Source organism: Melanotaenia boesemani, chromosome 24 (genome assembly GCF_017639745.1).
Source record: "Melanotaenia boesemani isolate fMelBoe1 chromosome 24, fMelBoe1.pri, whole genome shotgun sequence".
NCBI lineage: Eukaryota > Metazoa > Chordata > Actinopteri > Atheriniformes > Melanotaeniidae > Melanotaenia > Melanotaenia boesemani.
The window spans coordinates 10925525-10997613 of record NC_055705.1 but is presented as its reverse complement, the minus strand read 5'-3'; positions in this window follow the sequence as shown (position 1 = coordinate 10997613).

Sequence of the window (72089 nt, the reverse complement as noted above, 5' to 3'; positions counted from 1 at the left end):
CAGACAGGAACTACTTCTTCTTCCCCCTGCCTTTGTCATGTGCGAAATAAGGCACAGCGTAGCGTTGCAGCAGCGCCACTCACTGATCAGTGATCAATCAGTCTAAAGCACTGTCATTTGTAGAGAGACATTTCAGCTCCACAAACAGCAATAATGCACAGTTTGATGTGTGGTAAGACCACAAACCCCCTTAAACATTTGAGAGTCAACCAGAACACATAAGCAGAGGTGATGAGGTAATCTAAGGAGAAGGAAAAGGACAGGTGCAAGACAAACATCCCTATGGAGTCCTTTGGTGCTGCAGGCAGATACTATAAGGTACTATCGATATACTATCAGGTGGTGTCCAAGTACAGCGGGAGAAAATGTGGAGCTGTTGGAGATGTGTAACACTGTAGCTGATTTTTAGGAAAGTAATTTCCATCTGTCTGCTAGGTTTAGGTTTCTGTGCTAATAATCAAACAAGAGTTCCCTGCAATCTTCTAAACCAAGGCTTCCAATTTGGTTCAAATGATCAACTATGCAGTAATAAATATGTTCATGATATACTATATTGCCAAATGTATTGACTCACCTGTCTTGACTTTCACATGAACTTAATAGACATCCCATTCTTAATCAAATGAGTTCAATATGACATTAATTAATTAACAAATTGAATTTCCCTTTGGGATTAATAAAGTATTTTTCATTCATTCATTCATTAGCCCACCCTTTGCAGCTGTAACAGCTTCAAATCTTCTGGGATGGCTTTCCACAAGGGTTAGGAGTGTGTTTAGGAATCTTTGACCATTCCACCAGAAGCTCATTTGTGAGGTCAGTCACTGATGTTGGGGGAGAAGGCCTGGTTCTCAGCCTCCACTATAATTCATCCCAAAGGTGTTCTGTTGGGTAGAGGTCAGGACTCTGTGCCGGCCAATCAAATTAATATATTGACCTTGCTTTGTACATGAGTGCACAGACATGTTGGAACAGGAAAGAGCCATTCCCAAACTGTTCCCACAAAGTTGGGAGCATGGAATTGTCCCAAATATTCCTTCACTAGAACTAAAGGGCCAAGTCCAGCTCCTGAAAAACAACCCCAAACCATAATCCCTCCTTCACCAAACTTTACACTAGGCACAATTTAGTCAGACAGGTAGCGTTCTCATGGCAACTGCCATACCCAGACTTTTCCATCGGATCACCAGATGGTGAAGCACAATTTGTCACTCCAGAGAACGCAGCTCCACTGATCCAGAGTCCAGTGGCGGTGTTCTCTACACCACTGCATCCAATGCTTTTGGCGATGTGTGGCTTAGATGCAGCTGCTCCGCCGGGGAAACCCAATCCATAAAGCTCTCTTCGCACTGCTCTTGAGCTGATTTGAAGGCCACATGAAGTTTGGAGGTCTGTAGCAATTGACTCTGCAGAAAGTTGCCAACCTTTGTGCACTATGCGCCTCAGCATCCGCCAACCCCGCTCAGTCATTTACAGGGCCGTGCACTTCGTGACTGAGTTTATGTCATTCACTATCGCTTCCACTTTGTTATGAATATTTAGGAGTGAGGAAGTTTTACAACTGGACTTATTGCACAGATGGTATTCTATCACAGCACCACGCTAGAATTCACTAAGCTAATGAGAGTGACTTATTCCTTTACAAATGTTTGTAGAAACAGTCTGCAGAGTAAAGTGTTATATGAGTGGATGAGGTGTATGTCCCTGTGTTGCTCATAACATACAAAATGTGATTTCATTCAGGGTAAACTGCTGACCACAGAGAGATGTGTTTGATCATTCCAGATAAAAAAAAAAAAAAACTTAGGAAGGTATTAGATAACTTTCCTTTAAATGTTTTTGATACATTTTGTCCGGAGAGATGTGGGATGAGACGGGATGTTCAAAGGGATGTAGAGAGCAAAAAGAAGAGGAAAGAATAGATGGAGAAAAGGGACAGTGCATGAGAGAGAGGGAGTGTTTTGTGTGAAACATAAGTTGCTTTCATTTTAAATAGATTTATGCTTCATTTTGGTACCTTGAGATGTGTGGACCATAATGAGTGGTGGACCTCTGTATTTCTAAAATGACTATACAGTGGCTGTATTATATGCTCAAATTCAGAATAAGAATCAAAGAACTTTATTCATACCTACATACCAGTAGACATTGAGCCTCTTCATGTTTTGTTTCTCATTCCTATGGACTAATCAAGGCTGCAATCTCTCAGCAGCAGTCTCTCTTAACCTGCAGTAGCACCCTGATTGGTCAGTTGTCCACTGGCATTGCTGCAGTAGTGCATGCAGCATCGTAGATGAAAGACCTGAGACCTTTCTTCTTTCCTCTCAAACTAACGGAACAATATTTAAAATGGTGTTATTGGTCACCATGAACTTATCCATAGTCTCTGATGTCAGCAGTCTGTTACTCTGACATAGCAAGAGAGAGATAAGAGACAGCATCAGACTGACTTTTACTGGCTGGGGAGAGTATAAAGAAGAGAGAGTTTGCAAGATGGATGCTGAATTAGCTGTTGTTAGGGGGCATATCTGTGAGAAAATCTGCCAAAGTTCTGGAGTAGAGCTTTAAAAGGTCACTTACACAAAGTTCATATTTAAAGTTGTGGGTGTGCACTAGCACTCCAGGGTCCTGATTACCATGAGAATTTCTGTCAGAACATGTTTTTGTTCTGTCTGATTTTTATTGTGGGTCCATATTAACATTTAGAAGACATAAATAAGAAAAAGGCAAACTAAAAAAAAAAAAAAAAAAATGCTTGTTTCATTAAAAACTTGATACTGTTGATTTTTCTTTTACTTTCTATCTAAAGTTTGTTTCTGATTATGACAACTACTACTTCTACTGAACTGATACCACATCCAGTGTTGGCAGGATGGAGTTTTCCTTCAGGCTACTGTGAGGAGCTGGGCTATTGAGTTCACGGCACACAGACGAGTTAGTGGGGCAGAGTATTTAAGCCCAGGTGTAGCGCATTATGCTGGCACGCTTCCCCCCTGCCTAGCATGACTCTGCTAGGGTGACGTGGCGGACTTGGCCACACAGTAGCTCGGTAATCACCTGTTAGCAGGAGATGCTTCTGTGTGGGGAGCTCGGGTGTAGTATCGCCAGTGCGTGAGGGAGAGAGATGTTGGGTTGCCCTCCGTCCCTTCCGGGGTTTACTTGCTGCACCGGTGTTGTGTTGGACTCATGAAGCCTGGTGGCCTGCTGTTCTGGCTCTATAATGACCCTGTTCTAGCTCCAGGATGACCCTTTTCTGGCTCTACGATGACCTGGTGTGGCTGGTTTTCAAAAGACTTGACACGAGCAGTTCAGTGCTCGTGTAGCTGGACCTCCTGGACTCCTTGGTTTACTGCAATTACACAAGCTTGTTTTATGTCGTTTTATTGTGGGAATTCACAACAGTTTTATTGTGGGTTTTAACATTTTATTTGTATGCAGGTGCAGGGACATGAGGCAGCTTTACCGTACCCTGGTGGCGGTTCTTCTTCAGCACGAAGTGCACGGGTGGTTTGATTTGAGTTCTCACATTTTGGTTAACGGCTGCTGCTGGTGTTTAGCAAATGTTCCCAGAGGCGGTGTTGCTTCTGGGTGGCGTTGTCGAACCTTGGATCTTTGGTGACCATCCGCTGGTCACCACCACAGAAGAAGCCGACCTGATGACTCTTGCATTGCCACACCACCTTCTGGTGACACTACACAGCTGAGTTTATTCACTTTAAACCACTAAACATTTCAGACTATTGTTTCTTTTTTGTGACACTTTAAAAGCTTCACATTTAGTGAATGTAGGCCCAGTTTTCAACTATTGAAAGTTGGACTTAGACATTATGTATTCTCTGACCTTTACAGACGATGACAGTGACAGTTTACTCTTCAAAAATTTTACTAAACTAAAAATAATACTCTAATCTTACTTAAACTTAAACATTGAACAGAATGGTTTATCTGAACTAACCACTGTCTGAAAACGTTTTCATCATTGAGAATTTTGTGCTGAAAAGGGAAACCAAACACCTGCTCCCTCAGTAAAAGCATCATCTTACAACGAAGACGACATCTCACCACACAGAAATCTGTGCCTCTCCGGAGGGAATGAGTGCTGTTATTAAAGGAGGAATATCAACAGATAGGTATCTCCTTCAGATCGGAGATAATCCCTGCTGAGGCTCAGTGCCAAGAAACCGAGAGCTGCTGCAAAGTTATCTCACTAGGAAAATATCCTTGTTTACTAAAGTGACTGAACAGTGTAAAGCTAATTACTCTGAACTAGGTCAGAAATCTGCTACTGAGTAAAGAGTAATCAAACTGAATTTTTAATGGTGTGTACTACACACTGCGCTTTTACCTTTTTGCCTAAACTCCTTTCAGACTTCCTGCACGTCTGTAATTTGTTAATCAAATCACCTGATGGGGGTTCTGCAGTCTGGTTGTGATAAAGAAGCAAAGAGGAGGGAGTTTCTATTAATAGGTCTGTGGACTTGTGGCCTGCAGATGACAGGAAGAGAGGCCTGTCATGAGGAATGCCTTTGTTATATTCCATCCAGACAGGAAATGAATTTCTTGTGATTTTTCAGAAACGCTGCCCACAGGCAAAAACATCAGCTCTTTGAGGCTGAGGGAGGAGACAGAAAGAGACAGGAGAGCTGGGTGGTGATGTGATGGGGACAGGCTTGGTTTTTAAAAGGTTTGAAGACTGAATTAACCCTCTGAGGAAGTCTTATCAGCTTTGAATACATCCGTGGATGGAACAACTTTTCCACGATAGAGTCCATCTTTGATGCGCACAGCCAAAACTTGAGCAGCAAGCAGAATTTAAAGTTTAATGAAGGGTTTAGTAGAGCTGCAGTGGGCCCAACTACTGAAAAAAAGGGGGTCGAAAGAGCAGTTTGAAGTTTTGATGGATGAACTTGTGGTGTAGTTCATTTGTCATGTCTATTAAAGCATTGTTCCTTGATGCTCTGGGCTTTAATTGGTGTTGAGATCTCTCTGTTGCAAATGGAGCAGGGTGGAGTTGTTCGCACTGGAATTACAAAGTCGATTACCATGATAATAAAACGTGTCCACTCGGTGAAGAGACCATGTGGTCCATGAAAGCACGGCCAGTTCCGCCAGCTTTTATTGGTGTAGTCTGGTTTGGCTGGAGCTCCCCTTGTTCTTGGAAGCAGTATAAAATGGCACATGAACACTATAATCGGAGCAATTTTCCAAACATCTTCAACTTCCACCGCACAGAAATGGATCCAGGAGTGCGACAACAAAACCGGGCCTTGTGTCAACTTCTGATTCCAAAACGTTAATGATCTAGATCAAAAGGAGCTTCAGAGAAGAGTTGCTTTTGTGTTTTTGCGAGTCCTTTTCAAATGCTGCCTTTGAAGGTTGAATACATGCCCAGAAAAGGGTTTGATTAAACAGGTATGTGGGATGGTTAAACATATTGAAGACACTAATTACTACTGAATGCTCTGTGGTGTGGGGCGCTGGATGAGGATGTGGAGGAAAGGCTGCTGGGCTCAGACAGAAAGTGCTTTTTAAATCTGAGCAGATCCAACAAACACAATCTAGATTATTTCAGAAGAAATTAATGTCATTTGCTTCATTTCCATCACAGATAGGGAGACTTTTTCTGCCCTGCGGCCTAATGCATGTCAGCTGCTGTGCTGGAGAGAACCACTTCCACTCGTTAGCTTTGAGGATTAAAGGAGGCAAAATGAGGTAAACACTCCTTTAAAAGGGAGTCTAAATTAATGGGATTCAGTGTTTTTCAGCACTCATACACCTGTATGGCCTCAGGTTATTATTATCCACTCACAGGTACACGAGCAGCAATCAGATCATTTGGTAATACCTGTCGAGTTGAAGGTAATTCTAACACTAAGGAGTAAAGGGAAGGAAAACAGAGGTCAACATCGTGCTTTCTTGTGTTCAGATGCATTTAAAAGGAAATTGCTGGGTTTAGGCACCAAATCATGCATGTATGGGTTCAGGTTTAAACACTACAGTTGCAACTTTTTGGGGGCACTTCAGTGTTCCTATCTGTGTTGTGCATGCAATCAGAATAAAAGAAAGAAAAAAAACTTTAAAAATACAGTGTATTGTCTTACAGAAAGCTTAAATGCCCCCCGTAAACTCCCAAATCCAGCTGAACTATCTGCATGCACATCATGTTTGAGCTGGATGTGTTTGCCACAGACTGATCACCCAAATTACCATCCAAGTGCATATTTTACACAATGTTCTAATTCTTTCAGCATTTGGCTTGTAGATTTCACGATTATTTTCTTATATTACTTTTTTCTGGGAAAATTCATTTGAGTTTTTCAATTTTTCAACACTTTTCAATTTTTTATTTGCTTTAGTTTTAACGTCATATCTTGCTCTCGTTTGTATAATCTGAAACTCTGGAGGATGATCATAAAATGTATGATGCATAGATTAAGGTGTATAGATAAATGTGACACTTTAAATCCACTGGTAACCCATCCACTTCTTCTATCCTTCTTTCTGTGCAGATCATCATAAATGGATGTGTTTTCTAATAAATAGAAAATCAAATCAGTTGGATTTTATTTAGCTGATTTTTTTTTCTTTTCTTTCTTTTTTTGTAGCAACAGACCATGCAGAATGAGGCCGTGTTCACTTTTACATGGATATTTTGACAAATGCAAAAGATTTTTTCTCTACATGCAAAGGTAGAGTTGGGGACTGAAATCAAACATTTAGGAAAACACATTCCATGTACTTCAAAAAGGTAAAGATTTTTCGATAATATGGTGTTTTTACAGCTAGCTGTGTCATATTGTGTGCCACCAGTTGTGTAGTTTGTGATATTAACTCCTTTGTTTAGTTGTAGTAATAGCTCCACTTCACTATCAGTCCACATGAAAAAATCTGCTTTATTCATCTCCCAGAAGTGGTAAACTGTTATTATTATTCCTTCAAAGTAATTTGTAAATGACTAGCTAAATTATAATCTTTACATTTTGGGCTTTATATTTACTTCTTGTGATTACCATCCAATGTGACTAGTAGATTCCTAAAGTTATCTCTGAATTAACCCCTTTAAAATTCCCTTTTCACTCGTCTTAGTGGTCTTTGTCTATAGGTTTTCCAGGTGACTTTGGGTAGTTTCATGGTCTTTCACAGTCTCCACTTAAAAAAAAAAAAAAGAGTAGTACTTTTTTGGGAGGTTGAACACTCATGACCCTTGAAGTAATTTCATTAAATGCTCTCAAACGCTTTGCCTAACCTTCTCTTTCGTCCTTGACATTTTCCCCTACCTTTTTTCTTTTATTGTAACCAGTCTTGTTCTTTACGCCACCATACTTTTGCTGTTTGTTCTACACATCATTTATTTAATTTTCAATCAACATTCAGTTGCACTTGTTACTCCTCAAACTTTTTCTGAAATGTTATTATTGTCCTGGTAGGTCTATTTCTGAAACATACTAGTGTGGTTAGAAACCTGTCTGAATAATAAGTCACTGAACTAGAAATACTAAAGCTTTCCAACCTGCAGCATTAACTGAATACATACTATTCCCTATCTCTTTCTTTCTTAGCTTGTCATCCCCTTTTTCAACACATCTAAATAGTTGGTTTGCATCATATTTATCAGACCATTTCAGCTTCTTGCAAATGGCCAAAACCACCCAAACAATGCTCTCACACAACAAACCAAACCAAACCAAACCAAACCAAACCAAACCAAACCAATAATCAGCTCAATCCCAACCAAGAACACCATATTTGATCAGACCAAAGTTTGGCTGTTTGTTCCAGGTGAGGTGTATTTTTGGTTTAGATCTAATATAATATTCTAATATCCAAGCAAAAGCAACCTAAACCTTTGAAAGTCATTGCCTTTGGTTTAGTTTCCTCCAAATTTAGACCTCTAAATACAGTGAGGGTTGCAAACTTTATTCCTCCTACACCCTTATTAAAATGTATTTTTGATTTTCTCCTGCAATGTCACAAAAAAAAGGCAAAACTGAAGCTGTTGTGTATGAAATAGTTGATTCTGTCTTCTAAGTGAGATAATGTAATATGTCATAATGATCTACACATAGACAATGGTGAATTCACATGCTTGATATGGGACCTATGAAGCCTGATGTAAACCCCATGAGGCCTTTGACCTTTGCTGCAGCATTTTTACACAAACTGTGAGAGCCGAAGCTGTCTAACCAAGAGATGTTTACAGTCAGTAAACCTCCCACACAAGACCTACAAGAAAAATTACACAAAAATGTTGCACACGATACATGGATGTTTAATTATTAATAGTTTGCAGCCAGTCAGAGTTGAATAAATCATAGGTGAGTCCCTCCTCTGACTTCTCTTGGCATTTGACTTTGGTTTAAGTCCCTCTTTGCACAATTTCTCTGCTGTGATGTGGACCGAGAACACTTTTGACACATTTCTCGAAACACACTTCTAATTTGTCCCCTAGGCGCTGGTTATGACGCGAGCTGACACTGAGGTCTGACAACATGACTTCTTTCCTCCTCTGGCCAAAGCTGCAGCCTCGTCCGCCTCCAGACCGGAGAATCGGGGGAGTCTTATGATTGAGTTGTTCCCCTCCCTCCCCTTTTGGGACATCGGTTCGAATTAACGCCACCGCCATCTGAGTCTCAAGGCATCGCCGCTGACAGCTGGAGCGCTCACACACACCAGGTGCTTCTGTCTTCACCGAGGTGACTATGACACCTACCTGTTTTTTAGCCCTCAACCTGTCAAGGGAGCCAGATTTAATTAACGTAATGATCAAAGCAGGAAAAGCAAGTTTAGCCCTGAGGTAGCAATCCCAGTGAGCCGCATGCTCGCTTGCTAATTATTTAGCATTAAGGTAGACGGCGCTTATGCATACATGACTACTTCAAAGATTTGATTGGGGTTTGGTTCGTTGCAACAGCAAAGCGCCTGGAGGAGCCGGTGGTGACATCAAAACATCAGTGTGGATAAATCTGCTGGTGTAAAGCATCTCGCTCTCAGCCACCAGGTAACCTTTCTTTATCCTCTCTGACAGCGCCTGTTCACAACAAACATCAGCTGCATGAATGTAAATGAAGGGACGTGGGGGCAAGTTCAGGATACGATGATGAGGGAGATGAAAGTTTTATTTTAGGGCGCTGGGAGGACTGGCTAAGCACCCTGACCGAGGTTTAAGGTGACCACGAGGGACAGCGAGCTGCTGCCACGACTCGTCAGCTGAGCCCCTCTGAGGGGAGAAGATGAAAAATAATGGGATTACATTAAAAATACATAAATTAATGGCTGTTGAGCTCATGCGCTTTAAGGCAACATGCATAATAAGAATTCCTTTAGAGTTAGCATATGAAGTGTTAAGACTTTTCACATCCTATTAAAGGAAACAGGTGAACAGGGAGACATTTTTAACTAACAGACTTAGGCATAAAACTTCCCTAGCTGATCACTTGCGCTGAAACATGTCCTTTTCATTGCAATATCTTTGAGATTTTATGTCTAAATTAGCAAATGAGGTCATAGCTATCAGAGTATGCAGCAATAACACTTTCTCACCTTTAAATCTTGCAGATATTATCATAATAAAAGGTTCCCATAAAGGAAACTTGGAATATTTCACCTATTTAACATGTTATGCTGACTGCTGGTTCAGTATTAGCCTGATTTTAGAGACGGTTTTCAGCCAACTCAGTGCGGACATGGGATTTTAACTGAGTTAACGTCAGTATAGAAGTCTTTTATATGAGATTTGCACATCTACACTGTCTTGGTTTTGTTGTTTCATCATGTTTTTTGTCAAAGGAATTGTAATTGGGAGCAGTTTTATCTGTTCTCATTTTGTTGACTGTATGATGACCCCTGTGATTTTTAACATGATTGCATTATTTAGTGATTTAAATGCTTATTTAAGAATTTGTTAGGACAGTCTAATCTGATGTTAGTTTTTTGACTAATTTAAATTGTTTTATTTTTGCCTCCAGTTATGAAAAAACACACTGGTCAATACTGTCCACAGCTCATGCAGAATAAAAAATAAATACAAATAAAAATAATAAAAAGCTGACATCACTCATTCTATTTAATTAAATTCTTACCTGTTTATTTATTGCCTGTAAGTATGGGGCAGGTTCTGGGTTCGCTTTCTAACTTCAGCTCTTCTATCAGGAAACTAAGTAGACCTTTACACGGATCTAAAGAGCAGGACAGAATAAAATTTCAGGTAATTTCTTCAAATAAAACCATTTTGACAAACGGAAACTGCTTGAGCTTTTCTTCCTTATTGGGTTGTTCAAATGTACTGGGAGTTATTCAAAAAAAAAAACAACACCCTCTTTATTTATGCATTTGTTCTTTGGATGATATTGCTTTGATTAGAGAGAAACTTTCCTCTAAAATTAAGCAGACTGGACATTGGTAGAGTCCAATCTGTACACTCTGTGCCAGCGACCACCGTTTCAGTTGTTGCCAGGAAAAACTGTCTCTGTCCAAGGCTCTTTTAATAACAAATTCAACAATCGTCTTTGTGATTTTGGACAATAACAGCCTCGATTTGCATAAAAGAAATATTTCATTTTACTTACTGCCAGATATCTAATGGTGTTGCAGTCCAGTAGCGTTGATAAGATTTATGTTATTTAACAGTGCTTATACTTACATGGTGGTATGGTGTTTATGGAGTCTGGATTTTTTAGGCCAAGATCAAGTCAGAGGACTACTGGAAAACCCCCAAGCCCGCAAGACAACCTCTGCTTAGATTCGTCTTTTATTTGTGATGAGACAAGCTTCCTGAATCTGACCATGTGCCTGCCTCTGGATCTTTCTCCTTTATCTGCTTATCTGAACTCCTTTGGTGGCCACAGTTGAAGTATTAAGACAGATCTCGAAGATGAGATTTGGCAGCAGATTTAAGAGTTTATAAGGACTGGTGCATGAGCATTGCCCATTTTGAACTGAAGGGCCATTCTGCATGAAAAACCGTGCAATTGTGAGTTAAATGGATTCTGGGTTCAGCAGAGTTTGTTGTCTTGTTGGGTGAGTTAAAGCAGGCCCTCAGTGAGCTGGGTCTTTCCCTCCGGTGTACAACATGAATAGACAAGAAAAGAACAGCCTTCCGTCTGACACACAGGGCTCTCATTGAATCATGTGAGCTAAGACAGGGGAATTTCTGATAGCCCCCATCTCTGGGCACAGACATTGAGACAAAAGCCCTCACTGTCTGCTGTCTGAAGTGGCGACTTACCTCCAGGCACTACCAAATGAAAAAAAAAAAAAAAAAAAAAAAGGAACGAAAGAAAGAAACAAAAACCTCCTAGTTTTGGGACCTGAGCTGATCGCCATTGTTGCGCTTAAAATAAAAATCCCAGCTCCGCTCTTGAGGCCCTCAGTAACCTGTTCGTAAGCAGCTGGTGACCACCTGTGGAGCAAGTCAAACTCTGGAAGGATTCCCACTGCTTGTTGTTATTGTCTGCAGGTTTTTGTGCGCAGTATTGTGCTTTGGTCTTGCACGACGGCAGCAGCGGAGGTCGGCTAGCAGGCGGGACAGCCAACGGCTCCCTGGTGGGTTTTGTTTTGTTGTTTAAATCATCAGCTTTCTTTCTTTTTGCCAAAGCAAGAACACAGTTCTTATTATGTTTGGCTGCTGATTGTCACATTCCAGAAGTAAATTATTAGCTTTATTTTGATCCATTGGATTGATCTTCTATTTTCAATTCCTGTTAAGGAACATTTTGGGCACTCTGAAAGGTCTCCGAACCTCTCAAGGTCACCATATCTCTTGCATGACTATCTTTAAATCTTACAAGAGAAAGATGGAGATGAGCTGTGACCTCTGTCCATTTTGTCTCAAATTATCCAATTTGGCCTTTATGAGATCCAATAGCCTGAGAGCCTAAAATTCCTTTTTCATCTGAACAAGAGCAGCTCTTGTTTGCCGCTGCAACCAGTCGCCACAGAGATAGAAAACATATTAATCATCTTTGGACACACCAAGTGAAAAAAACCTACTTATGGCTCACAACAAAATGAGTCAGTATTACAAAACTGCAAAACACGGTGGCTCTTTGTGTCTGTTTCCCGTTCCCAGGAATGCGGCTTGTCTTATGACTTGAGGTGGGGTTGGGGAGGTGAATGACATCACCGGTTGTGCTCACATTTGAATTCTGACACAGTGGCACCTTGTGTTTCTGTTCAACCCCTCCTTACATCCCTGCCATCTCCTCTCTGAAGCTGGGATTGTGCTCGGCTCTGCCTTTTCTTCCCCCCTCAAAGAATACCTCCTTTTCTCTTCCTCCTCTTAAGCAGCTGCCTGCGTATGAAGTGGAGAAAATGACACTCCATCTCATGATGAATGGTACTTGACCCCCTGGAACCCATTCCTGTGGGGCTCCCGCATTTACATAAGCCAGGAGATCTCACGCACTTGTTTACATCAGGGAAAAACAACTGACGTAGACTAAGGTGCTGCAAATGAAGATTAAATATTTGTTGATCAACCTCAGCTGCAAATTGGACAACCTTTATGACGCCTTTTCCCTGTTAGCGCTCGCTTCCTTGTTTGACACACATATCCGCACTAGTAGGGTCGCCTCACTGGGAGCCTCTTTGTTACATGATTAATTACTCTGAGCAACAGTTATGGCGGGATTAACAATTAGCTAGACCTGTCAAACAGTCAGTCTAAGATGGCAGACTAATTGAGCGGCTGGTTGGCCATTGTGTCTCAGTATAAGGCCAAGGAAGTGGGGATGGTTCACAAGCCTTTCATCTCTTTTACAGCCCTAATACCATGGCAGAAAAAGGCCTTGCTATCAGGAATGGTGAGCTGGGGTAATTTTTCATGAATATTCATAAACTTCCTCTATCCATAGTGAACTTTACAAAGTTACCTTCATGGTGCATGTTCTGGAAAGTCTGCATTTTAGAGTCAGCTACAGAGGATGTGCAAACGCTGTACATGACACAGAAAATGCACAAAGTCAGTTTAAACACTGATTTTTCTCAGTGTTTGCACCTTTTAACCACAAACAAATTTTGCTTTGAGGTAACATAAATTCATTTTGGGTCTTTGGGTCCTTTAAAGACTTTCAAAATCAGTGTGGGTTGTGTCACATTATGTGCTGTTCATACCTATGTTGACACGGTAGCAATAGACATTGTCAAGATCTTTCATTTATCCATTTCTGTACCACTTATACCGTGAGCTGGAGCGTATCCCCTGGACAGGTCACCAGCCCATTGCAGGGCCTAGCCAGGATTATGCTTGTGCTAACCAAGACATTTTAAGTTTGCACCTAGATATGCAGTCAATTGCAACCATAGTGATGGATGAAAGTGTATGTATGTATGCACTGAAAACACTGATACGTAAAAAGACACTCCCATTACGCAGAACCAGAGGCCAACATCGCAACATGCCAGTGTCCAATAGCTCCACCTAGCTCTGTCCACACAAAATATTCTGTATTTCCACACTGTGCAAATTTATCCAAAAATGGTAAAATTTTCAATCAGCCATCTGGTTGGCCAACATGGCTTCAGATGCAATGATTGATCACCATCTATTGGTTTGACTCCTTACAAAGTTTCCTTGCACCATGTGGACAGGATTTAATTTTTATAGGAATGTGGGAAGAAAAAACTGTTTGTGCACATAGATGTTTGAAAACAACCTCAAATAAATGAAGGTTTTTTGTACCAAGTTACTAAAATCTTAATTTTTTAACCTCCGAGGCAGATAGACACTTAACATAAAAACTTTTTCAGGATCAAATATTTGGTTTTCATTGTAAATTGATGTCTAGACTCTTGAAAATAATTACACCATGAAATAAAAACACAACCACACTGCAAAAAACATGACAAATTAATGAAGTCTAACGTTTCTTTACAAGCGATTCTTGTGTCCAGCAATTTCTGCCTTAAGGTCTCCTCTTTGTGTTCTACAAAATGCTCAGAGAACTACAGTTAATAAATGAATAAGCAACACCATTGTTTGGTTTTTGCTAAAAATCGAGTCAAATTTTGAACACAAAAGGGTAACGAGCCAATTCCTGGAGAGCACTGATCATTGTGTTGGTTTGTAAACAAAAAGACAAGCAAAAAAAAAAAGTCTTGGTCCAACTCTGGCCTAGCAAAGAAAAAAAACAACTCAAAAGTTTCTTGAGAGCCAACATTTGATGGGAGGCCAAAAAAAGGAGAAACCTGCAAGTAGCTTCCTCAAAGAGTTTTTAGCCCCGGTGTCCATGGGAAGAACCCCAGCAGAACAGCTGCAACGGCGAGCCATGGCTCCTCATGAAAGGTTTTGCCAGGAGGCGGGGATGCGAACGACTTGATCATGAAGAAAGTCAATTGTTCCCCCGCTGAAAGGCAAAAAGCCCAGGAGGAGCTGCACCATGGTGTGTGGGACATATCAAAATATTTGACAGACTTCAGCATTATGAAAACCTTTTTTTCAGGGGGAGGAGGTTTTGTTTTTCCTCCCACCACCGACCTGTCACACTTCCATCAGGCCCCCTGACTGGCCTGTGTCATTGTTTCGGTCCTGAGAGTTCAAAGCGGGCCCTTTAGGAGCCACTCAGTGTGCGCTGACACCATGTAATGAAATTAGCAGTCGTCGCTAAACAGGTTTCAATCAAAGAGTGTGAGCCAAGACCTATTGCCCACTGTTCATGAATCACCTCTTTCACCAACTTATGGCAGACAGTCTGGGACATTGTTGCTGCTGTCGCTGACCCATCAGTCAGCCAGGTAGTCCCACCGAGAATAAAAACGCTTTTTCAAAAGGAGACCTGGCCGAGAGCACGGCGACAGCAGCACAAAAACTCACAAGTCGAGTGTTAGCATCAAAAGGTCGGTCGAGTCAAACTGGGAAGAAAAAGCTTCCTCCCACCTACCTTTAGTGATGTCCAGCCATCCTGAATAACTCATTTCTGCTTGGATGAAGTAAAATAGTTATTTTAGCAACACAATTTAGTGCTTTGAGCTGTTAATTAATAATTTAGACAAAAGAAAGTAATGATTAAGATTTAATAGTTTAATCATTAAAAACGTCTTTTATAATAATTCTAATAATAGTGAATAATAATTTGGTGGAAAACATAAATAGTTCCTAAATTACCAGATAAATTGTTGAAAATGTGGTTGTGCTTATTTTCACAGATCACATAATATTCAGGCTCATGTGTTAATACTAGGATAATAGAATAATTAATTGTGTGTAAGTTTGTGTTGGTCTGATGAGTTTTTATTATAATATTTCCCAGTCAATTCTCGAGCAAGTCATTATTCATCATTGTAATAACCAGTAGTAGCAGTTAACAACTAAAATGTTGTGTCCTTTATTAAAAAAAATAAATGAAAGGTTTAAAAAGCATGTGGAGTTTCTATCCAATAAATCCTTTAAAAACAAATTATTAAATTAGGAAATGATAATCGGCCTAAACATGGCCCACATCTGCAGTTTTCTTTGCTCCACATTTAGCCTTTAATGACAGGGGTGACCTTTCTAAGCCACAGATCGACTAAAGATGGCCCAAATCTGGCTTCTGCTGTATCAAACCAAGATTATGAAGTGTGGTTCAGCGCATCATCTTTGGACTCCTTCTGGGCCACATTTTGCCAGTAAACCAAGTTAGGACCTAATGCAGAAATGCTGCAAATAAACCAGAGCTGGCCTTTTTCTGGGCCACATAGCCTTTGCATATGTTTTTCCTTTTTTATCTGGACCATAGAACAAGTTTAATCTAGCCCAGATCTGGCCCATATATAAAGTTTTACCTGATCTAGATATACACCATGGAACAGTGGCATGTGGGTGTTTGCACATTTAAGCATTAAAAATGTTGGAATAAACCAGAATTGTTCCTAATCTGGGCGACAGTCGCACATACATCTTGACATGATGACATCTGGGTTATTGACTCGTGTTTGCCATTTCTGGACATTAAACAAGCCATAGCATTACAGCACGTCACCCAAAAATAAACCAAATACAGCAGAAGTTGCTGTAATCTGGACCACAGTTCATTTTCCCTGCAGGACCATATGGTCTTTACATACTGCTTTACGCATAATGATGTTCAAAAAGGTAAAAAATTCCAAATGTATGACTCTACCTGATTTATTCAGGAGTGCATGTATTTGTATTATACTTCTAAAACCTCAAACTACATAAAAGACACAGAAAAGTGGAACATCACTCCCCAAAAAACTTTCATCTAGTGTGAAAATGAATGATAACTTCTTCTCAGAGGCCCTGCAGCTAAAAAATGTGCAGCTGCTGCATTTATTTGCATCATATTACCGCTGGTGCACCTTTTTACCTGGTGTTTCTGCATGAAGGTGGAATGATCCTTTAATGTACAGCACATGTATAACTGCTACTACATTAACAATAACCTCTGTAGCTTATCATGAGTGTGTGTGGAATAGGAGCTAACCCACGATACATGTGTTTATATGTGTGTATTCATGCATTTGCGTGATACATGTGTTCGTTTGCATGAAGGTATGTGTGTTTGCTTCATGTGTGTGCCTCCAGGCCTGCTTCCTGACACACACATACCTAGAAGTGATGACTTTGAATCAGTGGGAACCCTGCTTCTAATTTATTTACGCTGGGTATTGTGGGAATTAATGTACCTGACATTCAATGACAACAGCCGGTGCTTTGTGGTCCGTTTTTATTTATTTTTTTTTTCCATTTCAACTCAAAATGTCTATCTTCCCACCTAGCTGAAAGGAAAAAAAATCTCCAATACACACACACATGCATGGCAGGCTCTGAACCTCTAGGTGCAGGAGGCTGTTAGCGGTTGCTGATGATAGTAGCAAAACATTAACATAATAATTAGTGTCTTGTAATTGTTTCATTAAAACCAGTTGTTCCATTTCTCCTCTTGTTCTCCCAGAAGACGCGAGACAGCGTTTGGACGTCAGCCAAAAGGAGGGTTGGGTCTACATTTGTCCCGCTCAAGATGTTCGCCTGCTCACCAGGAAACCATAGAGGCTGTCATCGGCGGCAGCGTGCAGCATACGCGCTTCACTCCGGCCATATGTGGAGGCAAAACAACAAACACAAGGGTTGCGGGAGGGCAGCTCACGTCTCAGGCCTTGCAAATTTATGATACGGGAGAAATTTGTAACCATGAAATGACTCGAAACGTTCCCACCCTCAGCTTCCCTCTGATCTCACTTGACGAAATAGAAGCATGTGTTGCATAAAGTTACTCAATAATAAAGTAAATCCTCTACATTATGTCAGCCCCTTTAAAAAGGTCACAAAGCATAATCGCATTGAAAGTTGGCAGTTCATTTAGAGCTGCAAATGCACACACAATCACTCATGCATATACAAAGCATGCCTTCGTTCACACACACAGTCACACACACATATCTGAGCTGACTCTCATTAGCATTTTAAAGAGGAATTCTACTCGTTTACCGTTTAGTACCTGCCAGTCTGCATTTGTGAGTGCGAGCGACTCGTCCTAAAGCCACCGACTGAGGAAGTGAAACCTGTGATGCCATTTACATTTAAATTACACAGCTGCTACAGTGCATGCCACGTGTGTGTGTGAGAGTGTGATAGAGTGATTGTGTAGGCAGACAAAAGGTGATTGAGATGTATTTTACATGTATAAATATAAAAACCTGCACCCTTAGTCACGCTTTCTGCTCATCTCAGGTCTAAATGAGATAAAAATTACCTAGATTTTTCTGTATTTTCAGGATCAGTTCAACTGGTTTGTATTATTATTATGTTTAGGTCAAAAACTATGAATACAAAACTTTTTTATTGTTCCCAATTATGCAATAATTTTACTTTTATGGATGGCAGGATAAAGCAGAAGTTTAAGAATCTGGAGGCAGCATCACAAGTTTGTGTTTGACAAAGAGGAACACAAAATGAAAGACCACAGGAAAGTCAATGAATTTTAATTAAAAGGAAGATGTCAGTCACATGGCAGCAATTCTGAGTATTTCAGAAACTTATGATCTACTGGGTTTTTCACACAAAAACATCTTTAGGGTTTACAGAGAAATCTGATGAAGACAAAATATCCAGTGAGCAGCAGTTGTCTTGATCAATATGTCTTGTGAATGTCAGAAGTCAGAGGACAATGGGCAAACTGAATGGATTACAGCAGCAGACGCCCCACTAGGTTCCACTCCTGCCAGCAAAGAAGAGGAAAGTGAGGTTAGAGTCCACACAGGCTCACCAAAACTGGATAACAGATGACTGGAAAAACATTTCTTGGTGTGATAAGTCTCCATTTAAACTGCAGCATTCAGCTGGTGGGGTCAAATCATCTCCGACTGCCTTCTTGAACATGGCAATGAGTTCACTGGACTCATTGCCACGACAAATCTGCAGCAACTGTCTGATGTTATTATGTCAATATGGAAAAAAACCTCAGAGAAATGTTTCCAACACCATGCTATAAAGAATTAAGGCAATTCTGAAGATGGTGTCCAACCTGGTACCAGCGAGGTGTACCTAAAAAAAATGGCTGGTAAGTGTACAGAAATGTATAAAGGGGAATTTTGGAACTTGCAAGCTTAGATTAAGCTCCAGTTGTCAAAGATGTCATCAAAAGACCTGTGAAAATAATTCAAAACATTTGGAAAAAAAAAAAAAAATAAACTTTTGTTTTCCTACTTCTGTTTCTTTAAGTTGGTAATGCAGAAACATTAGCACCACTCAACAAAGCTTCATCTTTATATATGTACTCTATATTCTTTAACATTTTATTTTATTCCTGAATTAACCATGTTTATGCATTTTTGCTCAGCAAGTCATTTAATGATGGAGATGAAAATGATCGACCAGAGATGAGGCATCAGTCTCTTTAGAGGCAATAACGTGCCAAGGTGAAGCAGTTTAAGGGCAGGTGTAGGAAAGAAAACAAGAATAAGTAAACGTGTAGCTTTGCCCAGGTGGAAATCCCAAGTGAAGAACAGAGGATAAAGTTTTTATTTTGTCCTTGCAAGAAAGATTTAGCTGACGGAGGCAGAGGCAGCATGTTGCTAGATAGCGGAAGAATGGCTTTCAAGTTGGTTGCTAAATCCAACCTGACCACTAGAGTTCAGTAATGATTATGTTACTTTGCAGAAATTTCTGGCATTTTTATTTTTCATCATGATTGTCGGGACTTAAAATGAATGTGAAAAATTTGGATATTCCAACATTCTTTACTGAAATAATCACGCTGGGTAAGAACTTCACGATTCAGCAGTGATCTTAAAGCTGCAACTTACTGTTCAAACAAAAAACAAACAAAAAAAAAAAAACAAAAACAACATATTTGGATTCTTTCAGCATTTGCAGCAAACCTGGATGTTATAAACTCTGTCATGGTGATTTGTCTGTTTCCACATTTCAGACATTCTCTGGCTGTTTTTTTGTGGTGGAAAAATGTCAGTTGATGACTGTTTGTAATTTTCACCACAATGTTGCACACAGTACAAAACAGTTTACCTCTTTTTCATGCGGGGCATTGTGGAAGTGTCATGTGTGGTCCTTACCAGTGAGTTTAGACGGCAGGTGCGACACATATGACACATGTATATCAGGTAGTGTGGAGGAGTGCTGCGATGTGTCAAAGTTGTGGCAATTTGACCAAATTTGCAGAATTAAGTCTTAATTAAAATTCACTGAATTTGTGTTGATAGTTTTGACTGAAACATCATGAATGCCTGGAGGGTTTGACTTTAGAAGCTCGATTTTAAACAAATTTAAGCAAAGTGCTTTAAACAAAAAGAACAAAATCAGTTGTAATGCACCTGCAGGACAGGTGAAAAGATGTGTTCCTGCAGCAGAAGATGAAAAGGAGATTTTTAGCTAAACTATCTGAAAAAAAGTCACGAAGGTCTGAAAACTCAATAAACTCTGCAGTTAAGTTGCTAATTTGGCAGCAAAGCTAATCTTATGTGCACCAAAACAATCTGAAAAAGCAACAGTTTATTGAAAAAGTTAAAACTAGCTAATTGTTCAATTAAAAAGGCCTGCATTACGTATTTGTTCAACATATTTGATAGAAGTAGCATGCAATATTAGAAAATACAGTCACCACTCATTTATAATCTTGTCAGGTCAAGTTATAACACCTGGAAACATTGCTAAAAGAAAGATGCAAAAAAGAATTGGAACACACTAGTTGTTGGCCTTATAGAAAAACCAAAATACCAGTTTACAAACTGATTCTTCTTCAAGATTTCAAAAAAGTACACACGCCTTTTCTAGTCAAAAGACATTACTTCTAATCATGTGGCTCAAGTCATGTTTTATGTAAAAAGTTAACAGAAAAGTTGTAACATTTTCTAAATTGCAATAAAAGCTTACATCTTCAACTTGTTTGTTTAAACCCTAACTTAATATATGTGGGGGGGGAGTGCATTTTTTAGAAAGTATAAATAAATTCAATGCCAACTCCCCATTAAAAAAAGCATGGAAGAAATTGTTACAGGTAAGGGTGCCAAGACTGGGTATAAAAGGAGCCTTCACAAAAAGGTTTAATATTTCCATTGAGGGATTTACAACTTTATGCCAAGCTGTGTTGAATTATCCATAAGTGAGAAGAAGAAATATTTCTCCAAGACAGATTTCAAATAACCTTTCAGCATCCACAGAATAGAATATGATGAACAGATTCAGGGAGTCCTGGGAAATCTCTATATGTAATAGCCAAGGACAGAAACCCCTTTTATATGATCATGACCTTCAACCTCTCAGGCAGTCCTGCAGGAGAAGCTGTTAGGACCCCATGATCAATGCAACCACATGTGCTATGTGGCGTGGGTGAGAGGTGACAAGGAGGCAGATGCATGCAGGAATTTAGATTTATTAAAATAAACTAAAGCCACTGCAATTGCAGGTTTATTGAACAAAGGCTGGGAGTACAATCCCAAACTGGGACAAAATAGATGAGGATCAGGAAATGAGCCAAAGAAACCAAGGATTATTCATACAGAGAGAGCTAATTACTAATGAGGTGTAAGTGTAGTAATCAGGAAATAGAAATCAGGTACAACAGAAAAGCAGGAATTAAACTAAACTGAACAGACAGGGAGAGACTCTACAAAACAAAAAGTAAAACTAACTTGAATACAAATTACATCAGACTAGGGAATCTTAAAAGTCAAGGATTACAACCAACATGTGGGGAAAACAAAACAAAACACACACACACACACACACACAAAAACAAAAGAAAAAACAACAACAGCAACAACAAAAAAAAAAAACAAAAAACAGAAATCTAACAACACCTAAACCAAAACCCATAGGCCATGGGCACATGGGCTCAGGAGGACCTTGGAAAACTATTTTCACTCATTTTGACTGCTGCTTCCAGAAATGACACCTGAAACTGGATTACATAAGGAGGACGCCAAACATTCATGCATCATTTTCAACAACATGGCGTCACACACACACACAATGTGTGTGTGCTTGACTATCCAGGTTCAATTCAGTTCAATACAACTTTATTGGTATAGTGCCACTTCAGGACAAAATCATTTTAAGGTGAAGATACAGTCCAATTAAAAATTGTCCAATTTATCAAATTAAATTTATCTAGAATGGTAAATCCTCAATGTGTTCATAAGAGCAATTTATTAAATTAATTTAAAGAAAATAATCTAAGAAAACCATTGGATTGAATCAAATCTTCTCTTCACTTTAGTCCCCTTGCTTTAGCGTGCATGAGGAGATGAAGAACTGCTACTTTCCTTCCACATCAGACTCCTATTGAAAATGTATGGAGCATCATAAAGAATGGCGTCAGAAAACAACCACAGACTATTGAGCAGCTAAAATCTTTAATTCAATGAGAATAGACACAGATTCCTCCACACTAAAAAAATGAGTATTCTTGGTTCCCATGCCATTAAAAAGTCTTATTAAAAAGAAACTTATGGATCACAATAGTAAGCTTGTCCTGATTCCAACTTTATTTGTTGAGTTTATGGCAATTTATTTAAATATTTTTAATACATTGAAGTTGGTCAGTGAGGACAATGAAAATCATTGCTTTGGATTTGCGTCTGTACTTTTTCTGGAAAAGTCTTATTTGTGTTGATTGGTAACTATTCATCTATTCAAGCGAATGTAAGCAGTTCTGCAAGGCTCTATTTGGGGCTTCCTATAGAAAATGTGCACATCATCACGCATTAATAGGATTGATACGCCATTTTAAAGCACATTTATGCTCAACAAAGATGGATACAAAGATGGATGGACAGTTTTATTCATCTCCTGCGTTGGTCATGTATATAATTTGTTCTGTTTTCACAGAGCTTAGCTATCCGTCTTTTGACACAGAAAAAAAGCAATACCATCAGAAATTGCGGGGGCAGTGCTGAGCAGAATAACTGACGTGCAACCAGCGAAAGATACAAACCACAGAAGAAGAAGGGGATCAGGGAGGTAAAAAAAAGTATTAGAGGAATGAAGAAGAGCACAGCAACTGTAGAATGTGTGCAAGGTTTTAAAGAAAGACTATATGCAAGTGTTTAGGGTGTGTTGGGCAGTTGAAAAAAAATTAAAGCCTGAAATTTGCCTGAATTATCAGAGACAAAAGCTTTAATCCAGTATTACTACCAGCAAAATGATAAAGTTTAAATTAAAATTTTCCTTGATAAAAACAGTTTCTACAGTTGAATCTTTACACCCTCTATTGGAAAGTCAAACATCTTCTCTGACATCAACAAACTAAACAAATGCAAACAATAAACCCACAAATGGCTCTGACAGCTTTGCAACAAATGTACGGAACTCGATTTCCATTTTTCCTGCAGTGTTTTTGTGTCCCTGAACATACATGCTTTGCCAGATGACCTCACACACATGAACACACACACTGTTGTTGGTCTGCAGCTGCCTGCTCTCCACTCCATCTCTCTCAGTGCGTTACAGTGAGGAGGCATGGGAGGCAATAAGAGGCTCATTGGCCAAGTGTGGGAGAGGGGAGGAGGCCATGTGTGTGTGTGTGTGTGTGTGTCATAGCACCAGATAGTTAGATACCACCGCCTGGGATTTGACATTTACTGTTTTTTGACAAACCTCTGAGGAGCAGCTCCCGCAGATCATTATCAAGGCATTTCTGTCTGTATAATCAAGATGAATGCTCGTGAACACGACTGTGATCATTTCGTGGAGGAGAAACTCTTAAGGCTCCAGTCTGGGAGGGGTGCTGCATCATTTGTTTAACACATACATTTCCATTTTCCTAAAGACGGATTTGTTGGCAGCGCGAAAATAAAGCGACACCCCAGTGCTGACAATGTTTCTGTCAACTTATTGAATCTATGGCAAAAAAAGGGGCCAATCTCAGAAGCAGAGCGCAATCTAAAACATTGATAAATAAATACAGGAGATATGAATATGGTTGTTTGTTTGTTTGTGCTGTGGGTCGATTTAATCCCCGCTCGCCTTAGAAATCCCCCCATAGACTGATTGGTGTCGTGCACTGCAATTAACTCCGCGAGCACCGTCTATAAATCAACTTCCTGAACCCGGCGCGGAGGAGATGATGTTTTTGAAATTAGCACCATCCGCTGTTTTGGAAAGGAGGAGGAGGATGGAGGGCCGATGTTCAACCCTTCTAATATCTGATATTCAGAACATAGGCAGAAACAAGTTTCAGAAAATCACGTTTATTCTTCGAGGCGCTGCGGGGAGAAATGCATACACGCTCATTTTCCTTCCAGGGGTTGAACACATTTTTTTTTTTTTTTTTTTTATTTTAACTGATCGCCTGTTTTGTTGCAATTGAAGCATCAGCGTCTCCCTCATATTCGCCTCCTGTGCCTTTATGGCATCATGAGCCATGAGTTGCTGTCAGTGCTGTCAGAAAGGGGAGCATTTAGGTCAATTATCTTCATATTGACAATCACGGTTGACTACTTAGGTTAAGAAAAACACTTATTTGATCACATGGTCCGAGCAGAGTAATACTTCTCTGACTGAAGCTAGCGCATCAACAGAATGCTTTATTGCTTTACTTATTCATGTTTCATTTGCAATTCCTTGTGAGTGTTTGCATCCTCGAATATATACAGAATGTGTTTGTGTGTGTTCCCCGCAAGAGCAGCTGATAACACTAATCCTGTTTACTTCTCTTTTCCTCCCTCTTCTCTATTTCAAATATACCTTACGCCTTTATGGACTTCAAGGCGTATCCATGGAGGGGAGCATGCACCCTGCCCTGGCTATACAACACACACACACACACACACATGCCAGAACAAAGGAAGTGCCCCCTTCATATTTGATTCCCTCTCTGAATATGTAAAACACAGCAGCAGCCGCAGCAGCAAAGTCAACGCTGAGAAATTACCAGAACTATCTGGGCCATTGACAGGCCTCCCCTGTGGCCGAATGGGCTCAGGCTGTGTTTGGCAAGTTAGTCTCCGCGGCGCTCCGTAGATAACCAGCAGGGAGGAGGAGATGCATTCGGGCAAGCTCTGGCACTTGGGTGTGGGGAATTTCGGACGACTGTGGGGCTCAATGCTCTCTTTCTGCTTTGTTGCTTTAAAAAACCTGCACGTCATGAAACAAACCAAGTTTTTAACTATCCTGTCTCCAGCTGAGCCAATAAATAATTACCCCTTGAAATGTTTTCTTAGTATCACCTTAAAAACTTTAAATGGTAGAAAGTCAAAAACTCCAACCTGTTTTGGTTGTGACAGGAAGTAAACTTTTAGTGTACCTAATAGAGGATTATTCCCTCTCACATTTAAATTCCTTCAAGTGAAAGATACCACCAAAGTTTTGAAATCATCTTTGCCTTAAGTGTTTATTTATTTTTTTTCAACAGCTTTCAAGCCTTTTATATTTTGGGCTTGATCTGTCATTTCAATGTTTCCTGTTAATTAACAGTGCTTCTTAAGGACATGTGATACTAATGGAAGTGAATAAAAATTAAAAAAAAACTTAAACTTTTCTAAAGATTTCAAGAGTGAAGTGCATAAGGGTGATAGAAATAACTCCTATGTATACATGTCACATGGCTTTCGCCATTTTTTTCTTCTTTCTTGGGATTTTTTTTTTCCAGTTAGCTACCATTTTGATTTTTATTACAGTTGTAATGTGGCCTATACTTTCACTGTACTCAGTAGCGGATTGAGTAAATTTGACATTGGGTGGCAAAGGAGAAGCAAGATGTGGAAAAACATGTCCTGAGTACATTGTATGTAAAGCAACCTTTATGGAAATGGAGTTAAACGAATCCATAAAAACATTTGATTTTGTCATTATCCTTTCTAAAAAAACAAAGCCAATACTTAATATTTAAAAAAAGAAGAAAAGATTTCTCAAAATAAAGACAGAAAACACACTTGTGCAGGATGGATTTCAGTCATCTCCTCACCAAAGACAACAGTTATTGTGCTATGCAGCAAAACATTTCAAACATTTTCAAATTGTGTACTCTAGATACTTTAGATCGCTTAGATGATAATCTTTGTATCATTAGATATAGCACCATGAATGCCAATCAGAGAAAGAAAACAGGATTTATTACTAACTGAACTTTGTAGAAATAACACACAGATCAACAGTGACCAAGCCTTTTCTCATCTGCACATCATTCTGTCAAGTCTTGGCTTGCAGGAGAAAAAATATTGGCATTGAAACAAACACACAACAGAAACTATTTACATATTTACATTTTTTCCTCCAGGCATTTTTTCCAGTTTACAATTATTTATGCTAGTATTTACTTACTATTCTCACAAAACAAACTCCAAGTTACCATGTTCTTGGCACCACTGCGCATCAGAAACGTCTTTTTGACATCATTCCAGCCATTGACGACCATTATTTTTCTTCTTTTCAGGCAGACATAGAAGTTTATTTCACTTGTTGGTTTATGGCTCCTCCTGATTGGACATTACCATCAATTTAAGCTATCTGATTGGTTGGAATTTTAACAGGAAGTGGTTTAATTATAATTTCAGGGTCAAAGTAGAAGTCTTCTAGCAACATAATGGTGACAGCAAACTTTTTTTTCATAAGAAAATGTGATAAATATTTATATTATCATGGATTACTTGTTGAGTTATCATATAGTCTCTTTATAGTAACCGCTACATTTTGTGGCTCGATTGTAAACCTCCTGGACTGCATATAAAGGCCTGGAAAACTTCCATAGATCACCAAAAGGGTAAGCTATCGATCACAACTTAACCCACAGAGTCACACACTACCATTTCTAGCAGGGTTTCAAGGGTCTGGACATTAACTGATTTTTGGATTCAAGTCTGTAGAGAATGAATTTAGTTCAGCAGTAGCATGGTGGATCAAAATGCTTACTTATAAGACATGGTCAATCCATTGATGCTTATACAGTGCACAACAAATTTTCAGACAAACTTGGAAAATATTAAACAAAATAAGTCTGAAAACCTTGAAATAACCTAGTAACATCAAACAGTAATTATACCATCATGACAATGAATCTGAAACATGCCACTCTGTTGCTCTTTCATACTTTCCCTCCATATTGCACTGATTAGAGATATTGGTGAACTGACACTGTTTTATTCATTTAAGGAAAATTTAGTAAGTGCTGTGCATATATTATCAATGTCATATTGAAAAAAATCCTTAATATGTCTCTGTACCAATATGCTAATTAGCCGTGTGCTAATTGTGTGCATTGAAGGTGTACTAAGTACCAATTTTTTTTTTCTTTTAATGCCTTGATTTGGATGTCCCAGTTCAATAAAATCATGACATCACCCAAAAGAACAAAGTCAAACAAGCATTACTCAATAACAAAAACACCCATGAGACCCCAGTCTTTTATTAAAGATAATTAGATAAAGTTAATTAACTAGAGCTAAATTTATAAAAAAAAAAGACTAGTTTTTATTTACAATAAAATTAAACATCTATGTTCAATAAATTTTAATCAGTATGCAACAATTGTTAATGAGTGTTTGATCTATTATTTGGAGCATTGCACCAATTGTCTTTGTTTTGATGAACTAGCTGTTAAGCTCTTTTCTGTTTCCTGTTTAAAATTTTCCACTTCCTTGTCAAAATTGAACTTTACTTGATAGTTTTCAACAAACAAAGAAAAATTTAAAGACATCTTTGCACAAGTAAATGCACTGAATCTTCCTCTTCTGCTCATTATATGTTCCTTTTAGGTGATGATATTTTGAACCATTTGTGGTTGCCCTGACCCACTGGCACTCATGCGGCCCCCTCTTGGCCCGCTACTGGCGTCAGGGGAGATCCTGATTCACAGAAGCCATGGCTGCTCCTCAAACCCGCCGGCAGATGCTCCCTCTCTCCTGCCTCGCCAGCCGGCAACATGCCTCCTCTGACATGCCTGTGTGTCTGTCTGCACAGCTCAGTCTGTCCATTCGTTGGTCCATCTGTCCATCAAGCAGGAGAAGCCTGAAGCCTTATTATTAAAATGCACAATGGTATTTACGCAAGCAGCGAGGTATTTGTTCCCTTATAGAACAGACATAATCCTGGAAATAATATTTAAAACTGGAAGGAAAAATGGTTCATGGAAGGCAATATGTTCCCATGAATCATTTACTGAGTGACGTGTTTCGGTGCCCACATTGGCCGATGAATGATTGATGGCAACATGTTGCTTTTTTTCCTATTTCTGGATATTTTAAGACGACAACTGTTTAGAGCGATGAATTTTAAAGCCTGGACCAATTAAGATTTTCTTGTTTTAAATGAACCTGTGAAATGAATTTGTGTAATGAGTTCTTGTGTCATACGACCTGCTCTACGGAGAGTTTAAGCCTCTTGCAGCTGATTCTTTTTCTTTGTCATGAGCCACTTTCAAGTCATGAAACAACAACGTGAACTCAACTTAAATGACATTTTAAACCAATTCTTTGCATTCTGTTTAAATGAATCACGGCTTTATGAACCAGCATGTGTAAATAAGATGATTATTATTTGCAGCACTTTCATTAAGCCTTTTAAATTCAGGGCTGCAATATGTGGTGACAAATGAAAATCCACCTCTAAAAGCCAAAAAACAGAGACTGTATTTAAATTAAAGCATCTGCGCTGTAGTAAATGTTTGGTTTGAACTTAATGGGTGCAAACATGGCAGCAGGGCAAGGAGGTGAACTTGTGAGTCGACCTTTACATTGATCAAAACCAGTTGTTCTATGCAAAGGGCATCATAGTGATGATACATTTCTGGATACATACACTGCATCCTGCTATTAAAGCATAAATGTGATAAAGCAGAACTTTTCCCCTTATTGCTTGAATTTATTTACATTTACTTATAGAAAAACAAAAAGAATACAGGAAGAAATTTGAAAAAAAAAAGTTGATTAAATTAAACTACAATTAAATATTAAGTAAATGAATAATTAATGATAAGAAGAAATCCTATAAAAAATACAAAAAGTAAATTAATACAAATATAGACACTCATTAAGTAAAAATCAATGAAATAATGATTTAAAAAAATGACTAGGCATCAAGGGGTTAATGGCATTTTGGACAGATGTTAAGGGAGATGAGGAATTTGTGGGAAAAGATAGACTCCAATGGAGAGCTTTTGTACTTCATTGTCAGCTTTAACACAGTGAACATCATGAAATGTTGGGGAAAAGTCTCGGAGAAACTGACTCAAGTGGAAAGTGAGAGTTTAGATTGATTTTTACTGGCTTCCTATCTGTCAAATAACTGACTTCAAAATGTTTACAAAGCACTGAATTGACCAAAATAAATTCAGGATCTTCTGGTTCGATCCCTCAGGTCTACTTTCTGTTCCCAGAGTCAGAACTAAACATGGAGAGGCAGCGTTCAGCTTTTATGCTCCTCACATGTGGAACAAACTCCCAGAAAACTGCAGGTCTAAAGAAACTCTCAGCAGGTTCACATCAGGGTTAAGAACTTTTCAATTTGCTGCCTTTTATCAAAACAACTGTTAAATTCCCACACTAGAACTTTATTTCTTGCATTTTATCCATTTTCTTTTAGCTTTTTCTGCTTTTATTACTTCTTTTATTTCTTAAAAAAAAATTTTAAATCCATTTTTTAATGCTTCCTGCACTCTGCTGTAATGTTTTAATGTTTTCTGTAAAGCCTTTTCTATTGTCTTGTACATGAAATGTGCTATACAAATAAACTTGCCTTGCCTTACAGGCAGTTTATTTGTCAACAGTTTATGCTGCAGATTAAATGAAACTTCTTTAAATGTTCAAATTTTAAATGTTTCTTTGTGTTTTCTTGTATAGTTGGTGCCCTCCTGGAACACATATCTCTTTAAATTTAAATGGCATTCTTTATAACTTATAAGCTTTATATGGGATAATTATTAGATATTTAAAACAGAATAGTTAACTGAATAATTATCCCAGAATATGTTGCATAAGGAATTTTACTGTAAACAGATTGTTTGTGTTTCTAGCCTAACGTGTCTAAACTCTGTCACAGATTTTATAAATGGGAAACTTTCTCAAGAACACTTATTCATGAACAAATCAAATTGTTAATGATTGCAAGTTCGCTGGTTTGGCGTGTCTGTTTTTCTTTTTGTTTTTTTTTTTCTTGCTGAAGCTGATAAACCCTGGAAAGGGGCACAGGCCATCTGTGGTCTTATGTTTGTGTCTTAATGTGTGTGTATGAGCTGTGGTCCAGAGTCCACTGGGGAGACTCGGCTGCTGCCCCACTTTTCTCGCTCTCATGTCGGACTGGGACCATCTGATGGGGGCTAAAGACCAGTGTCACATGTCTATATTTGGCCGTTGTTGCTGCCGCTGCCAGAGCTCAGCACTGCAATTGTTTTCCAAAATGCACGGGGCAATCGATGATAATGAGGAAGGACATTTTAATTAGGGCTGTTGCAACCTGGGGACGGCATGCAGGCTCGCTCAGCAGGGGGGGGCGAGGAAGGAGAGAGGACAGGAGGGTGTCTGGTCACCATCACACCTCCTCCCGGGAGTTTGACTGGTGAAAATCTCACTGCATTTTAAGGGGGAAATTAAATCTGCATAGTAGCATTTGAGCTGTTGAAACTGAACTCAGTTATGTTTGAGTTTTTTCTGCTTAAGATAAGAGCAATTAAAGGAATGTCAAGTCATACTGATTTCGACGGGTTTGGGGAAAACATGCTCTAGACTAAATAAGCTGAACCTGCTGAGTGGAGGCTCTCTGGTGAAGAGATTTCAGTCAATCCTTAGTAAGGTAAGCCGATCAGGACAGTTACCCTGGCTACCAATTCCTGACTTGTGAACACCATTCATGTCAACATCCGGCTCATGTTTATGGCTGAACTTAATTTATAAAGCTGGGTTTAAAAAGAAAAAATATTTGGTTGCCTCAAGTCATGCAAAAACTGTGATTTATGCTCATGTTACCCAGAGTTAAAGGATCATTTTGTAGACTGTCACAGTCACAACATTTAATCAATTCCTAACTATGTTTAAGATTCAAAGGACTTATTGTGTTAATCCAAAATTCCCTGAAATGACCACAACCTCTTTAACACCACCTAATATGGTGGTGGCACAATCATGTGGTGTTGCCATGGAGACAATACCAATGGAAAGTCTGTCAGCAGCTTTCTTATGATGGACAAAAAACTCAGTCATCTTCATTTCAGCTGCAGTGGGACAATTACCAACACTACTCATGCATATTTGAAAAAAAGAAGGGGAGGCCACGAAAAGGTACAAATACACAGTTCAAATGTCCTACAATTATCATTGAATTCATTAGCCAAACAAAAAAAAAATCAACATAATAAGAATAAGTAGACATGCCAACAATAGTTCTTCTCACTCCAGTCACAACTTCTCTTACATTTATCATTCGGTTTAGTTTTAGACATTTACAGCTACTCGTCTTTCATTGATGGTGAGGGTTGGGCTGCACCAAAGCTGCCCTTTTTCACCGACTGTGTTCATAACTTTTCTGGGCAGAATTCCTAGGAGCAGCCACGGTGGTGAGGAGTCTGGTTTGGTGGCTTTAAGATTGTGTCTCTGCATTTGCAGATGATGTGGCTCTGCAGGCATTATCAAGCCCTGATCTCCAGCTATCACTGGAAATCAGAGATCATGGTCCTTAACTTGATAAAGGATGTATCCTATCTGAATCTGGAACGAGTTTCAGCACTAAGTAGAGGCATTCATGCATTGCAAGGTCTTCTTTATAAGTGAGCGAAGGATGGAGCAGGAGATTGACAGGCAGATTGGTGCAGCATTGGCACTGACATGAACTCTGCACTCTCCTGGTCACCTCCCTGGTAGACGCTCCGGGCATGACCAACCAGGAAGATACTCCGTGGAAGACTCAGGACACACTGGAGAGATTACGTCTTTCAGCTGGCCAGAAAACACCTCAGGATTCACCTGGACAAGATGAAAGATGTGTCTGGGGAGAGGTAAGTCCATACTTCCCTGCTTGGGCTGCCTCTGTGACCCAACCTAACAACTCAGGAAATGGATGGATAAACTACTCGGTTAGGATTAATAAAGATTTATCGTTTACTTAATCCATTAAAACCTTAAGCTTTTACGCAAAAAGAATAATAAAAAAAAAAATCCCAACAATCTGAGGGTTTTTTCTGAAAGACTTAAAGTTTTTAACATCTAATAATCTGTGTTTTAAAAATAATGAAGTGATGCTCATAAAGTCAAAGCACACAAATGCTACACCAGAAAAAAAAAAAAAAAAAGAAAATGCAGGTGATGGTGGATTTAGTCTGAATGAGTTTCAACAAATAAATTTTCAACATGAGACACATTCCAAGTGAACTGCATAATTACATGAAAGAAAACTTCCACTGTAATAAACACAAGAACTGACATATTGGTGTAATATGAAAGTATAAACAGCATGGAGGGAGCTGCTGATTGGCCTATGAATGAAGAAAAGGGAAGAGAAGTAGTGTTAAGGCCCATTTATGCTCCTTTACGTGCATAAATAGCGACGTTCATTTCAAACGTTTACATACATCGTCATCCTCATACTTTCATGCGTCTTTTGTGTTGCCATGGTAAAGGTCAATTCCTCCATTAGTGGGCAGTGCTGAGTTCAGAGTTCATTCCTGCGAGTCCTGCGGGGGTAATGAATCACTTAAAAGTTGTTTCCAGCTGCCCAACACACCCTAAACAGCTTATAGTCTTTCTTCAAAAGCTTGTTTAATTTCTACAGTTGTCGTGCTCGTCTTTATTATGCGATTTTGTTCCCTTCCCGATACTGGTTTAATGTATATGAGCACACTCAATTGGTGCATGATATTTGGCATGTCCGAATTTTAAGGATGAACAGCAATTAACAAATACGTCTTTTTTTTTACCAACAGGATGCAAGTGATGTGAAAAGGGCCATGGCTTCACATAGGTTTTACAGATTTTGTCCATCTGCAGATATGCTTTGGTTTTTGGTTTGTGCCTATTTTTAAACAGTAAAAACCGGTTGCGAAATTCACCATGTTTATAATGACAGAGACTCACTTTGATTTCTACACATGAAAATGCTCATTAAAGGCCTTTTCACACAGGAACACCACAGATGTTCAGGAGAAAGTCTGGACAGTTCAATTCAGACAGTTTTCTGCTGCTGCTGTTCACATAAATGGTTTCCACGCTCAAAAATCTTATATGCCTCCACTTTGAAACATCTGTAGAAGCGTTCAGGAGTGGAAAAGACTTAAGTGGCTTAACTTTTCTTTAACAACTGGTTTCAGACATTATCCAAATGTTTCTTTCATTGTATCTCTGAATACACATTGTAACCTTCGATAAAAAGCTTTCTGGACTTTTGCTTCTCTACCTCAATATATTTTTGATAATCTGTCATTACTAAACTCCATCAAAGTTGAAGGAAACAAATGTTTACTTCCCACTTGAGGAGAGAAAAGACAGCACTTATCTCTGAATGACAACCCCGATCATCACTGATATGCAGCCTGGACAAGCATGTCCCAGTCTTCTTGCCATGCCTGCAGGTTATTATAAAATATTTGCACATTGTGAAATCAAGTGATAAATAAGGAGGGGGGGGGGGGGGGTGGGGGGGTTATTACAAGAGGGCAAAACTCAGAAAATAACATGAGATTTGTCCAAAACTGCCTGCAGGGAATGGCAGACTTTTGAAAATGAAACTCATTAAACCTTGTTTTTGTAAGAAAAGAGCAAAAAATTCTCATAAACTCCAGAAACAGGAATGTTCAAAATTAAAAAAAAACAAAAAAAACTGATTATCCCACTGGGGATTCACATGATAACATTTACAGGTCTCAGATATCAAGGAAAAGAATAATCTTTCACTTTCAGATCAGAAGCAATCAGCAGCAAGGAAGCAGCTGTAACAAGTATCTTCTTTGTCTTGAAAATGTTTATGTACATCAGAGACATGCAAGAAAAATAAATCTTTCATGAATTTTAAAGGAACTGCATTTTACATGCAGTAGCTATATGTGTGTGCTGGATGAAAACAAAGCAATAAACCCACTGCCACTCACTGTTTAATATTCACGCCACATCCCCAAGCAAAAACTAAGCAAGGTGTGAGAAGAAAAGCCTGGAAAAGATAAAAAAAAAATCACACCAGAAAAGGAAAAGTTGTGAATAACTGCATAAATTATTGTCTGTGTTTCAACAAAACAGCAAAACAAATTCACTGGCTGATCTTGGTACTTCTTCACCTTATGAAAAATGAAAACAGGCTGAAAACCTGGAAAAAGCCAATGGCGAGTGGCGCACAGCTCACTAATCAACTAAAGGCAACATCAGAAAGAATAGGTAATTTGAAACACAAAAAGAATAAGTAATTTGGGAGGCATGTACCCAAGTGGCCAAATTATTTATGCCTAATGGAACTGGGGTGTGTGCATTCATTTGCAATTAACCGATCTGCTTTATTACCTGTCACTGGAATTGCTCACTAATGCAGCTGAGAGTCCCGCTCTGCGACGCCTTTAATTACAGGGTGAGGTGTGGAGGCACTTCCTGCTGGAATGAGATAGATTTATTTATTATTATTATTTTTTTTTTCTATTTCTCCAGTGTCAGCCCGCCTGCAAAGTTTGAATCTGAATCATTTTAAAGAGCATAATAAATAAAAAAAAATATTTGATCTCACTTTTGATTTCATGAAACAAGATGCCGCACAATATTTGACTATTTCAGACCATTTCCCCAGAGAATCACCACACTTTTAACTTCATGTTCCAGAAATTTTTAAAGTAATTTCTTTCTCTGATCTCCTTTCTGCTGATCTCAAGGCTGTTACTGACCTGAATTGTCTTTTATAGTGGATCCACACAATACAATCACATCTTAGATACATCTTAATAGTAACAGGTTGGACTCCTTTTGCCTTTAGAACTGCTTCAGTTTTTAGTTTCATGGATTAAACAAGGTGTTTGACACATTCCTCAGAAGTTCTTTTCCTTATTGACATGATAGCAACACACAGCTGCTTCCATGATGAGAATCTCCCGTTCCTCCACATCCCAAAGCTGCTCTACTGGATTGAGATCTGGTGACTGTGGAGGCCGTTGGAGTCCAGTGAACTCATTGCCATGTTCAAGAAACCAGTAGGAGATGATTTGACCCCACCAGCTGAATGCTGCAGTTTAAATGGAGACTTATCAGACCAGGAAATGTTTTCCCAGTCGTCTATTGTCCAGTTTTGGTAAGCCTGTGTAGACTCTTACCTCACTTTCCTCTTCTTTGCTGGCAGGGGTGGGACCTAGTGGGGCGTCTGCTGCTGTAGCCGACTCAGTTTGCCCATTGCCCTTTGACTTCTGACATTAACAAGACACATTGGTCAAGACAACTGCTGCTCACTGGATATTTTGTCTTTGTCAGAATTCTTAGTAAACTCTAGCAAATGCTTTTGTGTGAAAATCCCAGTAGATCAGAAATTTCTGAAATACTCGGACGAGAAATGTTGCCATATGATTGTCATCTTCATTTTAATTAAAGTTCATTCTCTTTCCTGTGGTTTTCCACAGATTTAGTGTCAGATTTAGTGTTTTTTGTTGTTGTTTTTGGCTCTTTTGTGTCTAGTTATGTTTACCTGCAGTATTGTTGCACTTCTTAAGTTGTAGTTGTTTTTTGAGCCTCAGGGCCACCGTACTCAAGCCATAATTGAACTGAAGTCAACATCTAGACCAGATTTTCGTCAACAAAAACCCTTTTAGTTAGATTTATAAAACTATTCATACTCATAATCAGTGGATGTAAAAATTCCCTCAGTTTATCATCAGGATCTATTTACACAAATTATTAAGCAAGGAGTTTTCTGGAGCTCAAAGTGTGACATAAAAAAAAAAGAATAATTCAAAAGAAGAAGAAAATAGAATAAAGTCACAATAATCATGTTTACACATGGTCTGATGAGGAATCCAGTTAAAAATGTGTAAGTAGAAAGGCATTTGTGTGGGTTTTGTTCATACCTCAGGACTCCTTGGCAACTTTTTCTTTTAGCTTGACAGCATCTTTGTACAGATAAAGGGGGGTAAAAAGGCAAATGGTATTTTAAATTGTACATGTGTTTTATTTATAAACACAGATAAGAAGTTCTGGTCATTTAACAAAACCCGTAATTAAATCAGTAAAACATAAAAAAATAAATAGGTTGATTGCAAAAATATAAAACAGAATTATAACTATAAGGTGGAATTTTCATCTAACTTTCCAGTAGAGACAGAGAGCCATGTTTAAAGGTAGTGAGCATTACAAACTGCTGCCTTGAATGCAAACAGAAACCATTTTTTGCTGTTGTGCACATCTGCAGAAGTTGCTCTTCAAATATATGTAATGAGCCCGAGTGCTGGGGTTGGCGTTGGCACAGAGTAGCAGCATTGCGGTTGTGATTGGCTCTCCGAAGCCTGCATACCCAGAGGAGGCTCCCTTAAGAGCAGATCTCCTGTTAAGTATGAGATCCCTGAGAGGAGAAGTGTTGGAAGGACTCAGGTTTCTTTAAATATACCAGGCTGTCTGGGGAATATAATGCTTTCCATATATAATTAAGAAGAATACGAAGTTAGAGGCCTTATGTGTCTTTGTGTTGCACCTTAATGGCTCCAGCGGCTTGGCGTGTGGCGCGTAGGGAAAGCAGAAGCTTTATTTAGAAATGCTCAACATGGGCCACATTTACATTTTAGATTGTACTCCCACAGAGGACGCTCTTATACAAAGACTCTGAAAACATGGCGTGCAATAACAAGACGGTTCCATGCTGAGACAGATGTGGTTACAAGCATTCAGGGTGAATACTGTAAAGGTCAAAGGCCATCAGAAAAAAAAAGAAAAAAAAAAGGATGAAGTAGTCCTTTTAACTACTGCAAGTAAAACCTGAAATCTTACTTGTACTTAATCAGGTCACTGTGATTTTTGGTGGAACCAAGATGTTAGAATGATTTAAATGTGGCTAAAAGTGTAAATATGGAGGTCTGTAGTGTTTGTCTTAAAAAAAAACAAAAAAAAAAACAAAAAAAAAAAAAAAAACAAGACTTCTTAATTAAAAAGCTAATACCTTGTTTGTAATAAAAAAAAAACACACAAAGTTATTTTTACTTCTTTAAAGGTGCACATAGTATCTGAAAATGAGCTGAAGCTGAGGTATACTGTATATCCTTGTTAACAAGCAATCTGACAAGGCAAACACTTCTGAGAAAAGTGACTGAAAATACATGAAGGATGAAAAAGTACTTCAACTAGTGACACCCGCTTCAAGATCACATATCTGTGGCCTGCAAAATCCGCTGCTCATCACCCCTCCCTGGCCTGCGACTCATCATCTAAGTCACCACAGTGTGTAGTCAAACTTTAGCAGAGCTCCAGGGGTCCATCGACAGGAAACGAGCGCTAATTGTGCTAATGAGCTTGTTTGGATAAGCCCTCATTTCTCTCTCCATTCCCCCTCAGCGGTATAAGCGGCCATCTGACTTCCAGAAACGCCGGGCTATTTGAGACTCACATGGGACGGACCAGCTCTGACGGTGATGGGCCCTGGTTGAGGTTTGGTGTGTGGCATGCCCGGTGCATCCATCACGAGCAATAAAACTCTCTGACACGGAGGCCCACTCTCATCCATCATTGCTCATTTAAGATACAAGTTTGGCTTTGGCTTGACAGAAGTGAGGGATTAATGCCATTAGAGGCAGATCTTTTGTTTTGATGGCCTTCTTAATGGGGTTGCATTATGGGGAAGTCCTAGGGGCCAGTTTTTGGGTGATTAAGCAAACAACACATTTACAAGTCTTTAATTGAGAGAACAATGCCAGGAACCTAGAGAGTACAGAGCTGTAATGAACTGATGCTCCCTAAACTAGCTTCATGATTAGCTAACGTTAAGGTTGGTGTGTACGCATCCTCCTATTTATTCCTACTTCACAGAATCAGGGTTTCCTTTACATACAGATGTATTTGCATTGATTTGCAGAAGACAACTGTGAACAGGCTCCAGTGGACAGCAGATAGAAAACTTATGATAACAGATAAGTGGACTCCCCCCCCATCCTATTTCCCAGAATGAGCTTCATAATCATAAAAAAAAATATTAATATAGATTATTTAGAAGCTCATACAAAAGGATAAGTTGTTACTGCAAGAACCTTTAAAAATACAAACTCACCATGTTGTATATTATCTTAGAGACCTGTGACTTGGTAAGGCAATAAAGATGTTTTATAGGTACCAGTAAAAGGTCGTTTTCCATGAAAGTCAACACAAAGCCGACAGGATTTCTTCAAAAGAAGTGCTTTCTGTAATTCTGCTTGAAGCCTCGAGCCATATTTTAACAATCACACATAGAACTTCAACAACAAAAAGTCTCTTTATGCATTTTTTCTGGTCATGTTTGTCATTTCTTCTAAATAAATCAGGTTTTTTTTAAAAAAAATCCCCCTTTTCTCCAAATTGCTTGCTGATTCTTGTTACTGCATTGGAATTTGAGCTACATGTAAAGGTTTGACACCAGAGGGCTGTTTTCAACAACAAAACTTTTCCCTGAAATCTGAGTCTCAAGAAGACCATTGTGCTTAAAGCCCCCTCCCCACAAACTGCCCATATGTAGGATTGTGTAGTTTTGTCACAGTGTGATTTGCAGAGACTCTGTTTTTACAATGATGCAAAACTAAATAAATAAATCGATAAATATTAGGTAAGTGATTTGTCAAAGACGCACTACAGAACCCTTTCTACGGCTAATTCAGCATTTATCTTGCATCCTACCTGTACTGTGTCCCTTTCTCTCGTTCTTTCCCTCACTTCCTCCGATAATGTCTTCTTGCGTTTCTTTGCTGAAATCAGTTCAAAAAGGCCAATGTGTTGTTATCTGTGTGATATGTGCGCAAAGCGAAACTTGGCAGCAACATCATACAGTGTCCTGGATGAAAAAGTTGTACAGTGTGTTTTTTCATCTCGGGATGCTGCTAGAAAGCAACAGCTCCAAAAGTGCACATAATATATGCCACTGTGCCATCAAACAAGTCCAGAATGCTGCGTTTTACAGTTATGTAATGTGTCTTTAAGAAATGAACATGAATGAGTGAAAACAGCCAACCAGGTTGAGAAGAAATCTTCCGTAAGTGTCAATGACACTTACTGAAGATTTCTACGTAAGCCATGACTACTTTCTGCAGGAAGGTGTTTAGAGGCAGTGCTGAAGCACAGCAGAGAGGGAGGAGCCTATCATTTAAAACTGTTTCACCAAATTCTTTTTAGTGATAAAAGGTATCTGGGTGATTGTACCTAAGGAAAAAGAGCAGTCATCTACCAACCTGAAAGCCAGTAGATCAACTTCAGGCTTCCCCTGACTACATGCCCAAGTGTCCTTGGACAAGAGACTGAACTCCACATTGCCTCCTGAAATGGCTATTGAGGTATGAATGTGTGTGAAAGGGAAAGCACTTAATATTTAACAGTATGTGTGTGTGAATGGGTGAATGTAGTCTAAAGTGCTTTGAGTGGTCAACATGACAAGAAAAGCACTAAATTCACAGTTCATCATGAATTATAACAGGAGAGAGAAGGGGAAAGTAGGAGGCTGCCACGATAAGCTGCACAGCTACAGAGACCAGAAGAACAATGATGTTTGTACAAACGATGTCAAAAGTTTTTTTTTTTTTTTTTTATTTTTAAATGCAGGAAAAATGCAGACATTGAACCCTCTTACCAGGAAAAGTACGAGTATTAAAACATCCTCATCTGCCACCACTGTGACACCCTTAAATCCATTCATAGAGTGAGCCAGCTCACCTTTAGAAATCTCCATGTCTCACCGTTATACATGACAGATGCTGTGCATGGGTTAAAATTTTTACCACAACTACATAAATTAGTTAATGTTATTTTTGAGAGCCTTATATATATATATATATATATATATATATATATATATATATATATATATATATATATATATATGTATATATATATATATATATATTTATATATATATATATAAATACACAAAGTGGGCAACAGTGAAAGTTATGCCACAGAAACTTCTGTCACTGCTCTCTTCCTGTTCTATTGTATTCTATTCTATTCTATTCTATAGTCATTTAGCAGATGCTTTAATCCAAAGCAACTTACATTTGAGAGTAAGAACAGAAGAAGCAAGAATTCAAACAAGATAGAACATCATAATGAAGTTGCAGTGAGAGTGCTGTGAGTGCAGTTGGACCCAGGTGCTGTCATGTAGTGCTGGAGGCAGGGCATATTTTATTTTATTTATTTTTTTGTAAGTGTTTAAATTCAAGATCACAATTTCATCACACAATATCATCTTGGGCATAAGTGCACGCAACTTATTCAGTGCTGAGTTGAGCCAAAGAGCTGGACAAATCTTTCTCGTTCTGACAAGTGGAAGAGTTAGGATAAGTGCAGAAATCAAATCAAATCTACTTTCACTGTTTCGTGCAGTGCAATTTCTAGAAAAAAAAGTACAAAAAAATAAAAAATAAAGAAAGAAAAAAAGAAATAAAGAAATAAAATGATGTAACTTCCGTTGCAGCTGTTTGTATTATGGATAATTGTGAAGTGCTGTGGCTTTTCTATTGCTGTGACACTTCTGGGCCACCGTAGATTTAGAAAAAAAAAAAAAGAATTCACATATTCAAATCACTTTTATTTCATCCCAGCACAATAAAGTTTTATTTCTAAAACATCTAATATTAATTTGTCTGTACTTCGAATTAAAACAGTTTTTTTCTTACTATGCATTAGGGTGACTTTGCTTTTATGTAACGTGTATGTCTTTAAAGTATACCTGACATTCATTAAATATGAGCCTTTAAGTAATACAAACATCAAAGTTATGACAAGCAGTGATGGTCAGTACAGTGCTGGTGGATCTGGTTAGTCATTTTGTCAAACCTTTCACATATTCTGTAAAAGGAATCCTGAAGTGCTTCCAAGTATGTACAAAAAAAGTGTTTATATTTGTGTCATTTGCTGGTGATTAATGAAACATGCTCTGTTCCATCAATCTGTCCTTGTCTTTGTTCACACTGAAGAGAAATCAGGTTAAATGGCGTGTGTTCCTGCACTGAGATGTCACATTTGTCTGCAGCTGTGTAGCTCAGGTTGTTGTGCACTGCCTCATGCCCTAATTAAAGAAGAAGAAGAAAAAAAATGAAGCAGCAGCCAAATGAAGCAGCAGTCACCTGAGATGAAGGACACATCCTCTGTGCCAGGAGACACTTCGCATTTGATTTTTTATTTATATTTCTGTGCCATGCAATACTCGGGGAGACAAAGAAGTGGGTCAATGAACAGATTTGCAGAAACCAACTTTGAAACATCCGTGTTGTCTGTCTCTGGTTAAACATAGTTTTGTATCCCATTCCCCAGTGCCAATTACTCATTAAAAATGTTTAACAACATTTTAATTGAAGAATTAATTACCTTCGGCTGGGCGAAATCCTCCTAAATTTCATCTGGGGAGTCATCAGATGCGCAGAGGAGCCGCCATTGATGGAGTGTCAGGGAGTGGGTGGTGGTGGTTGGCGCAGGAAAATTACATCAGCAGCAAACTATAGCTCGCTGTGAGTCAACGGTGAGAAGCACGGGATAATTCATGAGTAAACCGTCACGTTCCACACAACTTTGTCTTACTCATCCCTTCATCTGGGAGAAACTCTGAAATAAACAAGAAGTCTTTGAAATTAAGGCCTTTGATTTTCTGTTGTGTTGCAGCCTCTTTAATTTACCTTAAATATTTTAGTTCACCAAAACTTTGCAAGATATACACCTTTTATAAATATTTTCTGGCTGCAAATAAAATAATCTTTTTGGGTGAAATAACCCTTTGGAAAAATTGGTCAGTTAAAATTATGTTTATATAATATAGGAGTAATTAAAATAGGGGTTTAATTATTTTATTTGAATTATTTTCCTATTTAAGTTTTTCATTTTTGCAGCTAAGCAGCTACAGTGCAGATTCATTGTCTTGTTAAATTTCTTTAGTTGTTTCTTTGTTTTATGAATGTGTGCTCATTTTTAAGTTAATGCCAGCAACATATTTCCAGATGTTTATACAGAGGCATGTTAAACACTGCATCATATCATCTTTTATATATCCAAACTGTTATCATTGTGTCATTAGTAAAGCCTCTTAAAAAATTAATAAATAGTTAATTGTTAAATTTAAAGTTAATTTATATGCACATCTTCGAACCAATGAGTTTACTATGTTTTTAACAATTCAGGTGTTGTAAGTGCCACAAAACTGGCTAACTCAAACTTGCTAGTTTGCCCAACATTCCCAGAGATAGCCCAGGATTAACAACTCTGACAGCTTAGCAGAATGAAGTCTCAACCCTAATGTATGCTATCTTAAAGTTCATAAAAGGTACATTTGTTTCAAAAGTTATCAAACATCGCTGTCCACAGATTCCCATGCAGCTTGTATGTTTGTGTGGTTGACAGGCAATACAGCCAATGCAGAGTTTAGAGTTCATCTCCGGGTTTTGAGGTCAGTATCATACAATAGCAAACATGGTGATGGTAGATGAGATTATGATAATATTCTAAAAAAGAAACATAAAAAGAGGCAGTACACAGGTGTGGTTTCTTCTTCTTTGTTCCTTTTGCAAGCTGCATGTGAGCTTTACTGTGCAACACTGCCCCCACAGTTTCTGGTGATGCTGCTGCTTGCTACGTCCTGGCTATGCATCTGAAAGCTCTATAAAAATGGACAAAAAATGCAGGTAAAGGATGCAGAAGACGGACACGGGTCAATATGGATGTGTTTACACATTTTACTATGAGCATAAATGAGGCTTCAGCTGGAACACAATCTGACAAGACTTTTTCTCAGCGTGAAACAGCTAGCTCTGAGACTACTGGTGTGTCCCAATCCGCAAACTTCTATACTTCAAACAGTACATTTAAGTACTTAGTGTGCTGACTAGTGATGCGCGGGTCGGGTTTTTTTCCGACCCGCGGGTCCCGCTCTTTTGAAAAAATTGGACCGCACCAAACCGCCCCGCACCTCCGCTTCTATTTTTTTAACCCGACCCGCCCCGCCCCATTAAAACACATGTTATGATATTGACGAATGCTTTTATTTAGTCTGAGAAAGGTGCATATGGTCTCCTAAATTGGCACTGGAAACTGGCAACACAAAATGTATTTTCATTTGAACGTTAAGCCTATAAACATAAATAGGCAAATAAATAAAGTGTTTTAAAGCGTTTAAATGTTATAAAGCACATAGCCAATGCTGCTGCTGTTGTCTGCACTGATTACCTCGTTGAACCTGTCCCAAACCTGTGATTTAGCCATTTGACCCTCTTTCTTCTTTTTAAGGACGTAAACTCCCGAACGAATGTTATTCAACACTTCTTCTTCCATCTTTTGTTGCGTGTCTGCTTGGCGCTTTCTGCACGTAGCCTGCGTAGCCTACTACGCACCTACGTGGACATTACGTTACAAAACGTGACCTGTGTTTAAATAACTGATAAATATTTTGTCTTACATATTATAGTAACAAAATGTAGACACTGATTAAGGTCTTTATTTTCAGTTTGACAAAAAATAAAATTAATAGATAGAACTAAATATTTCAGAATAGTAAACCACACCAACCCGCCCCGCAGTGAAGCGAAAATTCTTTGACCCGCGGGTAACCCGCGGGACCCGCGGGTTAGGAGGCGGCCCGCGCATCACTAGTGCTGACACAGAAATTTCAGTAAAAATCAGTGCCCGGATGCTGCCCTAAACTCGGCCAAAAATCTAGTGCGAAACAATGGACACTACGCGCACTAAATGGACGCCATCTTGCTAACGTAGCAGAAGGGGAAGGACTTTCAACCAGTTTTCCAGAGCTGAATAATGGCGGGCACCGACATAGCGCTACGATGCACGCGGAGGCTATTTTGTATAGATGTAAGTATGAAGTTATCATAATTCTAATATAAATGGCAGCATGCTACCTATCTCTTCTATCCCTGCCAACAGTTATGGATCTGATCATTTGTTGGAGACAGCAGTAGAGTTAGCACACGTGACTGTTAGCGTTTTTTTTGCCAGTTTTGCGGACGTAGATAGGCTAGAAATGTTAGAAGTTAGGAATGCTATAGGTTCCGTATGTTTATTCATGATTGTTGAACCTCCATATTAAGCACTGCGGTGTCTTTGACGTAAACAAAATTCATTGATCTGAAAACTGATTACAAAACACCGCTGGTTAGAGAACCGGCCGGGTTAGATGATACTGCTGACTAAGCCGTAGCTGACGGTACATCACTTTAGATAAGAGTCTGCAAAGTACACATAAAGTACATATAAACATAAATAATGTTTGCTTTCATATAAACTGCCAATGTGTGTTCACCGTAGGTCACTGTGGCATCAAAATACTGAGCCAGCAGTGGCACTGAGTTATTTACCACCTGATGCTGCTGTGGAGAAGAGGAGGCGGCAAGAGAAAACTATTTCAATAAAAAGTTAAAGTAAAAAGTTTTCTGCATCCCTGTGTTTTGGCCTTTTCATTACTGCATTTCATATTTTAAACCATAATTTCTAGTTTAATCAGTTTCCTGCTGCCAGATGTGAACTGTATCAGTGTAAACACCAATGAAAACAGATGTATATGATGTGAAGTACTTTAATTCAATGAAGATATCTTTGCATATTTAAAAGCTGTTTTACTAGTGTTTAAATTGCACTTTATACTAATAGGTATGCGTTAGACATGCAAAGACACATGAACGTGTGTGCTGATGGTTTCTATTGTTATCAGCTGAGGTAGACTAATACAGTGTAGGCAAGGGTACTTTGTTTCACAAATGAGGCCTTTTAAAGGCATTTAATAGCTTAAAAGTATGATGACATGCAAACACGTACGTGAATGTTATTTGGATTTGGACTTTGGAAGAACTTGGACGGATTGTCCTAAAAAAAGAGTATATTAATGGAGCAGCGCTGCCATTAGGCAGCATGTAGGAGGGTCATATGCCTTAAAATAAATAAAGATTCATACGTTCTAACTCATGTTCAGCCGAGGAGGATCCTGAGTTGCCGTTAGATGCAACATACACTATCGTTCAAAAGTTTGGGGTCACTTTGCCATGGGATTCAATAGGGAAGTGACCCCAAACTTTTGAACGGTAGTGTAGTTTACAGGTGTTACAGGTGGGGTTAGGAATAAACCAAAGGAAAGTAAAATCAAGAGTTGGAAATTCATTCTGTAAATTAAAGCGGGCAGAAGAATCGCCGTCAAATGCTGGTATGTCACAACCGGTAAGTGCAAAACGTTAGTGCTCCATTTGGGTCAGCACTTACCCACGATAGTGTGCACTACAGAAGGTAGTGCGTAGCGCTACGCACTACCTTCCAGTGCACTCACGTAAGTGTGCGGTTTGAGACACACTCTATGTGCTGCATAGGAATGGGAACAAGCTAGCTCCTGGAGCTAGTAGCTCTCTGAGTACAGCAACTTTTACTGCTTCTGTTGTGTGCTGAGAGTTCAGTCTGCTAGCTTTATGATTATCTCAGTTTCAGACCCTACCTAGCCCAGTGCTTCTTATAGGTAGCACCTTCAACAGCTATCTTTGGTTTAAGTGGAAGCAAGCAAAAACATTCATGCTAATTCCCATCGCTCACTAAATGCTAAAACCTTGCTCTTTACTAACTTCTCCTTATTTTTTCTTGGCTTCTAATTTATCAGTTCCTTGCAGCATATTCAAAATAACTGGAGACATTGTGGGTAGTCAGGATAAGTTAGTGCTTGTTCCTAAGAACATGCATGCTAACCTTACCTTTCTCTGACAGTAGGTGGTGCTCTGCAGGGTCAGAGTCTTTACTTATGTTGTGTATGTAATTTGTTACCCCTTTTGATTGGATATCTGTTCAAAAAGTAATATATGAATAAATAAATATAAAGTAGAAATCATACATAAAACTGATCTTATGGATAAGCAGAATGGGAATTTTATTTGCCTTTGTATCACCTGAACTCTTTTACTAAGGGTGTTTTTGTTTTTTTCTTTTTTGTTTTTTATTTTTCTTTCACTGTTCTTTCTTTCCCAAATTTTACACTTACATGTCACATGAGTTGTATATTGAAATTCTTTGTAATAAAGTCAGGATTTTATGTTATGACCTGCAAAAAAAAAAAATCAGTTTTTAAGCTTTTTTATTTATTTATTTATTTATTTTTATCAAAGCAAGGCTGCTATTTATATCCAAAACTTCAAATGTTCAGTCTGACATCACTTCCCAGTGATCAGCTTCCTTTGTGCCGCTCAGTGTTAGAGCAGAAGCATTGAGTGCAAACCTTCTGACTCACACCTCTCCCCCATGCCTTTGTCTGTCTCCTCTCTCTCTCCTTGCCTCCTATTTAGCCCCTGCATTTGATTAGTTAATCGCCCCCTTCTCTCCCCCCTCCTCCCCCAGTCCTCAGGTGGAGGCAGAGCGCTCGGGCTTCTCATCCAGCCAAGCTGTTCTTTTGGAAGGGAAAGGAGGCAGCTGTGTTTACAGCCCGGGTCCTGGCGTACATTTAGCAGAATCTATTATTCATATCGCTCAGTATCAGAGCGAGATCTCCAGCCACCTGTCTCGCTGACAAGCTCGCCCCCTTTTGTGGCGCTTTCCGTTCGGAGCAAATTACGCTCGTCTTGATGAATTGAGTTTTTATGAGCGTTGCTGTAGCGCCTGGGCATCCTCGAGCCAGGGACCATCAGGGGCCCGGGGAGATTTTTCTAGTCAATGGGCAAATGTTTGGAAGAATGCAGGTTTGGGTTGGGAGAAGGGAGAGGAATTGGTGGTTTTTACCTAGAGTTCATGTCTTCTCTGTACAGCTGTACTCCTGCCAGTGTTCAGATATTCTTCCACCTGTTAGTATTTGCAGCTTTACTGTGTAACTCTGCAGCTCCAAATGCAGTCCTTGATCTAAGAAGAAAGAAGAAAAGCTGCTTCAAGACTTTCTCTGATACTGAGCTACCTGATGAGTCTGCCGGCAAACTATTTCCCTCCTTTGACTCTGTGTGAACATTTTTAATTAACGGGGAGGTGCGTTAACTCAATGATAAGCACCCCTGATAAGTTATAACATGATTCATAATTTATAGAGATTTTTGCTTTCATCTTCACTAGTTTGCATAAAACTAATTACTCCATAAATGGTATTCATTACTAAATATATTTTCTCTTTCCACGCCAACGTGCAAATCATGGCACCCAGCGACCAAGTGTTGCTCTGGGACTGGTTTGCATGCAGAGAAGAAAGGTAATGAAGAGTTGTTAGAGGCGTTGTCAGACCTGCCTCTCTGTACTCAACAAGCATGCTATACATATTGGATTTATTATTCTAGCCGCAAAGGCTGCAGCATGCAGTTTGCATGTAGCCTTCCTCACACAGGTAAATTACAATCAAAGAAATGTTTGACTTGATGCAAAACCACATAGAAGTCTTGCATTTTGTTTTTGGTAAAGTAAGAACATGGTACTTAAAAGCCTGCATAGAGCCAGGATATTTGAGCCCTTAATTTTTTTGCCCTGATTCTCAAAACATTTTTTTTTTTTTTTTTTTTTGTCAGATGCAAAATTGAGACACATTTACTAAGAAATGACCAAACCCTTTATTAGTTAGCTGCAGTTGTGTTGGTGAAGCACTGTATCATGCAGATCATATGGAAATAATTAAATGAAAAGATAGATTTTATTAAAAATTATTGCAAAACTTTACAAAGAAATGCAGACAAGAGATTTTCTCTTCCAAGTTGGAAACAATAAACTGCCTGGTAGAAAAACACAAGGATGTCCCTGGAAACAGAATTTACTCTAAAATACAGCTTAAGAAACCAGGCAGACCAGTTGACCAAACAAATTGCAAACATGTTGGTTTGGTAACCAACTAAATTAATGAAATAAATTACAAACAAAAAACCCCAGAAAGCACAACCTGTCCATTGTCTAAGTGTCTCCTAAGTTTCAGGAAATGTAGCAAAAAAACCAACTTAGTTCAAGTGAAGATGGTACAGATTAGACCCATCTGGTAGTTCCACAGCAGGTTAATGACAAACCTACACGTCAGGATATAACTGCAGGAAGCATACATAGCATACTTTTTTGGAAATGCCTCCTCCCCCCATTTTCTTTCATATTGGATGAGCAGACATTTAAATTCAAATAACTGCACATTTTAATCTCAGACTAAAGACTAAATGTGGGATTTTGAAGCTCCTACAAGAAGATCATGACTGCACCTTAATGTTTTCTAACCATATAATGGAGATGTCATGTGTGGGGGCCATCCTCATTACAGCCCCCAACAGACTTGGCCTGGCCCTAGCAGTCAACCCCTTTGAAGCACTGTTTTTGTGACAGGTGTTTAGATAAAAGAAGTGTCATCCCTGCACAAACACTGATCAATCCAGAATGGAATCAGAAAACATCTCCAACAAAAGCAGCACAACTTTACTTTCAACGACCTGTGGTGGAGAAAAAATAAAGTGTATAAATAAACATGCTGAAACACATTGCTGCCTCACGAGTCTGTTTTCAATTCTCATTCGATTAAAGTGTCCCCGCAGGAGCCGGAGAGGTTGGGAACGGGGTGAGGTGCACAGACATAAATCAAAGCGGTCCAAGGAATTGTAATCCTCACTGAACATTTTGGACTGATTGATATAAATAACATTGTCCTCGCCATCTGTCCAAAGAGGGACCTTTCCAGTTAGTGTTGAGCAGCACCGGCAGAATAATTAATGAATGGTGTCCTTTGTGCCGGTAATAAAGAGGAGACAAATTATGTTATAATCCAACTGCTGCTCGTTTGTCACAGCCAAATAAAATGTCAAATAAAAGTGAGAGGCCACAGTGTTTGTTTAATGGAGTGCAGGCTACCTGCTCCTGGGTCTGACAGCAGGCTGGGACGGCTGTAAAAGAAGCATCGCCTGGATTCACGTCTGCAGGAATCCACTCACACTGTTTATGTGCAGCAAATTTAACAAATGTTCACAAACACAGGTCTCTTCCAAAATGAATCTAGAGAAGGATCATGACCTCAGTTATCTCATTTTACAAAATAATAGAGTTTCTAATCTTCATCTTCAGAGCATCTGGCTTCTGGAAAAGCAGGTATTTTGTTCAACTCAATTGTCATCAAACAACTTTCATGTTAATACCTGGAAATGAAAGAAATCTATGGTGGCCCTGAGATGCAAATCAAAAATACGGAATACCAAAACAGCAAAAACTACAACATCTTTTATATATATTTTCAAATAAATAAAAAAAAAAATACATAAAAAAACAAAAATATAAAAGCATGCAGTTTTAGAATGCAATACAAGACTAAATAGGCCCATTAAAAAAAAAAATTTATTAAAAAAATTAAAAAAACAATATCCTTAAACCCTGAATATAACTAAAACACAATAAAATAATTATTCATCATTATTCATATAGTGTTATTTGGGGCAATTGTTTTTTTCTTAATCAATTTATTGTGCAGTTTTGCATTTCTTATGCTTTCATTGTGTTTTTAAGATACTCATGTTTTCTTAAAAATATTCAAATGTGTTTTATGTAAGATATCTACTCAAATTTCTTTGTGTCTTTCAAATCTTTCTGAAATGAAATGCTTGTATTATTTACTCTGTTTTCACAAATGATTTTTTAAGTTTTAAAGTTGTATTTTACAGAAAAAGTTTTGAAAGTTTTTTTTGTTTTATTTTGAAACACTACTTTTTTTTTCTTTTTTTTTTAATCTCAGGTGTGTTGTAGTTCTGCAACTATCACAGTTGGTTCTCTGTTTTTAACATGTTATAAGAACCCTGAGAAACTGATTGACTGGATGAGTCATGAGACTTGTTTTCAAAGCTTAAAATCAATATTTATTGTTTTATTTCTGTCCAAACTGCTTTTAATGCAGTGGTTCCCAAAATGGGGGGCAGGCTCCCTGGGGGGCGCAGCAAGGCTAAATCAAACTTTGTTTTTGCACTGCTAGTAAAACATGGACAAATTTGTGAAAGTATCAAAGGGCAAATGATGATGACTCACCAACAGAGATTTCAACTACCAAAAAAAGAAAAAAGGACAAGAAATTATGGAGGAGGCATATTATGCCCTAGACTTGACCAGGTAATGGTCAAGTAATAGTATGTAAGTCTAATAAATAAGCTTATATGTACAAATGTTACCCAACAAATGATCATTGGCTAATGAGGCTGCATCTTAATCTTAATTTAATTTTAAAAATAGAAATGATCCATCTAAAGACTTATTTTATTGCAAAGTCTGGTCAGTTTGCAGTTACAGTTAGAGGCAGTCAGACTGTGCCTCTAACTTTACATTTGGAATATTTCACAACCCACAATTTTACATCTTTAATCCTTCACAACAAAAAACATTAAATAAATAAATAAGAAAAAAACTGTTCTGTATCATCTGTATGTGTCACATCAAACATCTGTTCAGGTATTCATAACCTTAGATCAAGGTTGGATTGCTGGCATTGATCGGCAGAAACACCTAAATTGAATTTGTATCCCTCATTTCACCTTCTGTGCAAACGCTGCCCCGTCATAACTGCAGATCAAACCTGAATCTTAAACCCCAGAGTAAGAGCTGATGCCGAAAGGGTCATCAATATTCTGTCAAAAACACATCTGATGCTTGTCAACAGATATAAGAACCAACGCAAACATGGCACAAACATGATTTAAAGTTGTGTTTATTTAGAAAAAAAAACATCTTGCTGGTTATGCTCCCTAACCGAACTGACCTTAACGGCCAAGCAAGAACTTTTTGAGATCTATCTGATGCAAGATACTTTTATTTAGATAACCTACAAACTTAATAACTTGAAAAAAAATCCCACATAGTAAAATGATGATGTAATATCTAATAATCTCAAGTAGATTTGTATTTTTTTTTACCTCATGCACATGGATACGATGAATATCTTTAGACTCTGAAGCCACAGTGAAGCTCACGTAAGAAGCTAAAGACAAAAAGCAAAGTGATCTTGAACTCGCAGGAAGTTTTGAAGCTTCTTGAGAGACAAGGACGAAGGAAGGGCTTCCAAACAACTCTGGCTCGGTAGGGAAAGTTGAACGTTGTGCAACATTGCCTCCAGGTCCATCAATCACCCTCCAAATTAAAGACGAGGTGAAGCTTAGGCTTCACCGAGCACATTTGACATCAGCCTCACATCACACGACGATGAGGACATCACCCTGATTCAGACGATGCTCTAGGTACGCTCATTCTGCCCACGTTGGCGTCTCGACGGGGCTTGCATTATCTACAGCAACAAAAGGAGGAGCTGCTTTGTGGAATCCGCACCGTTCTGTACATGTTAAACAGCACAACATTCTCATCCCAGGTTCATTTTAATTAGAGGGGAATTTGATCACCGCTGTCTCCCACAGGCGCTTTTGATGTTAATAAAACAAGCTGTACCTTCGCAAAAGCAGAGCTCTACTTCCAAAGCAGAGGAGGGGAGGCCAGGGGGGAGGAGAAAAGGAGGAAAAGTTCTCTCTTAAAGTCGAAACTACGGGGAGGTGTCAAAGGAGAAGCTGTGATCCTCCGCTGTGTTGGGAAATAGAGAGTTAGCTTATCAATGTCTAACGCATCACTACCTTACACATGTAGACTGTCTCATAATGAGCAGCTGAGGTGTTCTCCATTATAGCTCAGACAATGTGGATTCACTCCAAGCATATTAATAACAAAAAAAAAAAAAAAAAGAATAAAAGGTGAAATGACTTTCTTTGTTTGGGTAAGGGTGTAGAAAAGTACAAAAGCTTTTCTGCTTTTTATGAGAAGAATGGATAAATGCTATGCAATTAATGCAGGTAAGTAGCCAGGATGCCAAATATTTTAGATTATGCACATGATTGTATGGAGCCCATCTGGTGACATCGATACAACATAGATTAATCTGTGGCCATGGTTTACTAAAATGCCTGTGACATGGATCATTTTACTGTTTATTTATTTATTTTTTTTATTCAATCACTTGATGGCCACCCTTCCTTAGTCAGATTCTGCTTAATTTTTCCCCCCACTGTCACCCACTGCCCTCTTTATGTTCAAGATGGAATCATAGATCTCATTATTATTAGCAGTAGTATTTTTTTCATGAATTGGTTTATATAGAAACAGTTATTATAAGACTAATGTGGATCATATATTTTGTTTTATTTGGATTGTAACTGGACAACAATAAATTGGATCAAATTTGACTGTTTGCAAAGGTGAAGGGAGATGAATTAGCTCCTAATTAGCTAAATAAAGCTGAATTAAACTGAAATGAAAAAGTGCTTAATGAATGGTTTCCAAACTGAATGTAGACAAGACACCAGGTAGAACAAAGTTGAATGGCTGCCCACACCATAGTAACCCCAGGGGAGTTACATCCTCCTAAAAAACTGATAAATATTAAACAACAAGGTGGTATGTTGCAAGGATATCCTATATGTAGACATTAGTAAGACATGGCCATGGCTTAATTATCTCATTCCCATATGTTAGTTATCCATAACCAGATAATAAAATATAGTTTCTTTTGATGACAGCAGATACCATATGGTTAAAAAATGTTATACCTCTAAATAACTGTGCCACCTCTCAGTCAAACTCTACAATGTTTAATCTTATTGAAAAAGTAGAAACAGCTTAAATTCAGTTTCATCACAGCAGGAAAAAGTCTGTGAACCTTTTATTACTGAGAATCAAGTAGTGATTTTTTTTCAGTGTCACTTATTTTTAGTTTCAGACTTAATATCCTCTGCATAGAGAATTCAAGACGGTTGCTCTATGTTTCTTCATGCAACCCCGTATCATCACACTACCATCTCTGTGCTTTACTGTTTGGACTCTGCCTTCATTGAAGCAGTCTTTTCCAGATTCAGGCTAAACATCCTGGATGTGATTTGAGTAAAACAAAGTGGGAATAATAAAAAAAAATGAATAAAAGATTCAATATTTATTGTGCTTCTTTCATCTATGTAGTTTAAATTTGCAGTTTGGCACAAAAGAGCAAATAAATAATTGTTATTGAACTTACCTCTCTGCTCCTGAATGCTGCTGCACTTCTTTTTTCTCATTAGCTTTAAATGGTAAATTGTCTGTACCTATACAGCACTTCTACCCAAAGTGCTTTACATGTACCTCACATTCACCCATTCACACACACATTCACACACTGATAGTGGAAGCTGCCATGCAAGGCGCTCAACCACAACCCAAGACACCAGGTTCGAAGTCTTGCTCAGGGACACCTTGACGTGAGCTCTCCAGGCCGGGATCGAACCAGTAACCTTTGGGGCTACAGGACAACCACTCTACCCACTGCATGCCGCCCCAAATGGTGGTGACCTATGTCTTGCATCCTTTTCCATTTGTATGCAATCTGATATTGTGGAATATCTTTCAGTTCATCTGGTGATTAGTTTTCTTGTGGATTGGGTTTGGTTTTGGTGATCACAAGTTATCTAACCTGTGTCACAGGGGTATCCACTTTGGTGCTATGGACTTTCTACTTTGTTAGATTCTTTCTATGTGACCTGTTTTATGTAACTTGTCTATGTGACCATCAGTGGTGTGATGGTGGAGAGAGTGAGCAGCACTAGGTTCCTTGGTGTGCATGTCACAGAGGACCTCTTCTGGACCTTCAACACCACATCACTGGCCAAAAAAGCCAACCAGCGCAAACCCTGCAAAAAGTATACACTTGCCTCACCGGTAAAGCCCTCTGCATCACAAGAGACCCCACCCACCCATCACACGACTTCTTCAACCTGCTGCCATCAGAAAGGAAACTGCAGAGCCTGCGGGCCAGGACCAGCAGACTGAGGGACAGCTTCGTCCACCAGGCTGTCAGAATGCTGAGCTCTCTCCCTGCTCTGCCCACCTTCCACACACAAACACACACACACACACACACACACACACACCCTGGTCTCTCACACCCCCAACAACACTTAAACTTTTTACACGCTCAGGTTGACGCCCTCAGGAACAAGGACACAGCCACTTTAATCACTTTAACCAGACCTAAGCTAACATATCTTCTTTTTTTTTGCACTATAACCATAAACATATAATGCACTGACTGTAATTTGCCTTGTCTATTTATTATCATGCTTTATATACTTAGTGATAGTACTTGTTTTGTTTATTGGCTTGTATGTCATCTCACCAAGGTTTGAGAGAACCATAATTTCAATTCACTGCTTGTCCTGTACATGCTGCAGAACTGACAATAAAGTTGACTTTGACTTGACTTTTAGATTATTTTATAAAAAATATGTTTTTCTTGGCAGTGAAGAAATTTTGCTGTAATTTTGAGACAATACAACTTAGAAACATTTGACATTCAAGCTTTTAGTTAGTTTTTCATTTTGTAGAAATAAAAACAAAACACATGAGCTAATATGTACTTTTCAATTGAACTAGAAAGTTTCATTTTATTTATTTATTTATTTATTTTTGCATATTTCTAATAATTTTTAGTTTGACTGGCAAAACGATTATTTTTGTATCTCCCAAAAATGACTTCAAGCCTCATTTCAAAGTGTTTTGAGAACAGAGCAAGTAGCTAACTAAGTGTTAAATCTTTTATTTGTGTATTTTTAAAGGGATGTGATAACCTTCAAAAAGCTTATATGTAGAAATTATGTATTTATGTCCTAAATTATGTCTTATTATGTAGAAATGGTTTCATTAATTTTTTTAAGTGTCCTATTTTGGATGAAAACTCTTGACTTCTTTAGCACACACTGTAAAGCCCCATAGTGTTATAGCATTTGTTTTTATTTTGCCAATAAATGAAGTGAATGGTCATCTGTCCCTGAAGTGAGCGCTCCATCTCTCCCTCCTGCCTCCAGGCGGGTCGTTAAACGGCCAAACGAGCGATGGAATGAGTAAATAATTCAACAAATAGATGAATAAGTAAAAAGGGGTCGGACTGTGCTGTGGTTAAACAGAAGGGGGGCAGAGGGAGGGAGAACGGGGGCATTCAGCTGGGGAGCCACCTATGGCAGAGGGAGGCCAGCTTTCTCTCTGTGAACATGCACCGTCTGTACAATCCTGAACCTTGGCACCGGTACAGGCATCTGCTGCCGGCCTCCCTCTGCTAGTCCACCGTATATACACAAACATCTGCTTCCCTGCACACACACAGAAAAAAAAAAAAAAAAAAAAAAGGAGGGGGGACATGTAGCACTTGACAGGTTTGCATTTCGCCATTCTGCCTGGCCTCCGCTCGCCAGTTCTTTACACAAAAACCTTAATGCATCCTGTCAAGCCATTAGCCGGTGATACGATCAGCTCGCAGGCCCCCATTAAGCCATCAGTGTCCACCTGTGATAAAGACGACCATTTGTTTTCTTAAAGCCCAACTTAATGTCCGTTTAACTCAATTTGTCAGGAAATGTACAACAATTTCCTCCCCCCATGGTCCTGAAATCTGGTCAAGGTTCAAAAACTCTGAGCAGGAGAGGGAGGGAGGGATTTTCTCTTTTTTTTATTTTGAGGCTACATATTCAAATGAGAGGATTAAATTGCCTCTCATATTGACGTATCGTGTTGCGCGAGCACTGAGAGGTGGCCTGTGTTTTCCCTCTAAAAGCTGATTTTTGGACAGCAGGGGCAGGAGCTGGAGGTTGTTTTGCCTCCATTAGCCTCGGTCCATGGCCCCTGCTCCCCTCTCCTGATGTGACAGCACTCTAAATCCAGCCTGGCCGTTATTACCAGTACACATGCCACGCCGCTGCAGCTAGACCATAATAACACCTTTTAACACAACATTGTCCCCGATTCTCGCAAACACACACGTCGAATGATAATCCCCCCTCCTCGCCCGTATCCCCAGTGAGGACACCTAACAGCCACTGAAACATCTGTTTATGTTTTGTCTACAGATACATCATTTGGATTTTGAAAGGGAAGGGGGAGTGGGGTGGCAGGGAGATGGGGAGTGGAACATAATGATCCTTTACTGTGTTGTAATCCCAAGCGCTTGAATCAGCTATTACCTCCAAAAAGGGAGATTTGAAAACTAGTGGGTAAAACAAAACAAAACAAAACAACAACAAAAAAAAAGCTGGCACTGGGTCAGGTTTTGGTGTCAAATGATTGTCCCGACTGCCCCTTCTTCCCTTAAAGTGGAACGCGGCCCGGTCAAGCAGACAGGAAGTGGAGGGGCTCCTGGTTGAGGTGGCGGCGGCACTATCGACATCTGTCGTGGTTGGAGAGCTCAGTGCACAGGAAATGGGGTGTCACGGCGCGTGCTTGTTGGCCATTATCCTGGCATCCTAATGAAGTGTGGGCAGTTCGCAAAAGGGGGTCTCTGGATGGCATGTTGAATGCACGGATGGGCAGAGGCAGCACACATACACACACACATGCCATCTCTTCACCCTCCCTCTCCCCTTCAAATCCTCCCCCACTTCTGCCTGTATCCCATCTGCCCGAGCTGCCGAACTGCACCCAGTGGACGGAGTGCTGGTCGGGGGCGCATGCGCCATGTGGTTTCCTGTGACAGGCTGAGCGCAAAGCCATTAGGCAGCTCGTGTGATTGGAAACACACAGTGAACAAGTGTCCTCTCTGCACGGACACCACCTCATGCTAGGACAGCAGGGCTGCGGCGGTGCTACCACATCAATATACCTGCCCTAATTGTCTTCACACCGCAGATCGAGTGGTGTTAGCTTCCAGAAGGGCCTAAGGTGACTGTTTATTGACACAACAGACAGACAAGACTAATTGTATTTTTCCAACATGGATGGCCCTGAATGAACATAATCATTATTTGAAACTGCAATTTATAGAAACATATACAAAGATGATCAAATAAAAGTATGTGCTGATCTAATAAAAACAAAGGAATGACATTATAAACTGTGAAAAAAGTTTAATTAATATCTCAAAAGTGTTCATAACCCTTCCATTCATGTATCTTTATATCAGAATGAATAGATATAAATAGGATTTTCAAACATCTTTTAAATGTTTAATGAAGACTTTACACCACTAGGGGCAGTGACAACTGACTTATGCCAATGGTAATGAAATAATGAAATTGATGTTAAATGCGCATATGGGTCAAAACAACACCCTAATGATTGAATACTAATATCAAATCACAGCACAAATTGAAGCATTTGTACATAAAAGTTGTGAAAAACAGTTATATTCCCACTTTGTGGCTCCAGAAATCAATGCAATACACCTGCCTTTCATGGGTGTAACATGCTTGGTTTACAATATGGGAAACTGTTTCATACGATAAAAGAAAAATAAAAGTTCTTACATACCTGCCTTTTTCTTTGCAATTGACAAGTCCCCTACATTTATCCATTATGTCAAACTGTCACAAATTAAATTTGATAATGTGTAAATTGCTTATAACTATTAAAAACATACAAACATAAACATCAATCTCCTGTTTTATTATTATTATTCTGTACTCAGCAGCAAGATGCTGAATGGTAGTTTCTCTCCTCACAAACGAACCCTCTTCAGGTAAAGAGTCTCTACTTACTTGTCTGCCCATAACCGTAATGGGCTAATGTGCCGAGTAAATGTAGCACTACAGTCCTGAGTGCTTCATCAATACGTCTGACTGATGCGGGACAGAAGGGGGATTATCACGAGCGCCAGATGCTAAGCCACTGAAACTGCACACAATCAATTAAGTCCTCAGTGCATACTGTACGGTATCTGCATCACACTGCAGATAAGTTTATCCCTCAGCCTGCTTCCTGACTGAACAGGAAGTCAGATCTTTGCTTGTTTACAGCTGTCATCTGTGATTGGTTTTCTGCCTGTTGATGCAGAAGAATATTTATATACTGATGGGGATATTTAATGTGATCACTGGAAGAAGGTCTAAAGATAGAACAAGTAAAAAAAAAAAAAAAAAAAAAACATGGCTGGACACAGTTTTTAAGAAAAGCTGCCAGGAAATGCTCTGAAATGCACTATACCCTTGTATAAATACTCCAATCTTTAATTTCCAACATTAGCTTTGTACCCAGAGAGGAGACAGCAAATTATGTGGCAGTATAAGGTATTATTAATGTATCCATTATATGTTATAAACTGACCAAAATTTATGTCTCCTTAATATTTGTTGTCAACAATTTAGATTTTTACATACCCTTAAAGCTTAAAACTATCACTTTGTGGCAAAAAGAAAGAAAAAATTGTGTTGGTCTGTTCCAAGATCCCCAAATTCTGGCAAAGTTTTAGAGAGGTGGCGACATCAGCTCTGCTGATCACTTCTGTGTTTAAGTTTGCTTGTGATAGAAGCTTATAAGCAGTTGGTTCATCCAATCACCTGTCTAGCACCTCTTTTTTTAGTTTAAGCTGAGGATCTCTGAAATGGTTCTGTGTAATAAATCGCCTTGTATTTCAGGTTAGATTTCTACCAGGTCTACACCAACCTTCACTGTGGGTTCTTTGTACATGAAATTGAATGAAAACAAGCAACAACTGTGACTACTTTAACATTAAGCCAAGCCAGTCACATCCCCCTGTTGGGTTAGGGTCAAAGTCATTGACCAGGAGTTGCTCTACGATTGCGGAATGCTGAAAGAAGACATCCAACACCAGTTTAAGTGGGCTACTTTTCCCTCCATAAACTCCAAAGGACCACCTCTTATTGTTTAAAGCTTTTTAAAATGACATCAAGCAGATTTTGGTCTATGTTTGTTAAATCAAAAGTTACTTATGGGCACTCGATAGACCATTTAACACCTGAAACAACAACAGCTGCTCAACACTCGAAGGAGGAAAAATATTTTAGGTGCAAAAGCATGAAATGAAAATAGCAAATTACGTTATTACAATCTGACATCTTCGTCAGAAAGAAGGATCATCTACCTGGAGAGAAACAGCCCAACAGACCCTGCAGCAGAGGAAGTGGGCAGTTAACCACATTACCTAACATGTCGTGATGGATGCTGCAGTTCTCTGTGGGGGTCATGGGTCGGGTGCCCCCCCCTTTACCACAAAGAAGACAGATTAGGTAGGGCACAGTGGTTAGACATCTCCCTCACTCTGCCTTGTTTTCTTTACTCTCAAAGCAGTCTGATACCTGATTGGCTCTCAAATGAGCCCCAGGTTTGTTAGCAAATGATTAGCATTAGCACAAATAATTACTGTTCCAGCTCTGGAAGACTTTATGTAATTCAGCTAAAAATTGACAATAATTTTATTTGTATGAGGTTTTTCACCATTATGATTATGCCTCTCATCAACTGGCTGAAGAAAAAGGCGATCTAAGTCCTTCAAAGTTAACGTAAAGGTTGTTTTATTGATGACGGCATGACCAAAGATTATGATAAAAGCTTTGAGATGGATCAGCATCCCCTCCCTGACAGATCAAAGCAGCAACACGTGTGATGATATAAAGAGCTGCCTGAAGCTTAGAGATGCTGACTTAGTCTAACATGTGTTACAAACCACTTGAACTGGTGGCTGATGGATGAATCCCCCCCCCCCCCTCCTCCTCCTTCAACACTTTTACCTCTCAGCCACCTTCAGTGTGCTCAAATTGTAGTGCATTGACCATCTGTTAATGGTAAAAGTTCTCCTTCAAATTCTGACTCTACCATCTGAATGTGGAGTTCAAATGGAAACTCAACAGACCAGGAAATGTTTTTCCATCTTCTATTGTCCAGTTTAAATTTCCAAGTATTTCAGTATATGCCTGATAAAGGCTGAAATCGCCTTTCTAGCTCATTCTGGTGCTTGGTTTGAATTTCAGTAAGTCATCTTTACTCTTCTACATTAAAGGAGTTGCTGCCTTTTGATTGGCTGATTAGATATTTGTCTCAACAAGCAATTGAACACGTGTATCTAATAAAGTGTCTTTTGAGTGTATATTTGATTTTGATGCAACTTTTACCAAATGTGTTGCAGTTCAGGGTCACTGCAGAACAAACGAGGAGAGAGAAGATGAGCTGATATTCGCAAAACAGTAAAAAACAGACAGGAAGATTATGCAGACAACGGAAGAGAAAAAAAAATAAAGAGATGGATGAGTCAAGAGGGGAGGCCTCTTCGTCTAGACTCCCAACAAAGACTGTAATTAACACTAACAAAAACCTGGCTTCCCTTACCTACTTCAAACAGATCGCCGCAGGTTACAGCAGCGTTACCTTGATGTGCTGCCGTGTGCTCGTTTGCCGAGCCGGCGCCTGTGGTGACGAGCTTTACCGTCTTGTGCATTCTGATCAATGCACCGCTCTGCAGCCCGATTAGGACGATTAATATTAATAGCTTGGCAGTTTCTCTCTGCTGATCAGAGCTCATGGGTGACTGGATCCCAGCATGACGCCACACCTTGCTGTAGGTGACTGTCAGGTTTGATTATAGGCAGACTAAGGGCTCTCTTTCCCTCTGTCGTTATTCGACATACTCAGATAAGCTGCATAAGCGCTGCGTGATTATTCACTGTCAGAGCGCATCGAGAGGTGAGACTGTGAGGTCTGACAGCACCGGCGATTGAGGCCTGCTACACTGTAAAACGTGTCCATCTGTGGCTAACAGTTACACTGTGGCTGCAGGTACTAAGTAAACTTGTGAATAAAACTGGACTTGTAAATGGCTATGATTTATGGTTATATAGTGTGAGTTAAACCTCTCTTTTCCTCATTACAGATGCACACTTTGTTTTTATTTACTGGTAATGATTGTCTAACAGCACAATGTCAATTACTTTAACATTAACTACCAAAACTGACTGCCTAACCCTAGCCAATTTCCTAAACTTAACCCCAACCAAGTTTTTCTACTTCTTCTTCTTTCTTTTTGGCTTTTCCCTTTAGGGGTCGCCACAGGGAATCATCTGCTTCCATCTAACCTTATCCTTTGGTTTCCATCAATCATAAAAAATAAAATGATACAGGCCTTATTGTGTATTTGCATTTGACATATCAAGGGTAATCTTGGGTTCAGTGTTTTTCCCAAAGAGACTTTGACACATAAAGGAGCTTGAGATACCAACCCTCAGGTTGGAAGACGAACACTCAGCCACGGTTATCTTGTCTACATATCTGTATTAGAAGTATATTTTTTAAGCTTACTTAGATGCTTTACATTAAGTAAATAGTGGCTCTTTTACATGAATTAATTATGGGAAACATATTTTTCTGAAATATTTTCCAGTTTTAGCTCAGGGATTCAGTTTATTAAAAGTTTAATTAACATGATATTAGGCCAAAAATCAAAAATTGGAGTAAAATTTATGAGTAAAAGTGCAGGTTTTTGCAGTAATGGGTCTACACTACAGAATGCATTTTGGTTTGTGGATTTAGTTGATCCATGCAGTGTATGCTTGGTGTTTATGTTTAGTGGTTTTCCTTAGTAATGTGACAATCACATGGTTTCTGATCATTTTCTTGGCTTGGATGGCACCTTAGTTTCTAAAAAATATATAAATGTTTTTCCTTTTATTACAATGACAGCTAATTGTTTCTAATATTACATCCTTTGTGGCTCTTTATATGTTAACATTTTTTGTCTCTTTGGGCGTTATGGGACAACCAAATTAATTTCTTAAACAGAACTTCAGGCCTCTTCAGGCCTTGTTTTGTCATAATTTTCTCCTTTTTTTACTTTTATGCTCTGCAGAAAGTTGCTTTTTATTTTAAATCTTGATTATCTCTCTCATTTCACTCCCTCTCTCTTTTTCATCTTGCTTTTGTTGCCTCCCTTTGCACTACTTACATACTTCCTGTCCTGGCTCTATCATCTTCCTCCTCTTCCTCTTCTCTGCTCTGTAACCCTGGCTCTGACAGAAGATCAGTGAGATGCTCTGAGGCTCTGGCTCTTCTCGGTGAGCAACGATCACCTCTATTTACTCAGACATCGCCGTGGTGACGGCCAGCTTCCCTCTGACTCCGTGCGTTCCATGAGCGAGTGTGCGGGCCCTTATCTCTCCTTCGCCACACAGAGGATTACTTTACTAGAGGAGATGTAGTGGAGGATAAAGTTGTGCTGCTTCACCTCTCATTCTCCTGATGCTGACAGACAGTCCAGGAAGCGTGTTAACAGCGATCAGATAGCAGCTGACAAATACAGCCGCTCTTTGTCTACTTATTTTCCTGCCATGTCTGAGCGTTTTTTTTTTCTATCCTGGGAAGCAGAAATGTCCCGTTAGGATAATCATTTGAGAAGTAGCAGCTGAGGCTAATAATCAGGAATGTGGATGAGAGATGGTGGAAACCAACTGCAGCAGCAACCAAACCTGCATGAAGCTTTTTTCACGCAGAAGAAGAGGAAAATGGATAAACAGTGTGGGAGGAGGGAGAAAAGCCCTGTGCTCAGCAGCTTTGAGAGTCCAAGATGTGAAAAGTGACTGGTTGATTTATCACGGGGGAAACAGAGCCACAAAGTACAATTTTCTACCTTGGCCACAAACAATAATTCATAATGATGTCACCTCCTGATAGCAGGAGACCTTTGTGCTGCGTCGGTCCTCGAAAATGATCGTAATAAATGTCAGGACTTCGCAGGTAACTACTTTAAAAGCCATTAGAAGTAGTCATGATGGAAGATAGTAGCCGCCGCTTCATATATTGTGATACAACTTGCAGATAAAAGAGTAGAAAAATGAGGGGGATGTTTTATTGTAAGCTTACAGGAGCTCAAGGACTATTACACATAACCAAGTTATGTCAATTAGGCAGGCGACAGGAGAGAAGCCGCTTGTTAGACTCCAGTGCTCCACACCTTGCTCAAATGGACAGATATTAACTGCGAGGGGAGTCAGAAAATGTACAGCGCACCATTTTGTAGTGCCGTCATGTCTCCACGTTGACCTTTCAACTGGAAAAACTTAGACGGAGTACTCCCAGCAGCAGCCATGCATCACAGTTTAATGGCATGTCAAGAAAAGGCTTGGTTCTTTTTGTTGGTTCACATTTTTTATCGCCACATCGGCAGATTATCAGAGAGCTAATGAACTCTGGATCTGAAGAAGGGGAGGCTTTTGTTCCAACTTTTCTGGCTCTAAAAAAAGTGATCTCCACTTTTTTTTGTTTAAAGTTCAAAACGAGCCTATATTGAGCAGAGAATCTAATACAAAAACTAATACTTGTAGGAGCAAATAAGCAGGCGGATGAGCATTGGTCTTTATACACTCATCTCTGAGAATATTGGATCTTGGCGCGCTCAGTGTGATCCGTTTTGCTCTGAGACGGGCTCATAAAAGCAGCGGTTGATGTGACTTTAAAGTTCCCCCAGGGACACGAATGAGTCTGTTTAAAGACTGTTTAAAGACAAAGACAGAAATGTTTGCAACAACTCTGGGATTAATAACAATGAGCTTACCTATGCTTTCATCTTGAGAAACAGAAAAAGTAATTCTTTATATGCCTTTTTACGAGAATGAAAACACTCCACTTACAGGTACAACTGCTTTCTCTAATCCCATAAACAGGTTTAGATCAGGTCTAATAAAGTTCATCCAAGTAATGTTAGTTTTTTAAGGATTTGGATTAAAAACGTTTGTTCACATTGTCATTTTTTGAAGAATAAATCATAGTCAGGATTAGAAAGTTTCAGGATTCCTCCTCCAGGTCTTCACTTAGTGCCACACACTTTTTGATTTAAACATCGAAAAGTCCTCAGTTTGGGAAAGAAAAACATCATGGCATGTCCTGAAATTGAAGCCAATATTGTACCATGATTGAATAACCATTTCCTAGAAGACTATACTGTTTTAGGGCTTTCAAATGATAACATTTTCTGATCAGATAACTCACAGCTTACAAATTAATCATGAGTCATTACCATTCGTTACTATGCCTGAAATTTGCCAGTTTTTACTGTATTGTATCAACAAAACGAGCCAGTGCTTACAAATATTTTGTGTTAACTGACCTTCCCTTGGGTAAACATCAGATGTCCAAGGGTCAGTAAATGCAGCATGTAATGTACTTCTGTATGTTCTAAATCATCTCTACCATGTTCTAGATCATAATTCAGAATTCATGCAGCCTCACCAACTGTCTCCACGGTAATAATTTTTGTCATTAAACCAGCAGATATGACGACTGAAGAAACTGTGAGAGAAGAAACTCTGATCTGGATAAAAACACATTTTTCCTTTTCTGAAGTGTGAGTGTTTGTGCAGCGGTGATAAAAGTCAGAATCAGCCAAAGTAAACATTTGTTGATAAAATATATTATTGGGTGGTTGTTGCTGAGATGATCACTTCAGTTGTAATAATCAGTTCCATATTTCATGAAATCTAGACCTAAAAAGGTCTCATTTGTGCCCCCCTTTTCCTGGTCAGTGCTCACGCCTGGCCCCCCTTCAAAACTTTGCTAGACCCGCCCCTGCATAGCTCAAGCATAAACTATGTCTAACACCAGCCAACTACTGCGTTAGAGAAGATCCTACCAAAAACAGCACTTTGGGGTAAATATGTGACAATGTGAACCATGAACCGCTAATTTTCTCCTCTTTCAACTGAACGATAAACAAGCGCAACAAGAGAGAAAAGCCAATCAGCTGATTGCCGAAGGAAGCAGCTGCTGCATAAACAGAGGCTACCAGAGATTCACTAGAGCAGACACGTTCGTGCAAAACGCAGGATAACTTTTTAAAAAAAATACAGGAAAAGTGCAGGTGTGGCTCATTTTTTCCATCTCACCTCTCCATATCCCACCAGCATAACAGAGAAATGACAGATTGAAGGAGGCTTGTCATGCTGCGTATCACGTTAAATGCGATTAATTACATAAATTAGTTACCGACGTTAATGCGTTATTTTTGAGAGCCCCAGTTTTAATTATTTGGAGTCATGTCTGGAGATACAAATGTCTCTCAAATACAAATACACTCTTTTAATTTTGAATGTGAAATATTTTTAATTGTTGATGCAAGAATTTAGCTGTGTTTCGTAAAGCTTCAAATGCATCATGTTGCTGCTATGTGATTGGCTTATTATGTATTTGTGTCAACAAGCAACTGAACAACAGCGGCTATGACATCCAATAAGAAAAAGACAAATTTCAACAAAACTAATTAACTACTGGACAGCTCTTCACCTCTGAACTTATTTACCATGTAAATGTGTACCATGTAAATAAGTTCAGGTTTTATAGGTTTACCTTTGATTAGTTGATGTGTGTTTAGCCCATGTGGTGAATAATCATGTCTGTTTTTAAGCTCACCAACATCCAGTGTTGGTTTTCAACCTGTTAAATTGACTGTATGAACTAAAGATTATGACGAGACATGTAACTTTACTTCAGGAAGACCCTGAGATGTTTCTCTTTTACCTCCCAATTGGCCAGCCTGTCACCATTTGACTTAATTAATAACATTCACTTCAAAAGATAATTATGCTTTAATAAAAGTAAATATAAATGGATATTTTGCCCTATTGTTATTTAAACACCAGGTTTAAGACTCACATAATTATTGCAGACTGTATATGTTTCAGTGTCCCACCATTTTTTTTTTGTAAATACAACATGGCTGCATCAACTTTCAGCACACATGGAAAAAAGAATGAAGAATAGTGTAGCTGAAGCAGTATGGTCTGTTTTCTACCTCCTCCACCCTTTCCTGTGTGTGTGAGTGTCATGCCTGTGTCCCAGTTTTGATGCTACATCAGTGAACATGGCTTTAAGCAAGGGAGACATGGACAGAGAGGTGTATGGGTAATGCAGCATGAGGCTGTCTGTCGTATCACATGTGCAGGGCGTAGCCTGCAGGGAAGAGGAGAATAAGAAGAGGTGGAGGAAAAGGGGAGTGTAGCTCTGAGGAATCATAGTCCCCGTTGCTTTGCTTCTCCCAGGGGGAGGACTGTATGCTCACCCCATCCGCCTGAGGTGTGTGTGGAACGGTGTGTGATTCTGCGTGTGTGGTGGTACAGGCTTGTAAGAGCTGAAGGGCCCTGCAGGGGCCTCGACTTCTGTTGTCCCCAAATCCTGAGCCATGTGCCACGCTTGGCAGGCCCGTCCCCTCTATGTGGGGCCTCGGGTCTCTCTGGGAGGGAGAGAAGGTGGTAAAGATTCACAAGGTGACTTCTGTTGGTCCATGATTGGGCTACTGTTGTGCTGCATGAGCAGACTAAGGCAAGTTTTTTCATGCCACAACGTTTTAACATAACCTAGAAATATTTGTTTATCAAATCACACAATAACAAACATTTAAATCTGACTGTATTCTGGTGTCTAGCAGCAGTTTTTATGATTTGTAAATGTGCAAAATACAAGAGAACAGAAAACACAGCTAAAGTAAAAACCACTGTTTCAGAAAGAATAAGAAAGGAAAGAAATGATGCACAACAGAAAATCACAACAAACAAACAAGAAAGTGAAACAACAGAGGGGGAGAAAAAAAAAAACTGTTTTGATGAAGTTGTACAATGTAATTTTCAGCTATAACTTGCTCACCTAACACACACAGAGCATAAAAAAATACATCCTTCCAGAGTGATGGCTGCATACAGGAGATCTTAGGGAAGCAGCACAGTTGTGAGCATTTTAATTAAAGAGCATCAGAGAGGTTGGTTCACACTGAGATGTGGGAGAAGGATGGACGGATTCAAGAAGCTTCATTTAGATCTAATTTGCTTGAATGACAGGTCATTTTCAGAGTGTTACTTGAAGGGTTTCATTACAAGATGTCATATATCTATTCTGGGTGAAGGAGAAGAGCTTAACTTTTCAAATGCATAAGTTATTACGTCCTCAAAAGCTGAGCTATTTTAATAGAGACGGTCTTTAGCTACCTAATAATGCCCTTCAGTCTCTGAAGTGGGTTTCGCTGTAAGCAGAGAGGCGTTACATGATTCCAACTGATGATATCTGATGTGTTCGTGTTCATCAGCTCAAGATCAGATGAACAAATTCTGTCAACTTTGTGAGATAAATTTAGTTTGTTAGTTATTTAGTTCCGTATGAAAGACTGACGGGTTCACACAGAAATGACAGAAATATGTGAGGTCACATTTTGGGTGTGGATATACAAACAGGGGAGTTGCTTCGGCCACTTTTTTGATTATCAAAATAAAATCTGCTTAAATTCTATTTGATTTGTGGTGGTTTTCCTACCTATAGGTCTCTTTTTACTTATTCTATGTTTACTTTTTCTTTCTTTTGATCATTTTGACCTTTTTTTTTATTTGCATTGGGCTAATTTTCATCTTATTTTGATCACCTTTGTTAGTCTTCATTATTAATTTAGTTGATTCCTGTTATTTTCTGTTTAGATTTTCATCATTTTTTTTAAATCATTTGGCATCTTGTTTTGAGTATTTGGGATATTTTGCATCCATCTGATGTCAGTTTGCACTTTTGATCCAATATTGAGAATTTTGTCAGGTATTTTGGTCTTTTATATATAATTTTTGGATTTATGTCTCATTATGGTCTTCTTTTGTAATTTTTTAATTTCATTGCACTTGCAATGACGATAACATTCTAGTCTATTCTATTCTAATCTAATCTAATCTAATCTAATCTAACCTAATCTATTTTATTCTTTTGTTTTTTTTTTACACCTTTATATGAACTCTAAACTCTCCTTTATGTGGCTGGAACTGTGGTGTTGTTTTTTTTTTTTTTTTTTTTTTTTTTTTGTGCAAAACAGGTTTCTCTTATAAATAAAGGTGCATATCACAAAAGAAAGAAAAAAAAGAAAAAAAAATCATTCTCATTGCTTCATATTTTGTTTGTCTTGTAATCATTTGTCTTATTAAATTAAAAAAATAAGGTTTCTTATTTGGTCATTTTGAACCTCATTTACATTTTTGTAGTTTTCATCCAACATTTTCAGTTATTTTGATTATATAGTAGTAGAAAAACATTCTTAAAGATAACTACTGTGTCACAAACAAACATCCGGTCATACAAATCAGTCATACAAATTGTTACCATCTACTATCTCACAAGTTCATTTTAAGCACATTAGCTACTTGATTTAGGCTAAATAAAGATAATAAATAGTCAGAATACAGGGTATTTAAGCTAATAATAGGAAATCAAATGTCTTATGTGGCTGTCATCTTGATAGGGACCATCATGTTTTAACCTAAGATTATTTAGCAGTAACCAGACTTCCTGCAAATGTCATGAAACAAAAAAAGAAGTAAAGAAAGCACACTAGACAAGCCAAGGCCAAAATTTAACCAAGATTTTTAGCTTAATCTGTTGCTTTTAATATTGCTGACTTAAGCTGGTCACTTATCTTAGGATATTCATGTTTGGCTCCAAAGACCATTATTTCAGATTTATCTTTGTTTAGCTGAAGAAAATCTGGCACATTCAAGTATTGATTTGACTGGAGCACACACACCTAAGCTTTGAATTGGATCAGAGTCCCCTGGTGAAATGGTAATATAGAGTTGATCAGTGTTGGCAGAAATACTATTTAAATATTTGTTTCCATGATTGGAGCTGGTAGGAACCAAATGGAGGTAAAATGTGACTCCTATGCAGAAGTGCAAAAAATTGCAGTTCACCACTCATCCGCTAGGGGCTGGCTTCAAAACAGAGTCAATCCCCATAGACTTCCATGTTAAAAAGACCAACTTCACAGCAGAAATAAACATGTTTTTTTTTTTTTTAATATATAACTCATCTGTTTGGATGTTATTCAGTCTTGAAATTCAGCATAATGTCCTTTGATTGACAGGTATCTAATATCTGCTGCAAGAAAGGAGAGTGCAGCACAAACGCGTTTTTTAGCCAACTACCAGCGTGCCTTAGCTTTAGCCTGCCAACCTCTGTTAGCTGGTTAGCTACCGTTAGCTCCGGGTTAGCTCTTAGCTACAGGCAGCTCAAAGTCTGATGGGTGTCATTCATCCACCTCCACCTTCAGAAACCTACAGGTGACGTCCATCTTTTACATACAGTCTATGGTAGGAGCATGCAGATGCTGAATAATAGGGGATCCAGCATGGTACCTTGGGGAACTAAGCTAAATACCACAATCATCTAAAAGTTATTTGTGGAACCAAACATTAAATGAGTTCCGGTGCTGGCCAACCTGCCTGATGCTGTATTCGTCTCTTTCTTTGCAGCCCTTTTTAACAACGAATACATTGTGAAAACCATCACCATTCCCAGTGGTTCTGAACAGTGGTTTTGCTTAAAATGCCCATCCCCTTACCAAAATGCAGGACCCAAGAAGTTTCCTAACTGTACTCAACAAAGTTTAGCTTTCTACTGAGATTTGGAACACAGTTTTTCCTTTTTTTGTTTGTTGTTTTATGTACCCTCCCAGTGACAGCAGCTTTTCATTAATGTCTCTGAGTCTGATAAAATGCCACAACTTTTAACACCCACAACTTCAGATTCTGTAAAAATGCCCTACTAGTTTACTAGCAGTGAAAACAGCTACCAAAGTCAGGAAATCCTCCTTTCACACATTTTCTCAGGCAGTAAATTGACCGTATTGTGTAAATTGTGTACTTAAATCTAAAAGCACACATCAGAGGAAAACAGGTCCCTTTTTTTTTAAATAGATATTTTTAGATTTAGAAAAATACCACTCTTACAATGACTTGTTGTTCTGCTTCTTTGGTAAAACTTCAAAGAAAAGCAGCAGAGGAAGAAAGATGGAAGCAAAACCTGCAAAAAAAAACAAAAAAAAAAACACACAACCTGATGAACAGAATCAACATCAGTAGAATCTGAAGGAATTTTGTTTTCTGCCCCAATTCATCTCTTCAGTGAGGGATTTAATGGACTGGCTGTCTTTAAAATGTATCTTCATCTGTTTCTAATGTGGTCAGTCAATCATTTTAGAAGAGGAAGTGTCACATCACATGAGAGGAGTCAAGTCTTCAGATGGAGAAGAGAGGTAATGTCCTTTTCCTTGGACAGGCTTTTACACCCCGATCCAATATAATAAGAGTTTGAAGCCAAGACTACAGTTAACTACCAGCATGGTGGCATGTATGTGCTCTCCACTGCTGCCAGAAACAAAGAGAGTAGCTAACGAGATTGTGGAGAAACACAGAGAGGGAGGTGGGGGCCAGCGTAAATCACAATCCCATTGGCTCTGCTTTCATCAGATAGGTGGCGCCGTTTGCTAATCCCCAGGCTTAGCTGTGTGTCAACCAGCGCGGCACCCAGCCGGGTGTCACCAGGGCCACCCTGGCAAATCTGATGGGCCATGTGGCTAACTCAGCATCCCTGGGGAGGTTCACAATCGCGCCATGTTGCATTTACCTTCTGTGCAGGTGGCCTCTCCGGCCTCTCGCTGGCTATCGCTAGAATAAGAGCGGAAACTTCTGCATGCTTTGGCTTAGACAGACTGCAAACTGTTTGTACTTTCAGAGCCACAGACAAAGCAGCTTGATGTTAGTAAACTGTACATCACATGCATTTTCCACCATACTTTTAGACTCTTGGCATCCTTCACAGAGCACAAAACCCTGAAAGCGATTCTTATCTGAAAGTACAGACAGGCAGGCGGCAAAACAATTTGGTTTTTGGAGTTCAAGCTTTTTAGTTACAGCTTCTCCAAATAATTGTCAACTGGTTGAGCTGTAGACTCACCAGCTCATCTTAGACATCCTTTTCAACCTGCTTATGGGCTATAAACAAAGCAAGAAACATAAGAACATCAAACCTTTCCTTATTTAATCAGCTATTATTTGGTTTCCTGAGTATTGTTTGTCTCACTATATTACAAGTTTATTCACATATATTGCAATGATCTATTTTTTTTTAGCAATCAAGCTTTCAGTTTAATTTCACATTCTTATAAATGAGCCCAAATGCTATTTTCATGCTTTTTCAAAGCAGTTTTAGAAAATTAATAGGGGAAAAAAATAGATCTTAAAGACCTCATTTGCACCTGTTTTAGTGATAATTGTCTCATTTGTAGATTTTTCAACATGTTAAGTTTACTGGCTTTCTTATTTACCTACATTATGCTTTAGTTTGTGAAGATCTTCTACATTTTTCTCTGATTCCATTTGAGTTTGTTTCCTTCCATCTTGTGCAGTGGCTGTAACCCTCCTCCTGTGGGCTGATTTTAATGCTGCTGATAGAAATTAAGTCTCATTCTACTGTTGCTCCTCATTGTGAGCCGTTCCACCCAAAATGTAAATGTAAACATTACACCTACACAATGCCCGTAATATTTCAGTGTGGTAATCCTCAATCAGCAGGCCCCAGTGGGGGGAAACGGGCCTCTTCTGTGTGTTATGTCCTGGCAGGAGGCCAGTCCTATCCTCTGCACCAAACAGTGAGCTCAGTCGGCTGCTTAGTGGAAACAGACAAGCCAAATCGGCGCATAGTGACCTATTTTGTTGCCGTGTGCTGCTGGGAGTTTTTCCCTAAACTAACCCCTGTCTGCTCGTTGCTACTAACCCCCCCCCCCCCACTAACACGGAGAATAAAGAAACTGTGAAAAGCTGCTCGTGGACGAATGGCCTCAACGCCACACCTACTGATGTGGTCCGAGCTCTTCCCCTCTCTTCCCTTTTTGCTCTCCACCCCTCTTCAGAGGCACCTAATTATGAAAACCCTGACTCATTTACATTGCTGTGTTTGATCTAAATTACACTCCAAACCACACCAAATTAGGATCATCTGTGAATGTAAAACACTTTTTTTCCTCTTTCTGCCCCCCCCTCCCCTTCTCCTTTCTGCCGGTCTGTGAGCTCTGCAGGGCACATGTTCAAATGATGAAGGGGGGATTTTACAGTTTTTTAACGTCCTCTGGAGACCTGAGCTCTGTCCCAACCCGCCGACTGAGAGGGACCGGAGTCACCCACAATTATCCGAGGATCTGATCTGCACCCCCCGCCTCCCACCCCCACCCCTATGCCCAAATTAGACTGAGCCTCCTCTGACTGATTCGACGTACAGGCGGCACATTAATTACAATATGCCAATGGCTGGCCCGGGCTAATTGCAGGCGCTTATTATGCATTCATGTTCTCATAATGTACATCATCTTTCCGCGCTCTTCTGTCTCACTCCAGCCTCAGCTGTTTGTTTTAGCCCATTATCAGCTCTTATGCTGTTTTCTCAAATATCTTTAAGCTGCAACATGGATGGTTTCTGGGTATTTAGAGCTGAAATAGTTTACCACTTTACAAAGAATACATTTAGCAAACAGAAATAGACATACAGTGTGAGCAGAGAGCAAGCTCAGCTCTCTGGCTCACTCAGGCCAGAGATTTAGTCAGGGTAAGATTCAAGATTCAAAATGCATTAAAAGTCCAACTTAATATTATTATATTTATAAAAGAGTCTAGATAACAAATTGCAGATCCAGTATTTGTAAAAAAGAAATGAATGCATAATAAATAGTTATTAACCTCTGTCAGCCATTGTTCTTGATTTAAATCCTCAGGCAGCAAAAAAAGCATAATTACTTGATAATTAATTGCTAATAAACACACATGGTTTATGTCAGTCTTAATAAATCATAGTTATCTGTTAAAGAGTGCATAACTAACTTCTAATAAATAAATAATATGTATTGATCCACATAAAACAACAAAAAGTCTAATTTATTTGAAAATGACAAAAGAAGTTTATATCTAATATATTTCTATATTTATAATGAACAATCATTAGGCCTTTATTAATATTCTCAAACTGTTAATAAGTTTGTTTTAATGTGTTTCTGAATGCCTTCATGATGCTATAATGGGAACCTTTATTGTAAATACATCTTACAG